Consider the following 72,089-nt stretch of genomic DNA (forward strand, 5'->3'; position numbering starts at 1 on the left):
TTCTCACGACCTCTTTCATCCTAGGATTTAATCTCCTTTGATGATCAGCAACTGGCTTAGAATCAGGATCGGTTTTAATCTTGTGCTGACATAGAGTGGGACTAATACCCTTAAGATCATCAAGAGTATATCCAATAGCCTCACGCTGCTTCCTCAAAGTTTTTAATAACTTCTTCTCTTCGTGATTCGAGAGGTGCGCACTAATAATAACAGGATATATCTCCTTCTCATCAAGATAGGCATACTTAAGAGTATATGGTAACTGTTTTAGCTCGAACACAGGATCTCCCTTTGGTGGGGGAGGATCCCCAAGCAGTTCAACAGGTAGATTATTCTTGAGAATAGGATATTGTTCTAAGACAATTTTATCTATCTCATCTCTTTCCTCCATATGCATATCATTTTCATGCTCAAGCAGATATTGCTCTAAAGGATCCGTAGGAGGTACGGCAATAGAGGCAAGACCAATGATTTCATCCCTACCAGACATCTCTTTTTCATGGGGTTGTCTTCCAAACTTGGAGAAGTTAAATTCATGAGACACACCCTCAAAACTAACTGTGACAGTCTGCTTAATGCAATCAGTGTGAGCATTGACAGTGTTGAGAAAGGGTCTACCAAATATGATGGGACAAAAGCTATCTTGTGCAGTACCAAGGACGAGGAAATCAGTAGGATACTTCGTCTTACCACACAGGACTTCTACGTCCCTCACAATTCCCAGAGGGCAGATAGTGTCTCTATTAGCTAGCGTAATAGTGACATCAATGGGTTCTAACTCAGCAGGTGCAATCTCATCTTTGATTTCATCATATAGGGAACGGGGTATTGCACTAACACTAGCTCCCATATCACATAAACCATGGTAACAGTGATCTCCTATCTTGACAGAAACAACGGGCAGGGCAACTACAGGTTCGTATTTGTCTTTCGCGTGAGGTTTAGCAATTCTAGAGGAGTCCTCACATAATTTGATAACATGCCCGTCTATGTCTTCGGCTAAGAGATCTTTGATAATAGCAACACTAGGTTCAACTCTAATTTCCTCAGGGGGTGCAAGTGGTCTAATGTAACCCCTACGTATCACAGTTGGAGCTTTAGAATAATCCTTTATCCTAGCAGGGTAAGGTGGTTTCTCAGCGTAGGCACAAGGAACAAGAGGACCACTAAAAGCAATGACTTTCTCCTCAACTAGATTGGTTTTGGCTATGTTGCTTTCTCCAGGAGGATGATATTTAAACCACTTCTCTTTGGGAAGATTAACATGAGCAGCAAAAGATTCACATATAGAAGCTACTATCTCAGAGTCAAGTCCATACTTAGCGCTAAAATCTCTAGAAGTGTTTGTCTCAACAAAAGATTTAACGCAATCAAACTGGAAATTCATACCTGACTCCTTACCTTCTTCCAGCTCCCAATCTTCAGAGTTATGTTTGATTCTTTCCAATAAATTCCACTTGTGGTCAATATCCTTCTTCATAAAAGAACCGGTACAAGAAGTGTCAAGCATGGTACGATCTTCATGGGAAAGCCGAGCATAAAAGTTTTGAGTGATAATTTCTCTCGAGAGCTCATGATTAGGGCATGAGTATAGCATTGATTTAAGCCTCCCCCAAGCTTGAGCTATGGTTTCCCTGTCACGAGGCCAAAAGTTATAAATATAATTCCGATCACGATGTACTAAATGCATAGGATAGAACTTTTGATGAAATTCCAATTTCAACCGATTGTAGTCCCATGATCTAGTATCATCACATAGCCTATACCATGTCAACGCCTTATCCTTCAAAGATAAAGGAAAGATTTTCTTCTTTAACTCATCCTCGGGCAAACCTGCAAGCTTAAATAAACCACAAACTTCATCTACATAGATTAGATGCAAGTCTGGATGTGAAGATCCATCTCCTGTAAAAGGATTAGCCAGCAGTTTCTCAAGCATACCCGAAGGGATTTCATAAGAGATATTTTCAGTAGGTACCTCGGGTTGAGTAACAACTCCTCGTGCTTCCGTTCATGGTGAAGATACCCCGAACAAACTCCTCAAAGGAACATTTTCCATAGTGACAAGTGAAAATGAATTTCAGCACAGTATATAAATATTTCCTTACCAAATTCCACTTACCAAAGGTGCTCCCTCCCCGGCAACGGCGCCAGAAAAGAGTCTTGATGACCCACAAGTATAGGGGGTCAATCATAGTCCTTTCAATAAGTAAGAGTGTCGAACCCAACGAGGCAGAGAAGGCTCTGATAAAAGGTTTTCAACAAGGTAATAACTGCAAGCACTGAAAGTAGCGATAACAAGTGATGGTGTAGTGAGGTGAAACGTAGCAACCGAAAAGTAACAAGTAACAAGTAGTACCAACGGTGCAGCAAGTGGCCCAATCCCTTTTGTAGCAAGGGACAAGCCTAAACAAAGTCTTATAAGAGGAAAAACACTCCCGAGGACACACGGGAATTTCTGTCGTGCTAGTTTCATCATGTTCATATGATTCACGTTCGTTACTTTGATAGTTTGATATGTGGGTGGACCGGCGCTTGGATACTGCCCTTACTTGGACAAGCATCCCACTTATGATTAACCCCTCTCGCAAGCATCCGCAACTACGAAAGAAGAATTAAGACAACGTCTAACCATAACATTAAACTAGTGGATCCAAATCAGGCCCTTACGAAGCAACGCATAGACTGGGGTTTAAGCTTCTGTCACTCCAGCAACCCATCATCTACTTACTACTCCCCAATGCCTTCCTCTAGGCCCAAATATGGTGAAGTGTTATGTAGTCGACGTTCACATAACACCACTAGAGGAAAAACAACATACAACATATCAAAATACTGAACGAATACCAAACTCACATGACTATTATTAGCATGACTTATCCCATGTCCTCAGGAACAAAAGTGACTACTCACAAAGCATAATCATAATCATGATCAGAGGTGTAATGAATAGCATCAAGGATCTGAACATAAACTCACTACAACAAAAGTGATAATTTATGACGCTCATTCTGTGACGATTCAATGAAAAAACGTCACAGTTTGTGAAATTAAGATGATTCCCTGACGTTTTTGCACTGAATCGTCACTGAATGTGCATCACAGATTATCACATTTGTTGTAGTGACTCTTCCACCAAGTAATCCAACTAGCATCAACTACAAAGAGTAATCAACACTACTAGCAACCTTACAAGTACCAATCGGAGTCGAGAGACGGAGACTGATTACAAGAGATGAACTAGGGATCGGAGAGGATATGGTGCTGATGAAGATGTTGATGAAGATGCCTCCCCTTCGACGAGAGGAGTGTTGGTGATGACGAAGGCAACGATTTCCCTCTCCGGGAGGGAAGTTTCCCCGGCAGGATCATCCTGCTGGACCTCTAGATTGGATCTACTCAAGTTCCACCTCCTGGCGGCGGCGAAACCACGAAAAAGCCCCCGAATGATTTTTTTTCTGGAATGAAACCCTTCATATAGCAAAAGAGGGGGGCCAGTGGGCCGCCAGGGTGCCCACAAGCCCTGTTGCCGCGGCCAGGGGGTAGGCCGCAGCAACCAAGCTTGTGGGCCCCTGGTTGCTCCCCTTTGACACTTCTTTCGCCCAGTATTTTTTTATAAAATCCAAAAAAAATCCACGTTGATTTTCAGGACATTTGGAATTGCGCAGAATAGAGCACTCAGACTTGCTCCTTTCCCAGTCCAGAATTCCAGCTGACGGTATTCTCCCTCTTCAAATAAACCTTGCAAAATAAGAGAGAAAAGGCATAAGTAAGGTTCCACAAAGTATAATTACAGTCCATAAAGCAATAAATATCAACATGAAAGCATGATGCAAAATGGACGTATCAATGTTGTTTATGGCAGATTGTGTAGTTTTGGTATTTTGATGTTTGTGAGTGCATAGTTGATGGCGTGATGATATTCTTTGCACCACCACATCCATGTTGGTTTGTTTTATGTCTTGGCAACCTGGAAATATCAGAGTTGTGCCATTGGAGTGTGTTGTGATGAATTTGACACGTAGCACTTCATATCTTGTTTCGTTGTTTCCCGTTGATCCGTAGCTCCGTTTGTAATGTTCTTTATATGCTTTTGCATCGTTTTCACGAGACGCATCTGATCATGTCATTCTCATGAATGTAAAGATAACTTAGAGTGCATTCCTATCCAGGAACATGTATTACTTCTCATGCTTGTGTTAGTGAGTAGCATAGAGGTGCATGCTCATATTCATCTCATGCATCATGTGCTTGTTGCATCTTGAGGTGCTGTTGTTCATTGGATGCTATTTTTATGTTGGGTAGCACCAGGATCGGAGAACGAGTACGTGGATTCGGGAGAGTACGTGCAGGACGAACAAGAGCAGTTCTAAGCTGAGGATATCACACGCAAGATGATATGACCTTGATTCCATCTCTAGACTTCTTATGCTAGATTACGTTTCTTACATCTTATGCTCGCTGCCTACCACTGAAATAATTGCCTCCTGAATTGCCATGAAACCCAAACATTTATCCCTTCCTAGCAAATCTTGAATGGCTAAGTAGGCTTTGCTAAGCTTCTAATGTTAGCGTTGCTAGTTGCACGTGCTTATCTCATGTCATAACATGAGTTGATATCATTATGTTAAATCTGTTATTTAATTAATGCACCTATATACTTGGTAAATAACGGAACGCCTAGCCTTTTGCCGGGTGTTTTGTTCCGTTATTGCCACCCTAGTTATCGGCTACCGGTGTTTGATTCCATATTGATCGCTCCTAACACGTTCGGGGTTGTTATGGGGACCCCCTCGATAAATCGCGTAGTGTTAAGACTTGTCCGGCAAGACCCAACCTTGGTTTTAATCTGCTAATCACTTGATAATAATAGGCATAGGGAATGGCCTCCCCGAGGAATTTAATCAACAACCCGGGCCAGTGCTCCTCATGAGTGTTGGTCCAAATTAGAGCACCGTGCGGGGCCATCCCGGGGCAACTCGGGAGATTTCTCTGGCCAATGTACGCTTCGCTTATCCGGCGTGTCCTAAGACTGAGATACGCGGCTCTTATCAGGGTCGTCGACACGTCGGGAGGTCCTGCTAGTCTTGTCTTACCTTAGCGATATATCTTGCGTATAGGAATCCCGGTGAAGCTTTGGTTCTCCCCAGAGTTGAGGTTTTCCTCTAAGGAATCCGATGAGATCACGAGATTCATGATAGAGGATTACTTTGCTGTCCGTGTACGTTTGTGATGGACTAGTTGGAGCACCTCTGCAGGGTTTAATCTTTCGGAAAGCCGTGCCCGCGGTTATGTGGCAACTTGGAATATTTGTTAACATCTGGTAATAGATAACTTAAACATAAGCTAATTAAATTGCCAACTGTGTGAGTAACCGTGACTGTCCCCTTCGAAGATCTCTCTTCGATCGGGAACATGGTGGGGTTATGATTGACGTGGGTAGGTCTTCAGGATCACTTAGTGATCATCTATTATCGACCGCTAGAATAGACCACCTTCAATACATGTTCTACGTGAGTTAGCCACCATATAAAGCTTAGGATGCTACAACCTAAACACTCCATCTTCCAACCTAATAACTTGACTAGTTCTGGCACCGAGGTCATAGATTGCTGAGTCCCCGAGGCTCACACATTCCTTCACAACACCAACAGGTTCAGGTACCCCCGGGGCAGGTGATCCCGACGGCACGCAGCTGGCGTGGCAGTACGATGAGGAGAACGACCGCATGTACGTGAACTATCCAGAAGATTGAGGCGTGGTCGTGATCGTGGGCAAGCATGCAGGGTAGCATAGTCATTTCTCATGTTTTGTAGTCCGTAGCGGAACTACCTTGTTTGGATGCGTGATGTAACTCTGATATATTCATGAGATGACAGTTAAATCCCTTATTGTCATTCCTCTATTCATATGTATGTCCTATGTTACCATGTTTGCGAAACGCTTAGATGCGCTTCTTTCCAATTCGGGGCCTCGTTCCCCAAATCGGAAAGGACCGCATCTTAGTCATTACAACCGCTCACAAGGACTAACCATTGAAGCACAAGATTGGAGAGAACACATCACATAGCTACTGGGCATGGACTCATGGTCCAAGAAGGCTACTCACAGCAGGTCCGGGAAGCGTCCATGGTGGTGTAGAAGCTCCCGGAGGTCAATCCTCCCTCCGGCAGGGTGCCGGGAAGGGGTCTCCTGACGCTCCCGATCTCGGAAGCACTGCGGCGGCGGAACGATGGAGAAATTCATGCTTCTGGATCTTCTCGAAGGGTTTCCTCTCAGAGAGGTAAATATAGGCGGAAGGAGGGAGGTGGGTGATACGTCTCCGTCGTATCTACTTTTCCAAACTCTTTTGCCCTTGTTTTGGACTCTAATTTGCATGATTTGAATGGAACTAACCCGGACTAACGCTCTTTTTAGCAAAATTGCCATGGTGTTGTTTTTGCGCAGAAATAAAAGTTCTCGGAATGACCTGGAAATTTACGAGGATTTTTTGTGGAATATATAAAAAATATTGGCGCAAGAATCAACCACAGGGGTGGAGCGAGCAGCCCACAAGCCCACCAGGCGCGGGCCCCCCTGGCCACGCCTAGCAGGCTTGTGGGGCCCTCGGAGCTCCACCACCTCCAACTCCAGCTCTATTTAGTCCCTTTCATCCGGAAAAAAATCAAGGAGAAGAGTTCATCGCGTTTTACGATACGGAGGCGCCGCCACCACCTGTTCTTCCTCTAGAGGGCAGATTCGGAGTCCGTTCTGGGCTCCGGAGAGGGGAGATCGTCGCCATCGTCATCACCAACCTTCCTTCATCGCCAATTCCATGATGCTCTTCACCGTTCGTGAGTAATCTCATCGTAGGCTTGTTAGACGGTGATGGGTTGGATGAGATCTATCATGTAATCGAGTTAGTTTTGATGGGGATTGATCCCTAATATCCACTATGTTCTGAGATTGATGTTGCTACTACTTTGCCATGCTTAATGCTTGTCACTAGGGCCCGAGTGCCATGATTTCAGATCTGAACCTATTATGTTCTCGTCAATATATGTGTGTTCTTGATCCTATCTTGCAAGTTGTAGTCACCTATTATGTGTTATGACCCGGCAACCTTGGAGTGACAATAGCCGGAACCACTCACGGAGATGACCATAGTATGAGGAGTTCATGTATTCACTAAGTGCTAATGCTTTGTTCCGGTTCTCTATGAAAAGGAGAACCTTAATATCCCGTAGTTTCCATTAGGACCCTACTGCCACGGGAGGGATGGACAATAGATGTTATGCAAGTTCTTTTCCCTAAGCACGTATGACTAATTAAGGAATACATGCCTACATTACATTGACGAACTGGAGCTAGTTACATATCTCCCCATGTTATAAATGTTGCATGATGAATATCATCCGGCATAATTATCCATCACCGATCCAATGACTACGAGTCTTTGCCGCTACTGCTGTCACTGCTGCTACTATTACCATGTCGCTACTGCTATCACTTGTGCTACTATTACTCTGTCGCTACTGTTGCTACTGCTGCTACTGTTACCGTTGCTACTGTTGCTATCACACTAGTTTGCTACTGATACTTTGCTGCAGATACTAAGTCTTTCAGGTGTGGTTGAATTGACAACTCAACTGCTAATACTTGAGAATATTCTTTGGCTTCCCCTTGTGTCGAATCAACAAATTTGGGTTGAATACTCTACCCTCGAAAACTGTTGCGATCCCCTATACTTGTGGGTTATCAAGACTATTTTCTGGCGCCGTTGCCGGGGAGGCATAGCTATATTCTCTGAGTCACCTGGGATTTACGTCTGCTGATCACTATGAGGAATCCGAGAGATCCAAAAACTAAAGTATTGCCCTCAACTACGAGGACAGGTAAGGAACTGCCATCTAGCTCTGCACTTGATTCACCTTCGGTTATGAGTAAGTTTGCGACACCACCTCCTCCTAGAAATTTTGATGTGTCGCATGTGCTTGATGATGCTACTTCTGCTATCCATGATGCTTGTGATGATGCTTTGCTTGATACTACTTTGCCACTAGGTGCATTCCTTGATGCACAAATTGCTAGAGCTGCTGCTAGATGTGATGATACTTCTGAAACTGCTAAGATTATTGAAGTAGAACCTGCTATTTCACCTGTTAGAACTAGCTCTCCTAGATATGAATTGCCTGATATGCGTGAGGGTTATGTTATGGAGGGAGAGATAGCTAAGGACTTTCTTGCTTGTAAGGATAACTATGATGTTGAGAAATTACTGCGCAAGTGGAAAGAAAAATCTTTGAATGCTAGGATGAAATACGACCCGAAGTTTGCTACTTCGCCTATCTTTGTGACCGATAAGGATTATGAATTCTCTGTCGACCCTGAGTTAATCACTTTGGTCGAATCTGATCATTTTCATGGTTATAAGTCTGAAACGGTTGTAGCCCATCTTACTAAGCTGCACAATATAGCCACCCTATTCACGAGTGAGGAAAAGATCTGCCACTACTGTATCCTTAAGTTGTTTCCTTTCTCGCTAAAGGATGATGCTAAGACTTGGTTCACTTCTCTTGCTCCTCGTTGTGTGCGTAGCCCCCAGGATATGATCTACTACTTCTCTGAAAATATTTCCCTGCCCATAAGAAGCAAGCCGCCTTGCAGGAAATATATAACATAGCGCAAGTTGAAGAAGGGAGTCTCCCACAAGCTGGGGGGAGGCTCGTCCAGCTACTGAATGCTTTGCCTGATCACCCTCTTGAGAATAATGAAATAGTTGATATCTTCTATAGTGGACTAACCGATGCTTCTAAGGACCACCTAGATAGTTGTGCCGGTTGTGTTTTTAGGGAACGAACTGTAGAACAAGCTGAGATCCTATTGAATAATATCTTGTGCAATGAGAATGCTTGGACTATTCCCGAACCACCTCCGAAGCCAACTCCTAAGAAAAAACGTATCCTATTCCTCAGTCCTGAAGATATGCAAGAAGCTAAGAAATCTATGAAAGAGAAAGGCATTAAATCTGAAGATGTCAAAAATCTACCACCTATCGAAGAGATCCATGGTCTCGATAACCCGACACAGGTGGTAGAGGTAAATTCTCTTCATAGATTCAATGAGAGCGATATTCCTTTTGATAAACCTACTAGCTTATGCCTGGATGAATTTGATAACTTTGTTGCCAAACAACAAAGTTTCAATTATTATGTTAGCAGACAAGTGGAACAGAATGCTCGTATGATTAGTCATTTAAGTGCTTGTGTGGATAGAAACGTCAATGATCTTAAGCTCTTGAGTAAACATGCCTCTATGGTTACTACTCAAGTAGAACAAGTAATTAAGGCTCAAAATGACTTTCTCAATGAGTTGAATGACAATTTTGTCAGAGTCGTCACTAGAGGCGGTAGAATGACCCACGAACATTTGTATCCTGAGGGTCATCCTAAGAGAATTGAACAAGATTCTCAAGGAGTTAGCACCGAGGCACCTAGTCATCCTAGAAAGAAAAAGAAAGATGATAGGAACTTGCAGGCTAGCAACCCCGTTGCTGTTACACCCGAGAATCCAAACGATGTCTCTGTTTCTGATGCCGAAACGCAATTTGGTGATGAACATGAGCCTAATGATAATATCGATAGTGATGCTCATGAAGATGCTCAACCTAGCAATAATAAGGATGTGGAGATTGAACCTGTTGATTGCTACTGCAACAAAAGACCTTCCAACGGCGCCAGAAACAAGCATGCTGATGGGAGACTGTTCTTGTCTTGATACTCCTCAGTATCGGCACCAGGAATCCTTCTGCTACGGTTACGCCTTTAGGGACTTCCTTGGCAAATATGCAAAGGATTCCCCCATGGCCTTGGAGCCTTGCGTTGGTGTTCCCTCGAAGCGGAAAGGGTGAGGTAGCACAGCGGCGGTAAGTATTTCCCTCAGTTTTGAGAACCAAGGTATCGATCCAGTGAAGGATTATCACAAGTGCCTACACAAACACAAAGAGCTTGCACCCAACGCTATGAAGGGGTTGTCAATCCCTTATAGATTGTTTGCCAAGTGAGAACTGAAAGCAAAAAGGAATAAAGCAAAGTAAAAGCGAAAGTGGAAAAGATAGGTGTGAATAGACCCGGGGGCCGTAGTGTTCACTAGTGGCTTCTCTCATGAAAGCAAGTAGACGGTGGGTGAACGAATTACTGTCGAGCAATTGATAGAACCGCGCAAAGTCGTGACGTTATCTATGGCAATGATTATATCTATAGGCATCACATCCAAAACAAGTAGACCGATACTTTGTGCATCTACTACTATTACTCCACACGTCGACCGCTATCCATCATGGATCTAGTGTATTAACTTCATGAGAACAGAGTAACGCCTTAAGCAAGATGATATGATGTAGATGGACAATCTCATATCTACGATAAAATCCCATCTTGTTACCCTTGATGGAAACAACACGATGCGTGCCTTGCTGCCCCTTCTGTCACTGGGAAAGGTCACCACACGATATGAACCCAAAACCAAGCACTTCTCCCATTGCAAGAATCATAGATCTAGTTGGCCAAACAAAACCCAAGACTCGGAGAGACTTACAAGGATATCAATCATGCATAAAATAAATCAGCAAAGACTCAAATATATATCATAGATAATCTGATCACAAATCCACAATTCATCAGATCTTGACAAACACACCGCCAAAGAGGATTACATCGGATAGATCTCCATGAGGATCATGGAGAACTTTGTATTGAATATCCAAGAGAGAGAAGAATCCATCTAGCTAGTAACTACGGACCCGTAGGTCTGAAGTGAACTACTCACGAGTCATTGGAGGGGCGATGATGTTGATGAAGAAGCCCTCCAACTCCAAAGTCCCCTCCGGCAGGGCACCGAGAAGGGTCTCCAGATGAGATCTCGCGAACGGAAGCTTGCGGCGGCGGAAAAGTGTTTTCGTGGATGCCCTGATTTTTTTTGGTTTTTAGGGAATTTATAGGCCAAAGACCTAGGGCAGGGGAGTGCCAGGGGGGCCACAAGCTTGGTTGCCACGGCCTCCCCCCTGGCCGCGGCAACAGGGCTTGTGGGCCCCCTGTGGGCCCACTGCCTTGGCCCTCAAGCCTCCCGATCTTCTTCCGTTCTAGAAAAATTTATTTCGGGGATTTTATTCCGTTTGGACTCCGTTCCAAAATCAGATCTGAAAAGAGTCAAAAACACAGAAAAAACAGGAACTCGCGCTTGGCACTGGATTAATAAGTTAGTCCCAAAAAAGATATAAAAGGTAAACAAAACATCCAAAGTTGACAAGATAACAACGTGAAACCATCAAAAATTATAGATACGTTTGAGACGTATCACTGATCTTGATAACCCACAACCTAAGAATAGGAGATACAATAAGAAGGACTTCATTGCTAGGAAGCATGGTTAAGAAAGGGAACCATGGGTTTAGAAACCCATGCCCTTTCCTCCCGAACCATCCAAGAAAAAGGATGATGAGGATTTTGAGCGACTTGTTGAAATGATTAGACCTGTCTTTGTGCAAATGCGTTTGACAGATATTCTCAAAATGTCTCCCTATGCCAAGTACATGAAAGATATTGTGACTAATAAGAGGAGGATACCTGAGGTTGAGATTTCCACCATGCTCGCTAATTATACCTTCAAGGGTGGAACTCCTAAGAAACTAGGTGATCCCGGAGTGCCCACTATACCTTGCTCCATTAAAGGAAACTACGTTAGAACTGCTTTATGCGACCTTGGAGCCGGTGTTAGTGTTATGCCTCTCTCTCTTTATCGTAGGCTTGAACCGGATAAGTTGACACCCACTGAAATCTCTCTACAAATGGCCGACAAATCAACTGCTTCCCCTATCAGCATTTGCGAGGATGTGCCTGTTGTGGTTGCTAACGTTACTATCTTAACATACTTTGTTAACCTGGATATTCCCGAGGATGATGCCATGGCGGTCATCCTTGGAAGACCCTTTTTAAACACTGCAGGGGCTGTTATTGATTGCAACAAAGGCAATGTCACTTTCCATGTTAAAGGTAATGAGCATATGGTGCACTTTCTAAAGAAACAATATCGAGTACATTGCATCAATGCTATCGAAAAAACTTCATCGATTCTTATTGGGAGCTTTGAATGCCCTATACCTACTGTTAAGATGAAGTATGATTTGCTTGTTGGGGATATGCACATCCCCATTGAGGTAACCTAGTGACTATTCGAAAATTCTCCGTTCTTTTTTATGCGATTCGAAAAAGTTTGTCAAGGAGACTTGATCAACCTCATTGATGGATTTCTTTCGATGACCATGGGATGGATGAATCGAGGAGTCACAACCCTGTGTTCCAAGCTTTCACCTTCGGTTGCTTAGAAGAAAAATGATAGATTTAGCTTTAGTTTTCCATGTTTTCTGCTTTTTGCGTCCCATAGAAAAGTACCCCGAAAATAAAAGTTCTCCGATTGCCGTGAAAATCAAGTATGATTTTTTCTAGAATTTTTTAAAAATTCTGAGACGGAGAGCTAGTCACGGGGATGCACCAGTGGGCCACAAGCCCTGGAGGCGATGGCATCCCCCTGGCCGCGCCTACGAGGCTTGTGGGGCCCATGTGTCCCCACTCCGCTTATTCCAGCTCCCATCTCCTTCTCCTACCTCCAGAAAAAATCGTTTTGCAGCTCAAACCCGTGTTCTTGCTATTCTTGCTGCGATTTTCGATCTCCTTGTGCAAAGCCCCATTCGCCAAACTGTTTTGGGGAAATTGTTCCTTGGTATGTGACTCCTCCATTGGTCCAATTATTTTTTGATCTAGTGCCTTACTTGTTGCGTATTTTGCTGCCTTGGTGACCCTGTTCTTGAGATTTGCATGCTAATTTTAGCTGGTCCCAAGTAGTTTTGATGCGTGATATGGCCTCTAGGCACTTGTCGGAGTAGTTGCTATGAGTTTAGTTGAGCCTTGTTCACTTTTCCTTTGAGTCACTGAAAATTTCAGAAAAGGAAGATGTTCAGGAGAAACTATCATGGTGGTTCTTCAAGCAAGAGGGGTCCCCGTCTCGTGATTCGGGGACCCGATCCTTACCAACCGAGGAACGCACAGGTACAACCATGTGAATGGCCCTCTAATGAATTCATGATTGATGCAGGCTTCCAAGACGAGTTTGATACACTTGTTCACAATGTTGGACTTGAAGAACTCATCTCCGATAAATGTGAACATTATGCTACTCTCACTGACTCTTTTGTTCGTAGATTCAAATTTTCAGCTGGCCGTGACACATCCGTACTGTTTGATCTCTATGATAAATCGTATACCATGGATTTAGAGGATCTCAATAGAATTTGCAAGATACCTGATTGGGGTAGTCTCAATGATCCTCCTAAATCTTCGGTTAGAGATTTTTTCTCTAGTATAACTGTCGGAGAAACTAGAGATATTACGCAGGCTACCATGGGGGGCATTCATTTCCCTACCTTGCATTACTTTGCCCTCTTCATAGGTAGATGCATTAACGGCAAGATTGAGCATTGTCACCTCTGCGCACCTGACCTTAGTATTCCTAAGAGCGCAGTAACGGGTGATAGAAGCTTCAACATGGGAGCTATAATAGCAAGGAGGCTGAATAATAATGCTAATGAAGGGGATTTCTTTGGTGGGATCTATGCCACTCGCATAGCAAATTTTCTTGGAGTACCCATCCACGAAGGAGATCCCCCGCTCCATACAACTTTCCTTGATCGCACCGCTATGACACGCTATCAGTTCCTTGAGAGGGATAATGAATCCCTCCTATACCGGTTAATATTTAACCGCAGCGTGTTTTCCATATTACCCTTCCTACTCCTGCCTTCTTTGACTTTCAGGTAAAACGGAGATATTACATAACCAGAGGAGAGGCAGAGGAGTATCAGTGGGAGCCAGAGGAGCTCACACAACAGTGGCACCCTCAGTACACTCCGTGTTGGGGAACGTCGCATGGGAAACAAAAATTTTCCTACGCGCACGAAGACCTATCATGGTGATGTCCATCTACGAGAGGGGATGAGTGATCTACGTACCCTTGTAGATCGTACAGCAGAAGCGTTAGTGAATGCGGTTGATGTAGTGGAACGTCCTCACGTCCCTCGATCCGCCCCGCGAACAATCCCGCGATCAGTCCCACGATCTAGTACCGAACGGACGGCACCTCCGCGTTCAGCACACGTACAGCTCGACGATGATCTCGGCCTTCTTGATCCAGCAAGAGAGACGGAGAGGTAGAAGAGTTCTCCGGCAGCGTGACAGCGCTCCGGAGGTTGGTGATGACCTTGTCTCAGCAGGGCTCCGCCCGAGCTCCGCAGAAACGCGATCTAGAGGAAAAACCGTGGAGGTATGTGGTCGGGCTGCCGTGGGAAAGTCGTCTCAAATCAGCCCTAAAACCTCCGTATATATAGGTGGGAGGGAGGGTACCTTGCCTTGGGGCTCAAGGAGCCCCAAGGGGGTCGGCCGAGCCAAGGGGGGAAGGCTCCCCACCCCCCAAACCGAGTTGGACTTGGTTTGGTGGGTGGGAGTCCTTCCCTTCCTTCCCACCTCCTTTTTTTCTCTTTGATTTTTATCTCTATGGCGCATAGGGCCCTTTTGGGCTGTCCCACCAGCCCACTAAGGGCTGGTGCGCCACCCTTATGGCCTATGGGCTTCCCCGGGGTGGGTTGCCCCCCCCCCCCCGGTGAACTCCCGGAACCCATTCGTCATTCCCGGTACATTCCCGGTAACTCCGAAAACCTTCCGGTAATCAAATGAGGTCATCCTATATATCAATCTTCGTTTCCGGACCATTCCGGAAACCCTCGTGACGTCCGTGATCTGATCCGGGACTCTGAACAACATTCGGTAACCAACCATATAACTCAAATACGCATAAAACAACGTCGAACCTTAAGTGTGCAGACCCTGCGGGTTCGAGAACTATGTAGACATGACCCGAGAGACTCCTCGGTCAATATCCAATAGCGGGACCTGGATGCCCATATTGGATCCTACATATTCTACGAAGATCTTATCGTTTGAACCTCAGTGCCAAGGATTCATATAATCCCGTATGTCATTCCCTTTGTCCTTCGGTATGTTACTTGCCCGAGATTTGATCGTCAGTATCCGTATACCTATTTCAATCTCGTTTACCGGCAAGTCTCTTTACTCGTTCCATAATACAAAATCCCGCAACTTACACTAAGTTACATTGCTTGCAAGGCTTGTGTGTGATGTTGTATTACCGAGTGGGCCCCGAGATACCTCTCCGTCACACGGAGTGACAAATCCCAGTCTTGATCCATACTAACTCAACTAACACCTTCGGAGATACCTGTAGAGCATCTTTATAGTCACCCAGTTACGTTGTGACGTTTGATACACACAAAGCATTCCTCCGGTGCCAGTGAGTTATATGATCTCATGGTCATAGGAATAAATACTTGACACGCAGAAAACAGTAGCAACAAAATGACACGATCAACATGCTACGTCTATTAGTTTGGGTCTAGTCCATCACGTGATTCTCCTAATGACGTGATCCAGTTATCAAGCAACAACACCTTGTTCATAATCAGAAGACACTGACTATCCTTGATCAACTGGCCAGCCAACTAGAGGCTTGCTAGGGATGGTGTTTTTTCTATGTATCCACACATGTAAATGAGTCTTCATTCAATACAATTATAGCATGGATAATAAACGATTATCTTGATACAGGAATTATAATAATAACTATATTTATTATTGCCTCTAGGGCATAATTCCAACAGTCTCCCACTTGCACTAGAGTCAATAATCTAGCCCTCACATCATCATGTGAATTACATTGTAATAAATCTAACACCCATACAGTTCTGGTGTTGATCATGCTTTGGCCGTGGAAGAGGTTTAGTCAGCGGGTCTGCTACATTCAGATCCGTGTGCACTTTGCATATATTTACGTCCTCTCCCTCGACGTAGTCGCGGATGAGGTTGAAGCGTAGTTTGATGTGTCTGGTCTTCTTGTGAAACCGTGGTTCCTTGCTAAGGCAACGGCACCCGTGTTATCACAAAACAAGGTTATTGGATTCAGTGCGCTTGGCACCACTCCGAGATCCGTCATGAACTGCTTCATCCAGACACCCTCCTTAGCCGCCTCCGAGGCAGCCATGTACTCCGCTTCACATGTAGAATCTGCTACGACGCTTTGCTTGGAACTGCACCAGCTTACCGCACCCCCATTAAGAATAAATACGTATCCGGTTTGCGACTTAGAGTCGTCCGGATCTGTGTCAAAGCTTGCATCGACGTAACCTTTTACGGCGAGCCCTTCGTCACCTCCATACACGAGAAACATCTCCTTAGTCCTTTTCAGGTACTTCAGGATATTCTTGACCGCTATCCAGTGATCCACTCCTCGATTACTCTAGAACCTACCTGCCATACTTATGGCCAGGCTAACATCCGGTCTAGTGCACAGCATTGCATACATGATAGAACCTATGGCTGAAGCATAGGGGACGGAGCGCATATGCTCTCTATCTTCATCAGTTGCTGGACACTGAGTCTTACTCAATCTCGTACCTTGTAAAACTGGCAAGAACCCTTTCTTGGACTGTTCCATTTTGAACCTCTTCAAAACTTTATCAAGGTATGTGCTTTGTGAAAGTCCTATCAGGCGTTTTGATCTATCCCTATAGATCTTAATGCCTAGAATGTAAGCAGCTTCTCCTAGGTCCTTCATAGAGAAACTTTTATTCAAGTAACCTTTTATGCTCTCTAAAAACTCTACGTTGTTTCCAATCAGCAATATGTCATCCACATATAATATTAGAAACGCCACAGAGCTCCCACTCACTTTCTTGTAAATACAAGATTCTCCAACCACTTGTATAAACCCAAATGCTTTGATCACCTCATCAAAGCGTTTGTTCCAACTCCGAGATGCTTGCACCAGTCCATAAATGGATCGCTGGAGCTTGCACACCTTGTTAGCATTCTTAGGATCGACAAAACCTTCGGGTTGTATCATATACAATTCTTCCTTAAGGAAACCGTTAAGGAACGCCGTTTTGACATCCATCTACCAGATTTCATAATCGAAAAATACAGCTATTGCTAACATGATTCTGACGGACTTAAGCATCGCTAAGGGTGAGAAAGTCTCATCGTAGTCAACTCCTTGAACTTGTGAAAAACCCTTTGCCACAAGTCGAGCTTTATAAACGGTCACATTACCGTCAGCGTCCGTCTTCCTCTTAAAGATCCATTTGTTCTGAATGGCCTTGCGGCCCTCAGGTAGTACCTCCAAAGTCCACACTTTGTTCTCATACATGGATCCTATCTCGGACTTCATGGCTTCCAGCCATTTGTTGGAATCTGGGCCCACCATTGCTTCTTCATAATTCGCAGGTTCATTGTTGTCTAACAACATGATTGATAAGACGGGATTACTGTACCACTCTGGAGCAGCACGTGGTCTCGTCGACCTGCGTGGTTCGACAGAAACTTGAACTGGAGTTTCATGATCATCATCATTAACTTCCTCCTCAACCGGCGTCGCAATGACAGAGGTTTCCCCTTGCCCTGTGCCACCATCCAGAAGGATGAGAGGTTTGACAACCTCGTCAAGTTCTATCTTCCTCCCACTCAATTCTCTCGAGAGAAACTCCTTCTCGAGAAAAGCTCCGTTTTTAGCAACAAACACTTTGCCCTCGGATTTGAGATAGAAGGTGTACCCAACTGTCTCTTTTGGGTAACCTATGAAGACGCACTTTTCCGCTTTGGGGTCCAGCTTTTCAGGCTGAAGCTTTTTGACATAAGCATCACATCCCCAAACCTTAAGAAACGACAACTTTGGCCTTTTGCCATACCACAGTTCGTATGGTGTCGTCTCAACGGATTTTGATGGTGCCCTATTTAAAGTGAATGCAGTTGTTTCTAATGCATAACCCCAAAATGATAACGGCAAATCGGTAAGAGAAGTCATAGATCGCACCATCTCTAATAAAGTACGATTACGACGTTCGGACACACCATTACACTGTGGTGTTCTAGGCGGTGTTAACTGTGAAACAATTCCACATTGTCTTAAGTGAGTACCAAACTCGAAACTCAGATATTCACCCCCACGATCAGACCGTAGGAACTTGATCTTCTTGTTACGATGATTTTCCACTTCACTCTGAAATTGCTTGAACTTTTCAAATATTTCAGACTTGTGCTTCATTAAGTAGACATAACCATATCTACTTAAATCGTCAGTGAAGGTGAGAAAATAACGATATCCGCTGCGTGCCTCCACACTCATCGGACCACACACGTCGGTATGTATGATTTCCAACAAGTCACTTGCACGCTCCATTGTTCCTGAGAACGGAGTCTTAGTCATCTTGCCCATGAGGCATGGTTCGCACGTGTCAAGTGAATCAAAGTCAAGTGACTCCAAAAGTCCATCAGCATGGAGTTTCTTCATGCGCTTTACACCAATATGACCTAAGCGGCAGTGCCACAAAAATATGGCGCTATCATTGTTAACTCTAACCCTTTTGGTCTCAATGTTATGTATATGCGTATCGCTATCAAGATTCAATATGAACAATCCTCTGACATTCGGTGCATGACCATAAAAGATGTTACTCATAGAAATAGAACAACCATTATTCTCTGACTTAAAAGAGTAACCGTCTCGCAATAAACAAGATCCAGATATAATGTTCATGCTCAACGCAGGCACTAAATAACAATGATTTAAGTTCATCACTAATCCCGATGGTAACTGAAGTGACACTGTGCCGACGGCGATTGCATCAACCTTGGAACCATTTCCTACGCGCATCGTCACTTCATCTTTCGCCAGCCTTCGTCTATTCCGCAGTTCATGTTTCAAGTTGCAAATATGAGCAACAGAACCGGTATCGAATACCCAGGCACTACTACGAGAGCCGGTTAAGTACACATCAATAACATGTATATCAAATATACCTGATTTTTCTTTGGCCGCCTTCTTATCTGCCAGATACTTGGGGAAATTGCGCTTCCAGTGACCCATACCCTTGCAATAGTAACACTCCGTTTCAGGCTTAGGTCCAGCTTTGGGTTTCTTCGTCGGATTGGCAACAGGCTTGCCGCTCTTCTTCGAATTGCCCTTCTTGCCTTTGCCGTTTCTCTTGAAACTAGTGGTCTTATTCACCATCAACACTTGATGCTCTTTACGGAGTTCAGACTCTGCGACTTTCAGCATCGCAAACAACTCGCCGGGAGACTTGTTCATCCCTTGCATGTTGTAGTTCAACACAAAGCCTTTATAGCTTGGCGGCAGTGATTGAAGGATTCTGTCAGTGATAGCTTCTTGCGGGAGTTCAACCCCCAGCTCAGCTAGACGGTTTGAGTACCCAGACATTTTGAGCACATGTTCACTGACACATGAGTTTTCCTCCATCTTGCAAGCATAGAATTTATCGGAGGTCTCATACCTCTCGATCCGGGCGTTCTTCTGAAAGATAAACTTCAACTCCTGGAACATCTCAAATGCTCCATGACGCTCAAAGCGACGTTGAAGTCCCGGTTCTAAGCCATACAAGACTGCACATTGAACTATTGAGTAGTCCTCCTTACGTGCTAACCAAGCGTTCTTAACATCCTGATCAGCCGTAGCGGGTGGTTTATCTCCTAACGCAGCATTAAGGACATAATCCTTCTTCCCAGCTTGTAAGATTAGCTTAAGATTACGAGCCCAGTCTACAAAGTTGCTTCCATCATCTTTCAACTTAGCTTTCTCTAGGAACGTATTAAAATTCAAGATGACTGTCGCGTGAGCCATGATCTACAACAAAAATATATTCAAAGTGGACTTAGACTATGTTCAAGATAATTAGAGTTTAACTTAATCAAATTAATCGCTAAACTCCCACTCAAAAAGTACATCTCTCTAGTCATTTGAGTGGTTCATGATCCACTTACACTAACTCAAGTCCGATCATCACGTGAGTTGAGTATAGTTTCAGTGGTAAGCATCCCTATGCTAATCATATCATCTATATGATTCATGATCGACCTTTCGGTCTCATGTGTTCCGAGGCCATGTCTGCACATGCTAGGCTCGTCAAGCTTAACCCGAGTGTTCCGCGTGCGCAACTGTTTTGCACCCGTTGTATGTGAACGTTGAGTCTATCACACCCGATCATCACGTGGTGTATCGAAACGACGAACTGTAGCAACGGTGCACAGTCGGGGTGAACACAATTTCATCTTGAAATTTTAGTGAGAGATCACCTCATAATGCTACCGTCGTTCTAAGCAAAATAAGGTGCATAAAAGGATTAACATCACATGCAATTCATAAGTGACATGATATGGCCATCATCACGTGCTTCTTGATCTTCATCACCAAAGCACCGGCACGATCTTCTTGTCACCGGCGCCACGCCACGATCTCCATCAACGTGTTGTCATCGGGGTTGTCGTGCTACTTATGCTATTACTACTAAAGCTACATCCAAGCAAAATAGTAAACGCATCTGCAAGCACAAACGTTAGTATAAAGACAACCCTATGGCTCCTGTCGGTTGCCGTACCATCGACGTGCAAGTCGATATTTCTATTACAACATGATCATCTCATACATCCAATATATCACATCAGATCGTTGGCCATATCACATCACAAGCATACCCTGCAAAAACAAGTTAGACGTCCTCTAATATTGTTGTTGCATGTTTTACGTGGTGACCAAGGGTATCTAGTAGGATCGCATCTTACTTACGCAAACACCACAACGGAGATATATGAGTTGCTATTTAACCTCATCCAAGGACCTCCTCGGTCAAATCCGATTCAACTAAAGTTGGAGAAACCGACAATTTCCAGTCATCTTTGAGCAACGGAGTTACTCGTAACGATGAAACCAGTCTCTCGTAAGCGTACGAGTAATGTCGGTCCAAGCCGCTTCAATCCAACAATACCGCGGAATCAAGAAAAGACTAAGGAGGGCAGCAAAACGCACATCACCGCCCACAAAAACTTTTGTGTTCTACTCGAGAAGACATCTACGCATGAACCTAGCTCATGATGCCACTGTTGGGGAACGTCGCATGGGAAACAAAAAATTTCCTACGCGCACGAAGACCTATCATGGTGATGTCCATCTACGAGAGGGGATGAGTGATCTACGTACCCTTGTAGATTGTACAGCAGAAGCGTTAGTGGACGCGGTTGATGTAGTGGAACGTCCTCACGTCCCTCGATCCGCCCCGCGAACAATCCCACGATCAGTCCCACGATCTAGTACCGAACGGACGGCACCTCCGCGTTCAGCACACGTACAGCTCGACGATGATCTCGGCCTTCTTGATCTAGCAAGAGAGACGGAGAGGTAGAAGAGTTCTCCGGCAGCGTGACAGCGCTCCGGAGGTTGGTGATGACCTTGTCTTAGCAGGGCTCCGCCCGAGCTCCGCAGAAACGCGATCTAGAGGAAAAACCGTGGAGGTATGTGGTCGGGCTGCCGTGGGAAAGTCGTCTCAAATCAGCCCTAAAACCTCCGTATATATAGGTGGGAGGGAGGGGACCTTGCCTTGGGGCTCAAGGAGCCCCAAGGGGGTCGGCCGAGCCAAGGAGGGAAGGCTCCCCCCCCCAAACCGAGTTGGACTTGGTTTGGTGGGTGGGAGTCCTTCCCTTCCTTCCCACCTCCTTTTTTTTTCTTTCTCTTTGATTTTTATCTCTATGGCGCATAGGACCCTTTTGGGCTGTCCCACCAGCCCACTAAGGGCTGGTGTGCCACCCTTATGGCCTATGGGCTTCCCCGGGGTGGGTTGCCCCCCCCCCCCGGTGAACTCCCGGAACCCATTCGTCATTCCCGGTACATTCCCGGTAACTCCGAAAACCTTCCGGTAATCAAATGAGGTCATCCTATATATCAATCTTCGTTTCCGGACCATTCCGGAAACCCTCGTGACGTCCGTGATCTCATCCGGGACTCCGAACAACATTCGGTAACCAACCATATAACTCAAATGCGCATAAAACAACGTCGAACCTTAAGTGTGCAGACCCTGCGGGTTCGAGAACTATGTAGAGATGACCCGAGAGACTCCTCGGTCAATATCCAATAGCGGGACCTGTATGCCCATATTGGATCCTACATATTCTACGAAGATCTTATCGTTTGAACCTCAGTGCCAAGGATTCATATAATCACGTATGTCATTCCCTTTGTCCTTCGGTATGTTACTTGCCCGAGATTCGATCGTCAGTATCCGTATACCTATTTCAATCTCGTTTACCGGCAAGTCTCTTTACTCGTTCCGTAATACAAGATCCCGCAACTTACACTAAGTTACATTGCTTGCAAGGCTTGTTTGTGATGTTGTATTACCGAGTGGGCCCCGAGATACCTCTCCGTCACACGGAGTGACAAATCCCAGTCTTGATCCATACTAACTCAACTAACACCTTCGGAGATACCTGTAGAGCATCTTTATAGTCACCCAGTTACGTTGCGACGTTTGATACACACAAAGCATTCCTCCGGTGCCAGTGAGTTATATGATCTCATGGTCATAGGAATAAATACTTGACACGCAGAAAACAGTAGCAACAAAATGACACGATCAACATGCTACATCTATTAGTTTGGGTGTAGTCCATCACATGATTCTCCTAATGACGTGATCCAGTTATCAAGCAACAACACCTTGTTCATAATCAGAAGACACTGACTATCTTTGATCAACTGGCCAGCCAACTAGAGGATTGCTAGGGACGGTGTTTTGTCTATGTATCCACACATGTAAATGAGTCTTCATTCAATACAATTATAGCATGGATAATAAACGATTATCTTGATACAGGAATTATAATAATAACTATATTTATTATTGCCTCTAGGGCATAATTCCAACACTCCGGAGTACCAGGGAGATGATTATTTCCAGCCATGGGAGTAGACCAACTTAGGCCAAAAGCCTAAGCTTGGGGGAGTACGTGTTTCTCGCAGACTTTATATTCTTGCTCACACTTTCACTTTGTTAGTTGGTGTTCACACTTTTCCACTGTATCATCCATGCTAGTTTATTTCTTTTTCTCGTTTTCTTCCCGTGTGTTTGTCTAGTTTGAGAATACCCAAAAATATTTCTTGTTCTTCTTTTGCTTGTTGGGAGCTTTCCCGTGTAAATAGTTTTCTTTTTCTTTGGGTCAAGGTAGAAGACCATGGTTACAATGTTTAGTGGCTCTCGCATGCATATCTGTTTATCTGTCAAAGAGACATAATACTTTATCTTCTCCTTTGTGTTTGCTTGCAGATTCCAGCTTAGTCCAATGCACGAGCACTCTTATTATTGTTCACACCATTCGGTCGTGCAAGTGAAAGGCAATAATGACGATATATGATGAAGGGACTGAGCCTGGAAAAGCTGGTATGAACTCGATCTATTTTGTTTTTGTAAATATGACTAGCTCATCGTTCCTGATTCAGCTTTGTTGTGAGAGAAACATGTTTGCAATGACAACTTAGAGATCATAGTTTCTGGTGCCATGCTTAATTAGCTAGGAGCTTATAATGGTTTGTCTTGGATGCCAACATGAATTTCGAGATGCTTATGATGTAGTATGATAGGATGGTACCCTCCTTTGAATGATTCAAGTGGCTTGACTTGGTGCATGTTTACGCATGTAGTTGAAACAAAATCAACATAACCTCTATGATATTCATGTTCATGGTGATTTATGTCCTACTCATGCTTGCACTCAATGTTGATTAATCTCAATGCATATTGATGACTGTTGTCGTTCTCTAGTTGGTCGCTTCCCAGTCTTTTGCTAGCCTTCACTTGTACTAAGCGGGAATACTGCTTGTGCATCCACTTCCACAAACCCAAAGTTTTTCCATATGAGTCCACCATACCTACCTATATGCGATATCTACCTGCCGTTCCTAGTAAATTTGCATGTTCCACTCTATAAACCTTCAAGAAATAATCGGTTTTACATGCCCGAACCGCTCATGTGGTGACAAGGGGCGATCAGTATCTTCCATGCTAGGCGTGTTATCCTCGATATGTGTTTATTCACTGTCACTCACGAGAAAGGGGTCGGTAATTGGAATGCCCAGTTCCATGCTCAAATTGAAAATATAATTGCAAACAAAACTCCCCCTGGATTGTTGTTGGTATGCACGGCACCGAGTATTCGGCTAGTCGTGGAGTGTGATTGATCGGTGGTGGGGGAGTCAAAACTTTACTTTTCTGTTTGGGAACCGCCTATAGTATGTGTAGCATGGAAGATGGTGAAAACTCTTGGTCATTGCGTTGACAATGAAAGCATGCCACCCAAAATTATTTATTTTTGTCTTCAAAGCTTGAGCTCTGGCACCTTTGCAAATCAATGCTTCCCTCTGCGAAGGGCCTATCTATTTATGTTTTTGTTGAGTCATCCTCTTCTTATAAAAGCACCAATTAGCAAGCACCTATGTCATTTTATGCTTTGCTTTTAATTGTTATTGAGTATGACTGTGACTGGATCTTCTTTGCCATGAATTACAATGTTCAGTCAGCCCTTGGTCTTCGAAGGTGCTCTGCATTTATGTTTTGCGGTCTCAGAAAGAGCTAGCGAGATACCATCTGTTCATACTGCTTCATGATTTTTTTGATTGAAGTGTTGACGTTTGAAACTTATTAATATTGCTCGCTAGTTGATTATGCCATTGATATGAGTTTGCCACGAGACCTAAATGTCATTGCTTATGTGGTTAGCTTGTGATCTTGCTGAAAATCTGAATATGAGTTAGACATAATTGCAACAAAAAGATCAAACAGAGTTCGTAAAAGTTTTTCTTTTGTCTCTTTCAGTTTGTCAACTGAATTGCTTGAGGACAAGCAAGGCTTTAAACTTGGGGGAGTTGATACGTCTCCGTCGTATCTACTTTTCCAAACTCTTTTGCCCTTGTTTTGGACTCTAATTTGCATGATTTGAATAGAACTAACCCGGACTAACGCTGTTTTCAGTAGAATTGCCATGGTGTTGTTTTTGCGCAGAAATAAAATTTCTCGGAATGACCTGGAAATTTACGAGGATTTTTTGTGGAATATATAAAAAATACTGGCGCAAGAATCAACCGGAGGGGTGGAGCGAGGAGCCCACAAGCCCACCAGGCGTGGGCCCCCCTGGCCGCGCCTAGCAGGCTTATGGGGCCCTCGGAGCTCCATCGCCTCCAACTCCAGCTCTATTTAGTCCCTTTCGTCCGGAAAAAATCAAGGAGAAGAGTTCATTGCATTTTACGATACGGAGGCGCCGCCACCACCTGTTCTTCCTCTCGAGGGCAGATCTGGAGTCCGTTCTGGGCTCCGGAGAGGGGAGATCGTCGCCATCTTCATCACCAACCTTCCTTCGTCGCCAATTCCATGATGCTCTTCACCGTTCGTGAGTAATCTCATCGTAGGCTTGCTGGACGGTGATGGCTTGGATGAGATCTATAATGTAATCGAGTTAGTTTTGATGGGGATTGATCCCTAGTATCCACTATGTTCTGAGATTGATGTTGCTACTACTTTGCCATGCTTAATGCTTGTCACTAGGGCCCAAGTGCCATGATTTCAGATCTGAACCTATTATGTTCTCGTCAATATATGTGTGTTCTTGATCCTATCTTGCAAGTTGTAGTCACCTACTATGTGTTATGACCCGGCAACCCCGGAGTGACAATAGCCGGAACCATCCCGGAGATGACCATAGTATGAGGAGTTCATGTATTCACTAAGTGCTAATGCCTTGTTCCGGTTCTCTATTAAAAGGAGAACCTTAATATCCCGTAGTTTTCATTAGGACCCCGCTGCCACGGGAGGGATGGACAATAGATGTCATGCAAGTTCTTTTCCCTAAGCACGTATGACTAATTACGGAATACATGCCTACATTACATTGACGAACTGGAGCTAGTTACATATCTCCCCATGTTATAACGGTTGCATGATGAATATCATCCGGCATAATTATCCATCACCGATCCAATGCCTATGAGTCTTTGCCGCTACTGCTGTCACTGCTGCTGCTGTTACTCTGTCGCTACTGCTGTCACTGCTGCTACTGTTACTCTGTCGCTACTGTTGCTACTGCTGCTACTGTTACCGTTGCTACTGTTGCTATCACACTAGTTTGCTACTAATACTTTGCTGCACATACTAAGTCTTTCAGGTGTGGTTGAATTGACAACCCAACTGCTAATACTTGAGAATATTCTTTGGCTTCCCCTTGTGTCGAATTAACAAATTTGGGTTGAATACTCTACCCTCGAAAACTGTTGCGATCCCCTATACTTGTGGGTTATAAGTGGGACCCACCCAGGCGGCCTGTGGGCGCGGCCATGGGTAGGCCGTGCCAGGAGGTCGCCTGGACGGCCCCTGGCCCCCCTCTGGCCCATCTTCGGTGATCTGGAAGCTTCCGAGATGCTGATTTTTATATATTTTTCTCGGGATTTTTCGGGCTTCGAAAAATTGGGTAAAAGCCCCTGCAAATAGACATCAGCAGATAGAAACTTGCATTGGATGCACTGAGTTAGTAGGTTAGTCAAAATATGTGTAAAATGATATAAGATTGTAGAAAAACATATAATAATGTCACCCAAAAGATCATGGAACAAGAAGAAATTATAGATACGTTTGGACGTATCACATGGCTCGGCGCCGCGTGCGCCACCCCCGTCTTCAACCCCGACCCGCGCACGCCATCCCCTGCGTTCAACACCGGTCTCACCACCCAGTAGAGCTAATCGCCAGACATACTTTGTATCGCCTACATCCACTCTGCATCGTGGGACCCTACCATTCGTGCATGGCTCGACGCCACAGTTCAGTAGCACCGACACCGACATGGACGAGATCATCATCAACGGCTCAATCGCCACCGCTTCGTCGCCCGGGTTCCGCACGTAAGACGAAACGTTGGACATGAAGGACGTCGAGTGCGACGATGCGGAGGAGGAGGAAGTGGAGGAGGAACAACCGGCGGTGGTGGAGCCGCCGGCCAAAGGGAGAAAGAAGAAGAATTGGCCGACCAACACCAGGTCGAGCGAGCCTCCCATGAGGTGGATGCCAAAGGAAGACGAGTGCCTCGCCGAAGCATGGAAGACCGTCAGCCTCGACCCGATCACCGACGCGAACCAGAACTCCAACACCTACTAGAGGAGGATCAAGACGGGGTTTGACGAGCGGAAGTTGGTCTACCCCAGCTTCGCCAGCATCCACATGGATCGTGGCGATAAGGCCATGGTGAACCATAGGGCGGCCATCCAACAGGCCTGCAACATGTGGCATGTGATTCAAGAGGAGGTCATGGCTCGCCCAAAAAGCGGCGCCAACTTCGAGCGTTAGGTATGCCCATCACTCACCAGCCCAACTTCCTCGTGTAGTTCGCCGACACTTATTCTTTGTGTGTGCAGGTTGTTCGGATGTTCGACATGTTTCGTAGGGACAATAGTGACCAAGACTTCAAGTTCCTTCATGTGTTCACCAGGATCGAGTCGTGCGAGAAATGGACAGAGTACCGGCTCGCTCTCGCCAAGGCCAAGGATGGCGTCTACAACCCGGACGTGCGTGCCACGTCGGTGGCAGTAGGGCGTCCCGATGGACCAAAAGAGCCAAGACGGCGAGGGACGCGACACTCGTTGTCGAACGGCTGCAATCGTCGATAGAACAGTGCATCACCAACGTCGACCTCCCCCAGCCCTACGACGGAGGAGCCTGTCGTTTGAGTTTTACGTCCACGGCAGCAATCGTTGATAGAACAGTGCCCCACCGACGCCGACCGCCCTCAGCCCTACGACGGAGGAGCCTGTCGTTTGAGTTCTGCGTCTATGGTTCCTACCCTTTTGATCGCTAGACTTTGGCTATATTCGATCGCCGATCCTATGGCATGTTGCCGACCTTTGGTATAATGATCGTCGAACTTGTTTGTTTTTTTATAACGGGAAAGACAACTTTGAATATTTTATGTGTTGGGGGCCCAAACCTAGACACGCGGCTTGAAACTCGATCTCCCTAAACCAAAAAATGCACAGGCACAAACGTCCAACACATTGTGTTCTGAGCGAACGAGACGTTCGCTCATTCCTACCGCGTGTGGGAAACAATCGTCCACTCGGGTTATTCGGACATCTTATTTATAACATCCATCAAAAGTTCGACATCGATTCATCTTTTGGCTTAACTTGAGACGAAATCGAAAAGAAAAATAAGCTAAGTATGACCACTTTATGTAGCTCGATTGATAAGTGAGTTGATCACCAGCCAACACGGGCACATCCGATTTTAGCTCAGTATAAAATAATTATATAAAATAACTTTAATATATATTAGAAGGAAAAATGGGATAATTTATTCATACATGTTGTGTATGATTTTTCTCCATTTATTTACTACTTAGCAAACTTGAAAACTAGTTGACCGTGGAGAGAAAATATATACCTCAATGTAGTACGTGGTCTTTGTAAACACCTTTTTTTATAAAAAAAGAAGTTTGGAGACAGACGGAACTAGCTAGCTAGTTCATTACAATCTCTTTCTATTATGTACTCCCTCCGTCCCATAATTCTTGTTTTAAATTTGTCTACATATGAATATATCTAGTCACGTTTTAGTATTTTAATACATCCATTTCTAGACAAATCCAAGACAAGAATTTTGGGACGGAGGAAGTACTAGTCGGTTGAGAGAGAATAAGCCAAACTGCCTTGAAAAGAATATTACCATCGTTTGATTAAAATCATATTTTATAATGATTCTTTATCTTATATTGTGTCCTTTATTGTCTGGAAATTTTCCTTAAATTACTTTTAAAGAATATTTTCTATAAATTCGAAACTAGCTCGAGATGGGCTTATGGCACAAGCTGAGCATGAGTCGCTTCCTACATGCCTAGCTCTAGTTCGCTCGAGCTCGACTCATTTACGACCTACTCCTTTCGTTTTTAAATATAAAAATTTTCAAAAATTTCACTACTACAAAGTAAAATGAATGAATCTACACTCTAAAATACTCCTTCCGTAAACCAATATAAAAAAGTTTAGATTACTAAAATAGTGATCTAAATATTCTTATATTACTGTACAGATGAAGTATGTTTATACACATATGTATGTAGTTTGTAGTAAAAAAATTTAAGGACCTGTATTTAAAAAAAGAAGGGAGTACCATTGTATAGCAAGACCCGGAGCGTGCACGACAAAGAGGTAGTTGGCCTCTGCCTGACACCACCACACCATGCCACCCTTTGGCTCTTTTTTTTTTTTTTTTGAACGGGCCACCCTTTGGCTCTTTGGCGTTGCCTTCTTCTCGCCGTGCGTAACGACCATGGATCGGATCGGATGGGATCGAGCGGTCAACCTCACCTCGCACCCACCGTACATCCTTCCCTTCATCCCTCCCTCCCTTCTCCGCCGACCGACCGATCGCAGCAGCAGGGTGGGCCGGGACAGGAGAACGAGATTTCGCTGGGCTGGGCCTGGGCCACGCTAGCTAGGCTGCCTCCCCGCACCGGCGTGACCGCGACGTCGACGTACTTCACGTCCTCCCTCCCTCCCTCCCCCGCAAAAACCTCCCACGACAAACAAACGCCCTCGACGCGCCACCAACCCCGCGCGCGCGCGCAAACCCGGCTCACTCACCACTCACCACCCCGTCGCTTCCCCCGGGCAGCGCGCGCGCGCGCTGAACGTACGTAGGTACGTACGTACGTAGCCACAGCGCCCGCCCGCCCGCGCGCCACCCACCAGCCCGATCGAGAAGGCGATCGAGCGAGAGCCACCTTATAACAGCCCGCGCGCTCCGCAGTTCGCAGCTCGTTCGCTCGCGCACTGTATACCTCTCGGACGGCGACGCCGGAGCTCGCCATCGTCTCCGCCGATCGCTCCATACGTCCGTCAACCCTCGGCCGCGTCCGCCTCGTCGATCGTCCTACGTGCCGCGCGCGCCCACGCGAGGCCGACAGAGCGCCGCGGGCTGAACGGGAGCCAGCCAGGCATGTCCGCCGCGGGGCCCAGGGTCGCCGGTGCAGCCCGCAGGCCGTCGTCCCCGAGGCCGCCGTCGGCCGGCGCTGGGGGGAGGGAGAGGCCGCAGCCGACGACGCGGCGCGGCGACGAGGACCCGCGGGTGTCGGGCGCCGCCAACTCCAAGAAGCGGCTGCCGTCCGCGGCCGTGGCCGCCAGGGGCGCGCTCCCGTCCATGCTGCTGCGCCGGTCCGAGCTGCTTCGCCGCGGCGGGAAGAACGGGAGCATGCAGTCGCTCAACGTGTCGTGCGCCTCGGAGGCGTCCGACGACTCCTTCTGCAGCCGGGCGTCCACAGGCAGGATCGGCCGGCCGGCGGGGGCCGCCGCCCGGCGTAGGGCGGCCGCCGGGTCGTCGGCGGGGCCTCCTTCCGCCCGGAAGGCCGCCAGCGTTGCGCCGGACGGCGCAGGAGCCGGGGCCGCCGCTGCGGTGGCACTGGGTTCGATGATCGGCGAAGCTGCGGCGGCGCCGGGGCCGCCGAGGTGCCCGTGGGTGACCCGTAACACTGGTAGGTGGTCCAAAAACTCCAGATTAATCCCGACACTAATCATGCTGATTATGGCTTCTTTTAATTAAGGCAAGGACAAATTAAATACGATGCTAAATGCAGTTAGATGCATACAAGTGGATAATTATGCTTTCTCCTTTTGCTATCAGGCATGCCACTAATTTGCTAATGTGAGTACTCATTTTGTAGCTACGAATAGCAATTAGCAACTACTCCTATCCGTAGCTCATTTTGTACTTACGAATAGCAAGTACTCCTATCGGTAGCTCATTTTGCAGCTAGGAATAGCAAGTACTCCTGTCACACAAATTACTACTCTTTGCCGTACCCTCTATACCCTAGTATACTAACCAATGAATTTGCGCGCATCCGCCCCACTTATGCAATATTTTCTGTTCCCATAAAACTATATATTCTTATAAGATTACTTTACTTCCTAGATACATCCGTTTAGGCGTCAAGTAATTCCGGGGTAGGGAGTAAGCAGGCGCTAACTAAACATTGAAGTAGTCTTGAAAGAGACAAAGACTCAAAGCATAACCTTCACCAGAAATTCAGTACTCTCTTCCAATATAACTATCTTAAATATATTCTGAAAATATCAGCAGTCAAGAAATTTGAAATTTGAAGGTAAAAAAAATAAAATAAACGTTTCATGAACAAATTTGCACACCTGATGTCCAAACAACGGCCTTTGAGAACCGTATTCAGTTAATACATACCGGCTGATAGTTACTCCTACTAATTAAGGATGCATGAGTTCTTGACGAGCTTAAAGGTTTGAAGATAAATTGGTCAGTCATCAAGGCCGATCAGTCAAATCATCAAGATCTCATGCATCATCATTAGTAACTGTCAGCCGGTATATATTCAGTCGTGCCGTACTACTACTATCTAGCTAGCTTAAACTCTACACAACTCTACACGGGGGCCTTTTTTATCAAAGCTACCCTGCCCTAGCCATAGCTTTTTGGACCAGCTCGATTACGAGTGGTTGTGACTTGTCATGTTTCCCAAGTATACGTACCCATCAAAGCAATACATCCCTGAGGTTTTCAGAATACAACATTGCGTCTGCTACAGAATTGTACATCGTATTTCCATGCCAAATCACGTCTATCACACTGTACGTACGTACTCATGAGAAACCCTTGCCTCCGTCTTCAACCTGTGAACTCACCTCCAAGCGGAGACCGCTTTGTAACATAGCTATCTGCAATAATCTCAAATAATGGTACTGTTGCATTGGCATAAGCTGCCAAACAATGGCCTGTGCTTGCATATTATTGCGCTGACGTGAACGTTTTACCTCTCCCAGGAGAAAGAGAAAACACCTCCGGTATCCTGTACTGCTGCTATAATTAGCATTAATCTAGGAGGCGTTGATTGTGATTATACTTGGATCATGTGGCATCAGGAACGTTTGGTGGCGCTGCACAATTGACAAAATGCGCAATTAATATAAAGATGCACTCAGATGTTTGGTGGCGCGTCCGCTATCCGGCGAGTACTTGTCAATTTTATCTCCCCAAAGGATTCCTTCCATTACCCACTAACTTGTCGGCACAAATTTCTGAAATCTAATCAGGTTGTTAAACTCCGGGCTTAACAAAACTAAGTGGTATCAGCGCCTCTGTAGGCGTTAACCACCAGAGAACAAGCGTTTCGGTGCAATTGGTCAGTGAAGAATTTGAGGTGCTCACACAAATTCAGTGCGGTGAACGGGCTTAGCTTGACCTGAATTTTCCGTATTACGTCCCAAATTTGCGATGCGGATGATGGTGGCCCGGAGCTTTCGCCCCTCTCTGATGTTCCAAGAAAAGAATGGCGTCCCAGGCCCCAGGATATATATCTTTCTTCTTTGTTCCTTTTCTCTTGGTGGTCATACTGATATGCTTATCATTGCTCTCCCCTTTAAATTTATATGCCAGTTGAGCTTTGCATCTTTTCCGCAGCGCATTAGGCAGCGGAAACATATTTAGTTGCTCTGGTTGTCCTCCATTGACAGTTCCCTAATGTTGTTAATTTGGTTGCAGCTTTAATCTTGCTATTTGTGGGTTTGTGTCATTCTTTAGTTTCACATGATTCAGTAAGAGCGTGTGACGACTGACGACAAGGGACCGTACAAACTACTACGTACGTACTTGTTTGTAGCATTAGAAAAGCTGTGTTGCCTTTTCATACTCAACAGTAGTACCTGATGTCTGGTGATCATACACCTAATTAACTGTTAAGCTGGGACCTCTCCCTTTTTGCAAAAAAAAAAAAAAAAACATTCTCACTGTACTATGAAGTCTACACCCTACAGTACTCGGAGTAGAGATCTTAATGCTGCTGTCTAACCAAAATACTGTCTGTCTAGATCATCCTTGCTCCGATCTTTGCAAACTTTCTAAGAGTGACATTCACCTTGCTTTCACCTTGACAGTAATGAAATCTTTGATCTTACATCTGCAACAGATCCATGCTATGCTGCCTTTCATGACCAGGAGTGGGGAGTCCCGGTGCATGACGACAAGTATGCCCTAAGCCTAATCAAATCATCCAAGGTTGAAATGTCAAGAAACAAATTAATTGTATAAAGTTACAACTTTCAGTGTTGAATTCACAGGAAACTATTTGAGATGCTTGTTCTGTCCGGTGCACTAGCGGAGATGGCATGGCCCGTAATCCTCAGCAAGAGGGACGCCTTCAGGTAAGCGCGCACTCCTTTTTACCTCTAATAACAGCTCACCAAACACTCAAATCTCATCAGGCAGCATGCATGCATGCATGCATTCCACAGGGAAGTGTTCATGGATTTCGACCCTCTGCTGGTGTCGAAGCTAAACGAGAAGAAGTTCCTGGGGCCATGCAGCCCGGCCAGGTCCCTCTTGTCGGAGCACCGGCTCCGAACCATCGTCGAAAACGCGCACGAGTTACTGAAGGTAAGTTCATCCACCATTTTCTGTCATCCTATTCCTATACATCCACATGTCCAGATCTTGATCTTGATGGCCTGAACAGCATTGGCAGCCACTTGAATCTGCCCAACAACCATTTCGTTTGCTCTTATCTTAGACTTAATGCCGCCCAGTGTTTCTTTCTGACATTAAGTCTGAATCTCGGTGCTGATAGATCATAGAGGAGTTCGGGTCGCTGGACGAGTACTGCTGGGGCTTCCTCAACTACAAGCCAATGGTCGGCAGGTACCGGTCGTCCCGGGAGGTGCCGCTGCGGACGCCGAAAGCCGAGGCGCTCAGCCAGGACCTGATGCGGCGGGGCCTCCGCGGCGTCGGGCCGACGGTGGTCTACGCCTTCATGCAGGCCGTCGGCATGGCCAACGACCACCTCGTCACCTGCTACCGCCTCGACGAGTGCGCCGCCGACACGGAGGCCTCCGACGGCGGCCATGGCGGCGCCCTGGTGAAGGAGCAGGAGATGAGCAAGATGTGCGGGATGATGATCGAGTGCGTCAGCCTGGAGGCCTCGATGGCCGCCGCCATGATCAGCATCTCGTAGGCAGCCCGTGTCAGCAGCCGGAGACCGGCTGTGGCTTGTGTACGTAGTTGTGTATATGGTTGTTTGGTTTGAGGGTTTGAGCAATGCGTTTGATTGATTGAGTAGCTGCCGTTGAAGCTTGCGTGCGTGCGTGCGTGCGTGTGTGTGTCCGTGGGAAAAGATGAAGATAGGTACGTAGCTTTGACAGGGCAAAACCGCGGGACGAAGGTCTGTTCCATGACGATGACGTTAACAATTGGCAGGGTGGTGGAGCCGTCCCGGATATTGTAAAGTTGAGAGATTGTTCTCTGATTGATTGATCTATATATACACACAGAAAACAAAGGAGGGTCTGATTCTTGGGCTTTTGTTTGATCGCGGAGGCGAAATATAGGGTAAACTATGTCAGTAAAGTGGACCGTTGCAGCGTCGGCGTCGTGCCTTTCGACGCCTTTGCACAAATGGAAGATGGAGCGCAAGAGCAGGACCACGTTTAGGACCGGATCGCTTGGATGTACTCTCTAGTTTTGAAGATATATAAACCTGCGTTTCGTACATGGTTGTTGGTCGCTGAGAGCATATGCAACAGTCGCGTTATATAAGTGTCGTGTTTAAAAAAATAACGGTTTTTGCATGCGCGTAACCACTTCGTGTGCTCCAGCGAAAGCGTAAAAACACCGCGCGCGGCATAAATGGTTCAGCGCACGGGACGAAACAACATCATGCGTCGCTTATTTCATGTGACTCCTCCCGCGCGCTGCACACTTGAGTGTCCGCGCCACACCTTCTCCTACCTCCCACTTTCGCTCCGCCCGCATCGCCGCCGGCGGATTCTCCCGATGGATGGCCGCGTCGACATCCCCCTCACCCCTGCGTACGCCCGCGACCCCGCCGCCACCTCCGCCGCCATGGCCGCCGGCGCAAGCCCTAGAGCGGGGAGCTCTGGGTTCGCCCCCGCCGGTGCTCCTCCAACCACCGGTCTCGCGCGCGGCATTTTCATGGCGCCACGGACGACCTCGGCAGCGGATGGCGGCGCGCCGGCGCCCTCTTTGAAGCCATGTGCCCCCTTCTCTCGAAGCTCCCAAATGCGGCGGTGGCGAAGCAGGGCAAGGTGTCCGGGAAGAAGAACAAGGTGACGGATGGCTCCTCCAGACGGCTAAAGAAGAGACTTGCAGGGCGAACGAAGGATGCGGCGGCGATCGAAGCGTCGACGAGCTCGCTTACTGCGTCGGCAGGCGATGCGCACAATATGTTCGATGAAATGCCCCGAAGGTAAATTTTCGCCCACTTTTTGTTATTGTTGTTTTTTGAATGGATACATATGGATAGCTTATTTGTTTTGTTGTACATACTTTGTAGTTTAAATAGTGATATCTATATGCCAGTTATGGGTGTTGGCTGCAACAATTCTCATTGGTCTCAAACCAATGAGGTGCATTTCGATGATCATGAGTTTGAGGTGGACGAGGATGGTGAGGGTATCGTCAGTGCAGCGAAAGGAAGAGCGGGCAACTACACCATGCACGAAGATGTCTTGCTATGCAATACATGGTTGCAAGTGTCTAGGGGTGCCACCGTTGGAGGGAACCAATGTAGAGATGCATATTGGATCCGGATGAAGGAGCACTTTGATTTGTACAACAAAAATGGAATTGACCGCACGAAAAGATCTCTCCGTTCCCGGTGGTTGACAATCAACAAAGATTGTCAAAAGTGGACGGCCACACTTAAGGCGGTTGACACGTTAAACCCAAGTGGGACTAATGATAGAGATAGGGTAAGTGGCATTGAATGATAAGAAATTGGCCATGGAAGAGTGAACTACATTGTTGGAATGAGAGAAATCATTGATCTTCATGGACACATCTACTCTCGATGAGAAGCAAAAAGAATACGTCAATCTTGCTCGTGAAGAAGTCTTGGTACAAAAAAGAGGCATGGATGCCATGGGTGGCTTCGAAGCTACCATGGAAGGCATGGGAGGCATGAGAGGCATTGGTGGCATGGGAGGCATGTGTTCCATGGGAGGCATGGAAGGCATGGGTGGCTTCGGAGCTACCATGGGGGGCATGAGAGGCATGAATTTTGCGTCTCTCATGGGAGGCATGGGAGCACCTCCGGGTGACATGGATGGACGCATGTCTTCCGGTGTGTCTCACGTACATTCGCATGATGTTATTGAAGATCTTGCCAACACCTTTCGAGCTCCCCATGATGATGCATTGCGCGACGATGAAGAAGAGGAGGAGGAAACGTCGTCGGATGAGGAAGAAAAATCGGAGGAAGAGGAGGACGCATGATTGTTGATGTGTCATTTATTTGTGTGAATTTTTTATGTCATCAACTAGGTTGGGTGATTTTAAACTTGGTTGGATGATGAGATTGATGTGTCATGTCTTTGAACTTTTTATGTCATGATGAACTTGGTTGGATGATTTAAATTATGCTATGTCTTGTTTTGATGTTTCAAATATCACCATATTGCCAAAAAAATGAATATGTTGCAAGCGCCGGCTGCTCGCACGTGCTGTAGTTTAGTGCGCCTGCTGGACGGGCTCGCACGCGTTATATTTTGCGGCGGCCGCTAGAGCCAGTGCTCTCCAGCGCGCTAAAAATTGCTATTTCGACGGTGGAAATTGTTTTTAGCATGAGCGCCGGTTGCGCGGCTGTTGAAGATGCTCTAAGAGCAACTCAACGGTGCGGCGCGCTAAAAAAGTATACAACGCCGAAACATCGTTTTTAGCGCGTTGGAGGACGCTTGCTCCAACAGATACTGCAAAATAAGACACACCGTTGCATCTCCAGCAGGCGAGCTAAATTTACACTTATGTTTAAAGCCAACATAACATATAGTCCATATGGTACAAACCAAAGCGATAGTATGATGCAAATATATTACATAAAACTTAAAACTAAAACTAGATAAAATTTAAAAACTAGATAAAACTTAAAAACTAGATAAAACTAAATTACTCTTCATCATTGTCCTCGCTGCTGCCGGATGTCGTAAGAAATACGTTCGCCCACCGCTCATCTCTCGAGCCCAGAGCGTGTCCGGGTTCTTCCACTGGGAAATCGCCACAGCCTTGCGCCTACACTTTCTGTTGCGTTCTGCAAGTCACTTCGCCCTCCTCTGCGTCCAGAATGCGTGTTCGGCGGTGACATCCTACGGGAAACGCTCGCGCCACGCCGCCATGGCCTGCTCATCCGTCTTAGCGATGAGGAGGCGGCGCTCCCACCTCTGCAGGATGCGGCGCTCCTCCGTGGTGGAGGCATGCGGGCCTGTGCCTCCTCGCGTATGCAAGCTTCCGGGAAGTTCATCTGAGTTCGTGGCCTTCCGAGCCGCCACGCCACCGCATCGTACACGCGGGCGACAACTTGGGAGGTCTCGAACGTCCCGAACCCGACGTGTGTAGGACCAGAGCGTACATCGGCATGGCAGCGGCACGGAAGAAGCCGGCAAGGGCAAAGAGAGAGGCGCCGCAAACAAGGAAGAAGGTCGTGGGGGCGACGAAAGCGGCAAAGAGATAGCGGTTGACGGGTTCCAGCGCGCGGCTTTTATCCACCAAACTTTCCCGCAAGTGCTGAAGCGCGCACCCGGTGTGCGCGTGCAAAATGTGTTTTCTCCCGCACACCAAATCTAACATCTAACGCGCCTGTTGGAGTTGCTTTAAGAGACAACTATGATCACGAACTTGAATTATTTGTGTTTTTATTTATCGGCCTTACTAAATTATGGCATCATGAAAGTATTTTTCAGTGGTACTGCTACTGTCAAATTGTTGCATCAAAACACTGCGGTGTGTGTGTGTGCGCGCCAGGAGGGCCCGGGGGAGACCCAAAAGTCACATCACTTATGGCATTCTAGTTCATTTGGTTATTCCCTAGGGTAGAAGCAACGATTGCAAACGTATAGCTTCTGGACTGCACCAGTTGACCAAGTACAAACTTCGAGCCTTGCAATTTTAGGGGAATCGCCGGCATTTGATCCAGTCAACATCAAAGCACAACCAAGTGTGAAATCAGTCAGGGAGAATACAGATACATGCATTTCTTGCACCACTGCGATACAGGGATTAAAATTTGCATGAACTTCAACAGAAAGTAACATCACCAGTGCAAAAATGCTGACCTGCCTACGGCGAATGAGGGCACAGAGTATATATAACATCACCCAGTGCAAAGCTGCTGATCTGCCTACATCAAACGAGGGAAAATTCATCACATCTTCTTGCACATAGTCTGCTCGTCCCCTCTTTCACCTGTGTACTTTGCACATCTCCAATGGGGAGATGATGCCCTACTCTACTTATTTCGTAGATGCTGCCTATGCCTATTTACAAAGTCTGAGTTTGTTTGACCTTCACTAGCGCTTGCAACTCGTACAATAGTGAAGATCTTTACTCATTGGGGCAGCACAATGGTAACAGAAGTACTGCTTACACCTTCAAAACAGAAAAAACAAAAGCAAAACTGTTAGTGATGCTATGAAGTCTGAAAACATATCAAAAATGATATATCAAATGTGTTTACTTGCTTAACAAAAAATCTTACAGATTTTCTATTGAAATATATTATTATTATAGATTTGAGCTTTATAAATAGCATTTTCCCTAATGTTTCATTCAATATTTAAACCAAAGTTGGTCTGACTTTTGTTCATGTTTGATGGCAGGTGGTCCTGAGTTGCTCACTCATAGTTAAAATTGCAGGGACAAACTGTGGCAGTGGAGATCTAATGTACGATAAACTAAATCAACAAACTCCCCAGCAGGAACTATGCAAGATAAACTAAAACAACAAACCCCAATACATTCCCCCAAAGGAACTAGCAAAAAAATAAATTCCCAGAACCTTATAACCTGATAGGGAGTGCTTAATGTAAGAAAAACTACAACTATAAATTCCCAACAGGAACTATGCAAGAAAAACTAAAACAACAAACTCAGTACACTCCCAAAGGAACTAAGCAAAACGCAGATTTCTAGAACCGCATAACTTGATTTCGAATGCTCAAGTCTCCTGCTATTATAATACCAGATGCAGGTCCTCACCACATCTAACAAGCTACTGGCTATTATAACTGGTTTCACGAAATATCTCTCTAGTTACTTTAAATAACTACCTGTGGATCTTATTTGTATAAAACACATCTTCACCCAGAGTATATAATCTACAGGAGGTGGGGCAAGAAGAGAGGATTTCGTGTCCATTGGGGCACATGCACCCGGTTGATTTTAGAAAATGCCCATTTAGAAGTTCTACAGGACTGGATATTTTGGGGTAGATGTACATTCATTGGTGACATCTGATCCTGTAGACTTTGGGACAATATATCAGTTTCTGTGACAAACAAAAAGAAAATTGTACACATTATTTACTGGGAACACATTTTCAAGCCAGATAACGTTGATTGACTATTGGGTTTTCCAGTAAGAAAGAAAGAGACATAATTTTGGATCAAAATTTGCATATTCACACTTCATAAATCAATGTGCACACACAAACAACAGACATTTTTGGAACTCCGAAGCAAGGTTCAAAATATTGTATATCGGCTTCATATCGGTTTGGCTTGAATATATCAGATGTCAGATATCAGATGATATATCGGGCATCATGTAGAAATATTGGAGGAAATGTATCTATATTTTTTACAATATTCTTGTTAAAAATGTCTTTTTAGTAAAAACAAAATGTATGGTGTCAACGCTAGCATAACAAAATTAAATTCCTAGCTTATGAATTTGTTAATTAATAAACTATTTAAGATAGATTCACAAAATCCTCACTCTAATATTAAGAACAATGCATTATATATGTGTTCTACGAAATATTATGCATGACTTTGATAACACGATGAATTTATAAATAGATAATCTTTTTTCGTGACTTTGTGATAAATACTTGTGTTCATCCACACATCGGTCTATATCAGTGGGCATATCGAGTCAGATATCGGCCATATCGGTCGATATTTCAGTCCATAACGGATGATATCTGTGAAAATGATATTTACAAAATGATATGGTATTTTTATATCTGAATCTGTAGAGCTCCAGAATTGATATATCTGTCATATCGGCCTAGATTTAAAAGCTTGGTTAGAAGTAGGCAAATGCAACCAAGATATGTGCCGGCACTGTCTGTGTTCTGAGGGTAAAGTTGTCAAATACCACCATATTTTACAGAATATTAAGTTTTCCAGTTCTGTTAGAAAATACAGGTTGTCTTGCATATGATTTTTCCCTGTTTTATCCTCATTTAAATACACATAACACTCTAACTCTTATATAAGGGGGTCCATTCAGTCATTTCCCCATGTTTTTCCTTCATAGATAGCATCCCTAATCAATGTGCACTGTTAGAATAACACAAGGGACTATATTGAACATTGCCCTATGGCAACTGCTATTAATAAGTAAGCACTCAGCATAGTACATACTGATTGGGTCAACAGCCAAATCAGTTGCTACCCATATCAGTAAAATGTGCACCCAGAAATACAGCAAAAAATGGCAGGATTGCACCTACATAGTAAGCACTCAGCATAGTACATACTGATTGGGTATATTATGACAGACCTTAAAGTATGATTTGTTGTTGAACTTTGTAAGCATGGCCATCTTTCAACAGTACCAAGCAAAGAGTGTTAATATCATAGCTAAAGGTGGAGAAAGGAAGGTATTATTAATTAGGTTCAACACGTGTAAACTGAAGAGCAGATTAGTCTGCCTCGTCTCATTTTAGTGCACACGAATAATTGGAAGAGGAACATTTCATTTCCCTATTCCAACCTTTTGCATTTGGGAGTATTTCTATTATCCATCACGTTAGATCAAGAAAGGGGCATGAATGGCAAGAAGAAACGATTAGATAGATAAACTACCTGCACTTCATGAGCAAGCAGCCATCGATCTTCGAGACGTACATCTTGCATCTGGGGCACCTCTGCCATTTCTTCTTGTCAGCCAGTTTCTTAAGCATCAGATCAGTCGCCCCCTTCTCGTCATCCCCAAGCTTCCTTAACTCCTTACACTTGATTCCATCATGCCATGGCACACGGCACCGCGCGCAGAACATCCGATGGCAATGTGGGCACTCGGTGTCCCTGATTTTCACCGTCCCGTTATTGTCTTTGATCAGCAACGCTGAGCAATCCTTGAAAGGGCAGTAGTACTTCTCATTCCCTAGGGACTGCTCGCACAGAGTAACACTCCAGCGATCGAAAAGCTCCTGGGGAATGATATCTCGGCATGATTCGATCTCAAGGAAGCCCTCTGTGCATTCAGGGTCAGGGCAACCTATCGATTCCACGTTCTCGCCGATCTTGGTGGCGACATACCGCCCGACGCAGCCATTGCAGAAGGCATGCGAACAGTGGCTCACGATAAACTGCTCCGAAACCTGAACCTTCTCCATGCAGATGGCGCACTTGAAGCGGTTGCGCCTCGGCCGTTTCCCCGAATCGCTCGGGTCATCTTCCACATTGCATCAGATCGGAACAATCAGGCAACTAGCAAGCGCATTTCACGCGCCTCTGCATCAAAATCGAAAACGCGAATCTGTAAATGTATATACCTTCCGATAGCTTGCGCTTCCCCTTGCGGTCGCGAGGGGACTCTTCGGTGCATTTCCCGGAGGTGCCGGCGACGTCGGGCCCGGAGGGAGACGCCGAGGAGGAGGCGGAGGAGGAGGTCGGGATGGCGGCTGGGGCGCGGGAGGCGTCGATGGAGAGGAGGATGACCTCCTGGATCTGCATCTCCTCGGGGTCGAACGAGTCCCCGAGGAACGAAATGCCGTCGTCCTCCTCGGAGGAGATGTAGATGGGGAAGCACGGGTCGGCGGCGGGCGCCTCCATGTCCATGGCCGGCGAGGAGTGGTGCTCAACCAGCGCCCAGCGGCGGCGGCGGCTCGTGATCCTTCCGATCCGTTTGGAATGGGGAGGCGGGGCCTGTGTCTGTGTGGCGGTTGCGGTAGTCTGATGCGATGGGACGGGTATTGAGGGACGCGTGGACGGGTGGGATTCCTTGACGCGAGAGCCAGGGAGAGAGGGCGTAGAGGTTGGACGGTGGGGATCACAAGTCTGTGCAGATAAGGATCAATCTGGTTGGACGGTGATTGATTCCAGCAACAGAGAAGATCGCTGGTGCGTTACAAACAAAAGATCGCTGGTATCGAAAATGTATATCTTTTCTTGCCTAAAAAGAAATGTACGTATAACTTTTCAAACATTGTGCATTACTTGGTCAACACTATTGGAAAAGGCCAACCAACATTACGGTTGAATGGTTAAAGGAACAATAACATTTTCAGTCTATCCGTTTTTAGATGCTGATGCTTGCATTATTTTAAAATTTATTTTAAAATTTTCGACGATACAATTTTTAATGAAAGGAGACGTTTTCGTCAATGATGAGGCGTTTGCATCTGTACTACGTTAAAAAAAATACTGTTAGAAAAGAAATCAGCCTTCTGCGAAGAAAAGGAATGAAATCATCCGTATTTATTTATTCTTTCATACACTCACCTTTGGAATTTATTGCAAATATAAAAGCATCTTATATTTAGTTACACAGGCAATACTGCCTTTCAGAAAAACCTCTCTTCCAAAATATAAGGATTATTATAGTTTTTCAAATAGTTAAATGTGTACATGTTTGACTAAGTTTTTGTAAAATATACTAATCTATAATATCAAGTTTGTATCATTAAATCCATCATAAAATGGATAAAAATAGATTCTAAATACGTTTAGGAGCATCCATTTCTCTAACACGTATTTTTAGACTAAGGGAGTACGATAACAGGGATAACTGTGAAGGCTTGTATATTGTTAAATGAGATGTGTGGATTTGGGGTATCTCCAAGGCGGACCCGTAAACCTCCCACAACGGTCCGACACGGAAGTCATCCAAAGCGGGCCTGTATCGGTCTGCGGCGCGGTCCAGACGTGATTTCTCCTGTAAATTGGAGACAAAAGCAGGGAAGGTTTCCGGGAGTCTGGACACGAGAAACGTCCTTATCCGACACCCCGACCCACCCAATCCCCCTCCCGGTCCCATTTTCTTGCACTCTGCCCCTTCTACACCTTGCTTTCCACCCTCCACCTCCATCGTCGGTGCTCCTTGTACGTCTCTAGTTGTCAAAGAGACATTGTCAGACGTGTGCAACGAGCATCGACGCGCTCACACGTTGTCTTCGACGGAGCTTTCCATCCTGGAGCTGTTTGTACCCAGGAACACTCTGCCCCCTGTCGACGACCTCCATGGTGGTCACCATGTCCGATAGGTGTTTGGTCAATTTTCATTGAGCTTATTTTCAAATACCATGTCGTTTTTTAGAGTTTGAAGGATGGTGAGCTACTCGACCATGGAGGATGGATTGTTGTGCAATGCATGGATGGCCGCATCTGTGGATTTCGTAGGCAGGACCAGAGGGAAGCCCTTTTCGCCGCAAGTGCATGAAACATTTCACACACAAAAGGACATTGCCTTATGGCATGCACATCATTCAATCACGCAACATGAAGTTGATGTCGTATCGCTGGCACCAACTCGAGGAAAGGTGGCCATTGTACGCGATAGATGCGGGGCTCGTAAGTTTTTTGTTTCCTCTTGCTCAACTTGTTGATTGATTTATTCACTCAATGTTGGTCTACACATTATATGTAGCCCGCACGTGTTGTCGTGGCGTACCACATGAAAGAGGGACGACCATTTACGTGCACACACTTTGGATAAAGCTGAAAGGGGCGGTATGTGTGGAACGATATGATAATTTAATCAAAACTTGTTCTACATCTGCTTAATTTGAGATCTTGTTGTACTAGACTTAATTTGCATGGTATGTATGGATGATTTGTGCTATTTCCTATCCGAACTTCAATGAATATCGACCGGTTTGCATGAATTTCGCCCGGTTTGTTAAAATGCGGGCTGAAATATATGCGGCTACGGTTGGATGTTGCCCTCCCGCATCCGTGTCCGCGGATCCCCCCCCTTGTGTGTGGACATATGCGGGAGACAATTTACCGATTGCCGGAGTTGCATTAGTAGGATAACTACTTAACTGTTGCTAGCCATGGAGTGTTTGTTGTTCACTACAATGTATTATTGTTGGACACACAATATTTATTATTCATTACAAAATGCTATTGAGGTAACATAGTTCTTTTATCATCTAGATATAACAACTAACTTAAACCAACAATCTAAGGTCATCGCATGTAAATATTCTCAATGCAATGACATGAGCACGATAAAATTTCAAACACACTCGAAGTACAATCCCTACTGGATTTATATGTCTTCCATGTTTATGAATGATCACATCTTCATACATAGGTAAAAGTATTAGTAGTCTGATGTTGCCACTGTGACTTGTAATCTTGAGGTAAGTGGTATCAATGATGCACAAATCTATGGACTACAAACAAAGGGAAAACACTTTCAAAATGTCCAACATGAAGAAAGCATACAAAAGCAATACCTACAGTTAACATAGTAGAGAGTGCATTTGCTTGATCACATAAATCATTGAGGTGGCATGAGGTAAAAGCAACACAATGCAAGTTAGGCTTACAAGCTCTAGCTATTTTCCTTACATTTTTCTTGAGCAACCAGAAGATGCCAATCACTTTGTGCGGTGCGTTTGTTGGGATCCGATGAATTGTGGGTTTATGTTCAGATTATTCATGATAAATATTTGAGTCTTCTCTAAATTATATGATTTTTATTTGCATGATTATCATAGTTTCCTAAATCTCCCTGATTTATTGATTTGGGTTGGCCAACTAGATTGATCTATCTTTGTTGAGAGGGGTGTGTTGTAGTGGGTTCAATCTTGTGGTGCTCAATCCAAGTGACAGGAAGGGACATGACACGTATTTTTATTTTTGCCACTAAGGATAAAACGATGGGTTCATTCATGTTAATTGAGTTTACTTTTTCTACATCGTGTCATTGTTCTCCAAGCACTACTCTTTTTTACTTAATACTCTAGATGCATGCTGGATAGCGATCGATGGGTGGAGTAATAGTAGTAGATGCAGGCATGAGTCGGTATACTTGCTTATGGACGTGATTACTATATACACATGATCATTTTCGTGAATAAATATTGCACATCTATGCGTTTTTCTATCAATTGCCCAACAGTAATTTATTTATCCACCGTATGCCTTCTTCGAGAGAGATGCCCCTAGAGAACAATATGGCCCCCAGGTCTATTAGCATATAAATTTACAAACATTACTATTTATTTATTGCCTTTTATTATATATATTTACTTCTATATTTAATATATTTAAACTATATAACTACACTACGTATCTGCTTGCAAGTAACGAGTTCAAGGGGATTGACAACCCTCTTGCCCGCATTGGGTGCAAGTGTTTGCTCTTTTGTGTGTAGGCGCTCAAGACGGGAGTTGTGTGATCCTCCTATTGGTTCAATAACATTGGTTCTCAATGAGGGAAATACATATCTATGATGTGATGCATTATCCTCTCCTCTTCATGGAAAAACCCAACGTAGATCACAAGTATAAGGAAGGATTTCGGGCACCGTTGTTGGGGAGTATCACCAACTTACTATCAAGTAACCTCTCACAAATTATCATTCACTTATTCTACTTTTTATTTATTGTTATATTTTTCTTGCTATAAAAAACAAAAATATTTACCTTTGCTAGTTTGCTTGAAGTTGCTATCATGTCTGATTTTATCATTGAAAAGGATGATGGTGGCAAAACCCCAAGAGAGGAAACTCCCCCACAACAAGATGTAAAAGTTTTTGTTACTGGAAAGGGGAACATCATAGGTAAAAGCATTATCCATGAATTCTTTAATTGTATGGGTACTTTAGCTTGCAAGGATACGCGAATCCTTAAAAGAACCAAAAGTTACGTCGATGCCATTTCCGCTCTTGTTCTCAAACTTAAAAAAAAGATTTATGAGTACTCACACTACTTTGCGAAGGCTTTTCTATGAGTTGCCGGCAAAAAAAGACCCTAGGTCTAAGAAGATGGCCACTCTTATCCTTATGCATGAATTCGACTATATAGTGCGAGAGGCTCGAGATATCTTTGAACACTGCAATATGAGCCGTGAACATCCTATGATAGATGAAATTTTATATAATGAGGACAATATGATGACGTATGTGTTTTGAGATAACCATACCTTTGATGAAAATACTAAGAAATAAGTTCCTCCCGTTCATATTATCCAATAAGTTTTCAATGCTATCAATAAACAACATTCTTGGATAGTAAGAGAGAATACAAAAGGTTTTGAGGAGAGTAGTATTGATAATGCTAAGCTATTGCTTGATGATGAATTTCCTATTGTCCTTGAAAATCCCCCATCATGAACACACGTCTCGAGATGTAAATTCCAAGAAAGGTGATATCACTTATGCCTAGTTAGTGTGTGTGTGTGGGGGGGGGTAAATAATGGCGCTAGTTGGGAGGCAACCCAGTAGTTATATTATTTTTCTTGTTCCACTTTCTGTTTACGTGAGATAACATGATTATTTCTACTGTAATTATTGGGTTTTATGTTTAAATTAGTGTTTGTGCCAAGTAAAGCCTTTGGATGATTTCAATGATAAGTAGAATTGATACGGTGCAAAAATAGAAACTTTAGCGTCCAGTGCAGAATTTGTCTGATTTTACAAGAACATATTTTTTATCCTAAGTTTTTACATAATGTTGTATTACAAATCCCTCAGATTGTCCTAATTTTTTAGAATGTTCTAAGTTGCATAAGTAGGGTCCCTTCGCTGCTCACTACAGACTGTTCCGTTTTAGATAGATTCTATTTTTTTGCTTGCATAGTTTGCTTGTTTTGATGATGCTATGGATTATATTGGGGGGGGTGGTATAAGTCATGGAGAAGCTAGAATAAAGTATAATATGCAATAATAAAATATGAATCAATTTATAACAATACCTAATGTTATGGTTCGCCTATCCTACTAACGGATCTCATGGGTTTTCTATTGAGTTTTGTGCGCTGAAATTTTCAAGTTTTGGTTATTATCATGATGGATGAATAAATACGGAGCGGCAAGAGCCTAAGCTTGGGGATGAACAAATCACCCCAAGGTAATATTCTAGGAATACTAAAGCATCTAAGCTTGGGGATTCCCAGGAAGGCATCCCCTCTTTCTTCTCAATCCATTGATATATCACTTGGAGCTATATTTTTATTCATCACATGATATGTGTTTTGCTTGGAGCGTAGTTTGCTTTTGTTTTAGTTTTCCATAATCATTGTTTGCTGGACACACCCACTTGAGAGAGACACATGTTCACCATGATTTATTAGAATACTCTTTGTGCTTCACTTATATCTTTTGAGCTAAGAAGTTGCTCTAGTACTTCACTTATAGTATCTTTTAGAGCACGGTGGCGTATAGATTTTATAGAAATAAACATCAACGCTAATTTGCATGGGTTATAAGACTAGTCCAAAAGTAATAGGTATTCAAGGAGTGCATAATCAAAACCACATGTAGCACATAAAATAGAAATTTTGAGTTAATGGTATTTATGTGGTAACATGAAAGTGTATGACTGCATGATTGTTGGTTAGTAAAAACATCGATAGTTAAAGGACGTTAATTTGTTGTTCATCTAAATATTGGTTATGGCATGGTGATGATGTGTGAGCATTCTTATTCCTCATTGAAATCCTGTGTTGCTTAGGTCGGGGGCACGCGATGGTTAACTCCTACCAACCTCCCCCTAGGGAAATGTGAGTAGTACTTTGCTTCGAGAGAGCTAATTGAAAGTGCTAGTTATCGACTAGAGGGGGTGAATAGGCGATTTTGATGAAAAGCTTTGAAACGGTAACTATATTCAAAGTTGAGTGGAAGCGATACAAGATCAAGTAGGGACAACGATAAAGGATCTAAGCAAAGCATGCAATACTACGAAGACATTCAAACATATAAAGCATAGTCATCATGCATACTAAGATATATCAATGATAAACTTAGGTAGTATGAAGATAAACAATAGTTGGGAATGTCTTGAGAGAATGTCTTCGGGTTGATAGGATCAAGCAATGGCTTCACAATAGAGTAAGTAAAGGAGTGAAAGATAGAACCAATAGCTTGGCGAAGACACATGATTTGTTGGACCAGTTCCAGTTGGTATGACAATTGTACGTCTCGTTAGGGAGGCTTAGACCTCGTCTTCACCTTGATCCAAAGTCTCTCACACCAGACCCAATTACTCAAGTAAGTTTTCAGGGGAGACTTTCGAAACCCGTAGAAACTTGATCACCCATCAATCCACATTGACTCTTGGATTGATCTAGACCATGGTCACCCGACAATCCACAACGACTCTTGGATGCACTAGACCATGATGCCTAACCACCTGGAAGATCGCATTATTCAAGTGTAACAAGTCTCCAGTTCTCTCAGAACAGAATGACTTTGGTAATGCTCAAACGCTTTGGCTCTAGGTGTTTGGGTTTATCCTCACACGATAGTTCTCTCTCAATGTCTTCGAGGTGGGTTGCTCCAAAACTTATGGTGGAGGGGGTTGATACATCTCCAATGTATTTGTAATTTTTTATTATTCCATGATATTATATTATCATCCTTGGATACTTTTTGGGTCATAATTCACCAATTTATATTATTTTTCAGCACTAACCTATTAACCCAGTGCCTAGGGCCAGTTGCTATTTTCTACGTGTTTTTTGTTTTTCAGGTTTTCAGTACCAAACGACGTTTGCTTGCCATGAATTTTTTTTATGATTTTTTCTCGACCAAAAGAAGACTTGGAAGCTTTGGGAGGAGACCTGAAGCCACACAAGGGAAGCACAAGCCAATAGGGCGTGGTCAGGGGGGTGGTCGCGCCTTGCTGGCTTGTGCCTCCCTGGTGGCCCCTCTTGCTCCGTTCTCTGGACTATAAATTCACATATATTGGGGAAAAACTAAAAAGAAGAGAGAAACATTTTTTCTGCCACCGCAAGTATGTGTTCCCGGCGATCCCATTTGGAGCTCCGTTCCAGCACCTTGCCGGAGGGGTCCTGGATCGCTCACGGAGATCCTCTTCATCAACCTTGCTGCCCTCGTTATGATTGATGACCCACAAGTATTGGGGATCTATCGTAGTACTTTCGATAAGTAAGAGTGTCGAACCCAACGAGGAGCAGAAGGAAATGACAAGCGGTTTTCAGTAAGGTATTCTCTGTAAGCACTGAAATTATCGGTAACAGATAGTTTTGTGATAAGGTAATTTGTAACGGGTAGCAAGTAAAAAAATGTAACAAAGGTGCAGCAAGGTGGCCCAATCCTTTTTGTAGCAAAGGACAAGACTGGACAAACTCTTATATAAAGCAAAGCGCTCCCGAGGACACATGGGAATTTTTGTCATCATGCTCATATGATTCGTGTTCGTTACTTTGATAATTTGGTATGTGGGTGAACCGGTGCTTGGGTGCTGCCCTTACTTGGACAAACATCCCACTTATGATTAACCTCTCTCGCAAGCATCCGTAACTACGAAAGAAGAATTAAGATAAATCTAACCGTAGCATGAAACATATGGATCCAAATCAGCCCCTTACGAAGCAACGCATAAACTAGAGTTTAAGCTTGTGTCACTCTAGCAACCCATCATCTACTTATTACTTCCCAATGCCTTCGCTTAGGCCCAAATAATGGTGAAGTGTCATGTAGTCGATGGTCACATGACACCACTAGAGGAGAGACAACATACATCTCATCAAAATATTGAACAAATACTGAATTCACATGATTACTTATAGCAAGACTTATCCCATGTTCTCAGGAACAAATGCAATTACTCACAAAGAATATTCATGTTCATAATCAGAGGAGTAGTAATAATCATTAAGGATTTGAACATATGATCTTCCACTAAGTAAACCAACTAGCATCAACTACAAGGAGTAATCAACACTACTAGCAAGCCCGAGGTACCAATCTGAGGTTTGAGACAAGGATCGGATACAAGAGATGAACTAGGGTTTGGAGAGGAGATGGTGCTGATGAAGATCTTGATATAGATTGACCCCCTCTCGATGAGAGGATCGTTGGTGATGACGATGGCTTTAATTTCCCCCTCCGGGAGGGAAGTTTCCCCGGCAGAACAGCTTCGCCGGAGCTCTAGATTGGTTCTGCCAAAGTTCCACCTCGAGACGGCGGCGCTTCGCCCCGAAAGTTCTGACATGATTTTTTCCAAGTCAAAACCCTTCATATAGAAGAAGATGGGCACCGGAGGCCTTCCAGGGGGCCCACAAGAGTGCAGGGTGCGCCCAGGGGGGTAGGGCGCGCCCCCTGGCTTGTGGACACTTGGTGGGTCCCCTTATGTATTTCTTCTGCCCAATATTTTTTATATATTCCAGAGTAATTCTCCGTGAGTTTTCAGGACTTTGGGAGTTGTGCAGAATAGGTCTCTCAGATTTGCTCCTTTTTCGGTCAAGAATTCCAGCTGCCGGCATTCTCCCTCTTCATGTAAACCTTGTAAAATAAAAGAGAAAAGACATAAGTATAGTATGCTTCCAGTTGCTCAACAATTAGCAATTGTCTTGCAATGGCCCACCAGCGTGTGGGATCGCGGCAGTTTTTGAGGGTAGAGTATTCAACCCAAAATTGTTGGTTCGACACGATGGAAGTGAAAGGATATTCTCCAGTATTAGCAGTTGAGTTGTCGGCTCAACCACACCTGAAAGATTAGTATCTGCAAGCAGGATATAAGCAGCAAAGGTAGTATGATAGCAACGGTGCTAGGAAAGAATCTGTTGACGACAGATTATTCCTAACTGAAGTATCAATGGCGCCAGAAAAGTATTGTAGTAGGTAATAGCAGTGTAACGAGTAACATTAGTGGCAAGGAACAACAATAGTGACAGCATTAGCAAGTAGCAGCAGTAGCAAGTAACAGCAACATCAAGTAACAGTAGTGGCAGCAGCAGCAGGACAAAGCAAGTAATAGTAGCAGCAAGTAACAGTAGCAGCAACAGTAGTATCAGCAGCAGAACAAAGCAAGTAACAACAGCAACAAGTAACAATAGAAGTGGGACAAACTCGTAGGCAATGGATCGGTGATTTGTTGGATGACATTCATCATGCAATAGTTATAACACGGAGAGATATGTGACTAGCTCCCGTTCGTCAATGTGATGTAGGCATGCATTCCGTGTGTAGTCATACGTGCTTAGGAAAAAGAACTTGCATGACATCTATTGTCCATCCCTCCCGTGGCAGCGGGGTCCAAATGGATACTACGGGATATTAAGGTTCTCCTTTTAATAAAGAACCGGACCAACGCATTAGCACTTGGTGAACACATGAACTCCTCAAACTATGGTCATCATCGGGAGTGGTTCCGGTTATTGTCACTCCGGGGTTGCCGGATCATAACACATAGTAGGTAACTACAACTTGCAAGGTCGGATCTAAAACACACATATATTGGTGACAACATAATAATTTCAGGTCTGAATTCATGGCACTCGGGCCCTAGTGACAAGCATTAAGCATGGCAAAGTAGTAGCAACATCAATCTTAGAACATAGTGGATACCAGTGATCAATCCTCGTCAAAAACTAACTCGATTACATGATAGATCTCATCCTACTCATCACCGCCCAGCGAGCTTACGAATAGATTACTCACGAACGATGAAGAGCTTCATGGAATTGGAGAGGGAAGAAGGTTGATGATGACGATGGCGACGATCTCCTTGATCCGGAGCCCAAAACGGACTCCAGATTTGCCCTCCAAGGCAAGAACGGGATGTGGCGGCGCCTCTAGATCGTGAAACGCGATGAACTCTTCTCTCCTGATTTTTTCCGGGACGAAAGGGAATAAATAGCATTGGAATTGGGGGCGGCAGAGCCACGTGGGCCCCACAAGCATGGTAGCCGCGGCCAGGGGGGAGGCCGCGGCTACCGGGCTTGTGGCCCACTAGCCCGTCCTCTCCGGTGGATCTTTGCGCAGATATTTTTCATATTTTCCAGAAATATTCTCCGTAAATTTTCAGGACGTTCCGAGAACTTTCATTTCTGCACAAAAACAACACCATGGCAATTCTGCTGAAAACAGCGTCAGTCCGGGTTAGTTCCATTCAAATCATGCAAATTAGAGTCCAAAACAAGGGCAAAAGAGTTTGAAAAAGTAGATACGATGGAGACGTATCAACTCCCCCAAGCTTAAAACCTTGCTTGTCCTCAAGCAACTCAGTTGACAAACTGAAAGAGAAAGAAAAACTTTGACAAACTTTGTTTGATCTTGTTGTTGCAACTATGTCTAACTCATAACCAGAATTTCAGCAAGATCACAAGTTAACCACATAAGCAAGTGACACATAGGTCTCACGGTAAACTAATATCAATGACATAATCAGCTAGCGAGCAAACAATAATAAGTTTTAGATACCAACAATTCAATCAAAACAAGCATGAAGCAATATGAATAGGTGGTATCTCGCTAGCTCTTTCTGAGACCGCAAAACATAAATGCAGAGCACTTTCAAAGATCAAGGGCTGACTAAACATTGTAATTCATAGCAGCAAAGATCCAGTCATAGTCATACTCAATACCAATCAAAAGCAAAGCATAAAAATGACAAAGGTGCTCTCTAATTGGTGCTTATATAAGAAGAGGATGACTCAACAGGAAAATAAATAGACAAGCCCTTCGCAGAGGGAAGCATTGATTTGCAGAGGTGCCAGAGCTCAAGCTTTGAAAACAAAGATAATAATTTTGGGTGGCATGCTTTCATTGTCAACACAATGACCAAGAGTTCTCAATATCTTCCATGCTACTCATGCTATAGGCGGTTCCCAAACAGAAAAGTAAAGTTTTAACTCCCCCACCACCAATCAATCACACTCCACGGCTAGCCGAATCCTCGGGTACCGTCCATACTAACATCAATCCGGGGGGAGTCTTGTTTTACACTTATGTTTTCGATTTAAGCGTGGAACTGGGCATTCCAATTACCGACCCCTTTCTCGTGAATGACAGTGAATAAACACATGTCGAGGATAATACGCCTAACATGGAAGATACCAATAGCCCCATGTCACATCATGAGCGGTTCGGGCATGCAAAACAGATTATTTCTTGAAGGTTTAGAGACTGGCACATGCAAATTTACTTGGAACGGCAGGTAGATACCGCAAATAGGTAGGTATGGTGGACTCTCATGGAAAAACTTTTGGGTTTATGGAAGTGAATGCACAAGCAGTATTCCGCTTAGTACAAGTGAAGGCTAGCAAAATACTGGGAAGCGACCAACTAGAGAGCGACAACAGTCATCAAGATGTAATGAGTTTGACTAACATTGAGTGCAAGCATGAGCAGGATATAAATCACCATGAACACAAACATCATAGAGGTTATGTTGATTTTGTTTCAACTACATGCATGAACATGCGCCATGTCAAGCCACTTGATGTTGGGGAACGTCGCAAGGGAAACAAAAATTTTCCTACGCGCACGAAGACCTATCATGGTGATGTCCATCTACGAGAGGGGATGAGTGATCTACGTACCCTTGTAGATCGTACAGCAGAAGCGTTAGTGAACGCGGTTGATGTAGTGGAACGTCCTCACGTCCCTCGATCTGCCCCGCGAACAATCCCGCGATCAGTCCCACGATCTAGTACCGAACGGACGGCACCTCCGCGTTCAGCACACGTACAACTCGACGATGATCTCGGCCTTCTTGATCCAGCAAGAGAGACGGAGAGGTAGAAGAGTTCTCCGGCAGCGTGACGGCGCTCCGGAGGTTGGTGATGATCTTGTCTCAGCAGGGCTCCGCCCGAGCTCCGCAGAAACGCGATCTAGAGGAAAAACTATGGAGGTATGTGGTCGGGCAGCCGTGAGAAAGTCGTCTCAAATCAGCCCTAAAACCTCCGTATATATAGGTGGGAGGGAGGGGAGGAGGCAGCCTCAAAACCTAAAGGTTTGGCCGAAATTGGAGGTGGAGGAGTCCTACTCCAATCCTACTTGGAGTAGGATTCCACCTTCCCACTTGGAAACTCTTTCCACCTTGTGTTTTTTCCTTCTCAAACCTTATGGGCCTTAGTGGGAACTTATTCCAGCCCACTAGGGGCTGGTTTATCTCTTCCCATAGCCCATGAGACCCCTTGGGGCGTGACACCCCTCCCGATGGTCCCCGGCACCCCTCCCGGCACTCCCGGTACACTACCGATGAGCCCGAAACTTTTCCGGTAATGCACGAAAACCTTCCGGTAACCAAATGAGGTCATCCTATATATCAATCTTCGTTTCCGGACCATTCCGGAAACCCTCGTGACGTCCGTGATCTCATCCGGGACTCCGAACAACATTCGGTAACCAACCATATAACTCAAATACGCATAAAACAACGTCGAACCTTAAGTGTGCAGACCCTGCGGGTTCGAGAACTATGTAGACATGACCCGAGAGACTCCTCGGTCAATATCCAATAGCGGGACCTGGATGCCCATATTGGATCCTACATATTCTACGAAGATCTTATCGTTTGAACCTCAGTGCCAAGGATTCATATAATCCCGTACGTCATTCCCTTTGTCCTTCGGTATGTTACTTGCCCGAGATTCGATCGTCAGTATCCGCATACCTATTTCAATCTCGTTTATCGGCAAGTCTCTTTACTCGTTCCGTAATACAAGATCCCGCAACTTACAGTAAGTCACATTGCTTGCAAGGCTTGTGTGTGATGTTGTATTACCGAGTGGGCCCCGAGATACCTCTCCGTCACACGGAGTGACAAATCCCAGTCTTGATCCATACTAACTCAACTAACACCTTCGGAGATACCTGTAGAGCATCTTTATAGTCACCCAGTTACGTTGCGACGTTTGATACACACAAAGCATTCCTCCGGTGTCAGTGAGTTATATGATCTCATGGTCATAGGAATAAATACTTGACACGCAGAAAACAGTAGCAACAAAATGACACGATCAACATGCTACGTCTATTAGTTTGGGTCTAGTCCATCACATGATTCTCCTAATGATGTGATCCCGTTATCAAGTGACAACACTTGCCTATGGCCAGGAAACCTTGACCATCTTTGATCAACGAGCCAGTCAACTAGAGGCTTACTAGGGACAGTGTTTTGTCTATGTATCCACACAAGTATTGTGTTTCCAATCAATACAATTATAGCATGGATAATAAACGATTATCATGAACTAAGAAATATAATAATAACTAATTTATTATTGCCTCTAGGGCATATTTCCAACAGTCTCCCACTTGCACTAGAGTCAATAATCTAGTTCACATCACCATGTGATTCCAACGAATCCAACACCCATATAGTTATGGGGTCTGATCATGTCTTGCTTGTGAGAGAGGTTTTAGTCAACGGTTCTGAAACTTTCAGATCCGTGCGTTCTTTACAAATCTTTATGTCATCTTATAGATGCTGCTACTACGTGCTATTCGGAAATGCTCCAAATATCCACTCTACTATATGAATCCGTTTCACTACTCATAGTTATTCAGATTAGTGTCAAAGCTTGCATCGACGTTACCCTTTACGACGAACTCTTTAACCACCTCCATAATCGAGAAAAATTCCTTAGTCCATTTGTTACTAAGGATAAATTTTGACCGCTGCTAGTGATTCAAACATGGATCACTCTCTGTACCTCTCAACATACTTTGAGTCAAGGCACACTTCAGGTGCGGTACACAGCATGGCATACTTTAGATTCTACGGCTAAGGCATAGAAGACGACCTTCATCTATTCTCTTTATTCTTCCGTGGTCGGGTTTTGAGTCTTACTCAAATTCACACCTCACAACGCAACCAAGAACTCCTTCTTTGCTGGTCTATTTTGAACTCTTTCAAAAACTTGTCAAGGCATGCATCTTGTTGAAACTTCTATTAAGCGCTTTCGATCTATCTCCATAGATCTTTGATGCTCAACGTTCAAGTAGCGTAATCCAGGTATTCCTTTGAAAAATTCTTTCAAACAACCTTGTATGCTTTACAGAAATTCTACATTACTTCTGATCCACAATATGTCAACCACATATACCTATCAGAAATTCTATAGTGCTCCCACTCACTTCTTTGGAAATACAAGTTTCTCATAAACCTTGTACACACCCAAAAACTTTGATCATCTCATCAAAGTGTATATTCCAACTCCGAGATGCTTGCACCAGTCCATTGAAGGATCACTGGAGCTTGCATACTTGCTAGTATCTTTAGGATCGACAAAACCTTCTCGTTGTATCACATACAATGTTTGCTCAAGGAAACCGTCGAGAAACAATGTTTTGACATCCTACGTGCAATATTTCATAAATAATGCATCAACAACTAACATAATTCTAACAGACCTTTAGCATCGCTACGAGTGAGAAAGTCTCATCATAGTCAACTGTTTGATCTTGTCGAAAACATCTTTGCGACAAGTCGAGCTTTTCTTAATAGTGACTTATCACCATCATCGTCTGTCTTCTTTTAAAGATCCATCTTTACTCAATAGTCTTATGACCATCAAGTAGTTCTTTCAAAGTCTACACTTTGTTTTCATACATGGATCCTCTCTCGGATTTCATGGCTTCCAGCCATTTGTCGGAATCTGGGCCCACCATCGCTTTCTCCATAACTCGTAGGTTCACTGTTGCTCAACAACATGACCTCCAAGACAGGGTTACCGTACTACTCTGCAGCAGTACGCGACCTTGTCGACCTACGAGGTTTGTAGTAACTTGATTCGAAGCTCAATGATCACCATCATCAGCTTCCACTTCAATTGGTGTAGGCGCCACAGGAACAACTTCATATGCCCTGCTACACACTGGTTGAAGTGATGGTTCAATAACCTCATCAAGTTCTACTACCCTCCCACTCAATTCTTTCGAGAGAAACCTTTCCTCGAGAAACGATCCGTTTCTAGAAACAAACACTTTGCTTTCGGATCTGAGATAGGAGATGTACCCAACTGTTTTGGATATCCTATGAAGATGCATTTATCCGCTTCGGGTTCGAGCTTATCAGGCTGAAACTTTTTCACATAAGTGTCGAAGCCCCAAACTTTCAAGAAACGACAGTTTAGATTTCTCTAAACCTCAGTCTATACTGTGTCATCTCAACGGAAATACGCGGTGCCCTATTTAAAGTGAATGCGGTTGTCTCTAATGCATAACCCATAAACGATAATGGTAATTCGATAAGAGACATCACAGCATGCACCATACTAAATAGTGCGTGGCTATGACGTTCAGACACATCATCACACTATGATGTTCCAGGTGGCATGAACTGTGAAACAATTTCCACATTGTCTTAACTGTGTACCAAAAACTCGCAACTCAGATATTCATTTCTATGATCATATCGTAGACAGTTCATCCTCTTGTTACGACGAACTTCACTCTGAAACGGAATTGAACTTTTCAGTATTTCAGACTTGTGATTCATTAAGTAAATACTCCTGTATCTACTCAAGTCGTCAGTGAAGTAAGAACATAATGATATCCACTGCGTGCCTCAGCACTCATTGGACTGCATACATCAAAAATGTATCACTTCCGACAAGTTACTATCTTGTTTCATCTCAATGAAAACAAGGCCTTGCTCATGTGGTATGATTTGCATGTCACTAGTGATTCGCAATCAGGTGAGTAAAGATCCATCAGCATGGACCCTCTTCATGCAATTTATACTAACATGACTCAAGCGGCAGTGCCACAAGTAAGTGGTACTATCATCATTAACTCGTATCTTTTGGCACCAATGTGTAACACTACAATCGAGATTCAATAAACCATTGAAGGTGATTATTCAAGCAAATAGAGTAACCATTATTCTCTTTGAATGAATAATCGTATTGCAATAAACACGATCCAATCATGTTCATGCCTAACGCAAGCACCAAATAACAATTATTTAGGTTCAACACCAATCCCGATGGTAGAGGGAGCGTGCGACGTTTGATCATATCAACCTTGGAAACACTTCCAACACGTATCGTCACCTCGCCTTTAGCTAGTCTCCGTTTATGTCGTAGCTTTTATTTCGCGTTACTAATCACTTAGCAACCGAACCGGTATCCAATACCCTTGTGCTACTAGGAGTACTAGTAAAGTACACATCAACATTATGTATATCAAATATACTTCTCTCGACTTTTGCCAGCCTTCTTATCTACCAAGTATCTAGAGTTGCTCCGCCTCAGTGACTGTTCCCCTTATTACAGAAGCACTTAGTCTCGGGTTTGGGTTTGGGTCTCTTCATTAGCGCAGCAACTGTTTTGCCGTTTCACGAAGTATCCCTTCTAGCCCTCGCCTTTCTTGAAACTTAGTGGTTTTCCAAACCATCAACTATTGATGCTCCTTCTTGATTTCTACTTTCGCAGTGTCAAACGTTGCGAATCGCTCAAGGATCATTGTATCTATCCTTGATATGTTATAGTTCATCACGAAGCTCTCAAAGCTTGGTGGCAGTGACTTTTGGAGAACCATCACTATCTCATCTGGAAGATTAGCTCCCACTTGATTCAAGTGATTGTCGTACTCAGACAATCTGAGCACATGCTCAATGATTGAGCTTTTCTCCTTTACTTTGTGGTCAAAGAATCTTGTTGGAGGTCTCGTACCTCTTAACAAGGGCACAAGCATGAAATCACAATTTCATCTCTTTAGAACATCATTTATGTTCCGTGACATTTTAAAACGTTTTCGGTGCCTTGCTTCTAAGCCATTAAGTACTTTGCACTGAACTATCGTGTAGTCATCAGAAACGTGTATGTCGGATGTTCACAGCATCCACAGACGATGCTCGAGGTGCAGCACACCGAGTGGTGCATTAAGGACATAAGCCTTCTGTGCAGCAACGAGGACAATCCTCGGTTTTACAGACTCAGTCTGCAAAGTTTGCTACTATCAATTTTCAACTAAATTTTCTCTAGGAACATAAAAAAACAGTAGAGCTATAGCGCAAGCTACATCGTAATTCGCAAAGACCATTAGACTATGTTCATGACAATTAGTTCAATTAATCATATTACTTAAGAACTCCCACTCAAAAAGTACATCTCTCTAGTCATTTGAGTGGTACATGATCCAAATCCACTATCTCAAGTCCGATCATCACGTGAGTCGAGAATAGTTTCAGTGGTAAGCATCCCTATGCTAATCATATCAACTATACGATTCATGCTCGACCTTTCGGTCTCATGTGTTCCGAGGCCATGTCTGCACATGCTAGGCTCGTCAAGCTTAACCCGAGTGTTCTGCGTGTGCAACTGTTTTGCACCCGTTGTATGTGAACGTTGAGTCTATCACACCCGATCATCACGTGGTGTCTCGAAACGAAGAACTGTCGCAACGGTGCACAGTCGGGGAGAACACAACTTCGTCTTGAAATTTTAGTGAGAGATCACCTCATAATGCTACCGTCGTTCTAAGCAAAATAAGGTGCATAAAAGGATTAACATCACATGCAATTCATAAGTGACATGATATGGCCATCATCACGTGCTTCTTGATCTCCATCACCAAAGCACCGGCACGATCTTCTTGTCACCGGCGCCACACCATGATCATCCATCAACGTGTTGCCATCGGGGTTGTCGTGCTACTTATGCTATTACTACTAAAGCTACATCCTAGCAAAATAGTAAACGCATCTGCAAGCACAAACGTTAGTATAAAGACAACCCTATGGCTCCTGCCGGTTGCCGTACCATCGACGTGCAAGTCGATATTTCTATTACAACATGATCATCTCATACATCCAATATATCACATCACATCGTTGGCCATATCACATCACAATCATACCCTGCAAAAACAAGTTAGACGGCCTCTAATTTTGTTGTTGCATGTTTTACGTGGTGACCGAGGGTATCTAGTAGGATCGCATCTTACTTACGCAAACACCACAACGGAGATATATGAGTTGCTATTTAACCTCATCCAAGGACCTCCTCGGTCAAATCCGATTCAACTAAAGTTGGAGAAACAGTCACTTGCCAGTCATCTTTGAGCAAAGGGGGTTACTCGTAACGATGAAACCAGTCTCTCGTAAGCGTACGAGTAATGTCGGTCCAAGCCGCTTCAATCCAACAATACCGCGGAATCAAGAAAAGACTAAGAGGGCAGCAAAACGCACATCACCGCCCACAAAAACTTTTGTGTTCTACTCGAGAAGACATCTACGCATGAACCTAGCTCATGATGCCACTGTTGGGGAACGTCGCAAGGGAAACAAAAATTTTCCTACGCGCACGAAGACCTATCATGGTGATGTCCATCTATGAGAGGGGATGAGTGATCTACGTACCCTTGTAGATCGTACAGCAGAAGCGTTAGTGAACGCGGTTGATGTAGTGGAACGTCCTCACGTCCCTCGATCCGCCCCGCGAACAATCCCGCGATCAGTCCCACGATCTAGTACCGAACGGACGGCACCTCCGCGTTCAGCACACGTACAACTCGACGATGATCTCGGCTTTCTTGATCCAGCAAGAGAGACGGAGAGGTAGAAGAGTTCTCCGGCAGCGTGACGGCGCTCCGGAGGTTGGTGATGATCTTGTCTCAGCAGGGCTCCGCCCGAGCTCCGCAGAAACGCGATCTAGAGGAAAAACTATGGAGGTATGTGGTCGGGCAGCCGTGAGAAAGTCGTCTCAAATCAGCCCTAAAACCTCCGTATATATAGGTGGGAGGGAGGGGAGGAGGCAGCCTCAAAACCTAAAGGTTTGGCCGAAATTGGAGGTGGAGGAGTCCTACTCCAATCCTACTTGGAGTAGGATTCCACCTTCCCACTTGGAAACTCTTTCCACCTTGTGTTTTTTCCTTCTCAAACCTTATGGGCCTTAGTGGGAACTTATTCCAGCCCACTAGGGGCTGGTTTATCTCTTCCCATAGCCCATGAGACCCCTTGGGGCGTGACACCCCTCCCGATGGTCCCCGGCACCCCTCCCGGCACTCCCGGTACACTACCGATGAGCCCGAAACTTTTCCGGTAATGCACGAAAACCTTCCGGTAACCAAATGAGGTCATCCTATATATCAATCTTCGTTTCCGGACCATTCCGGAAACCCTCGTGACGTCCGTGATCTCATCCGGGACTCCGAACAACATTCGGTAACCAACCATATAACTCAAATACGCATAAAACAACGTCGAACCTTAAGTGTGCAGACCCTGCGGGTTCGAGAACTATGTAGACATGACCCGAGAGACTCCTCGGTCAATATCCAATAGCGGGACCTGGATGCCCATATTGGATCCTACATATTCTACGAAGATCTTATCGTTTGAACCTCAGTGCCAAGGATTCATATAATCCCGTACGTCATTCCCTTTGTCCTTCGGTATGTTACTTGCCCGAGATTCGATCGTCAGTATCCGCATACCTATTTCAATCTCGTTTATCGGCAAGTCTCTTTACTTGTTCCGTAATACAAGATCCCGCAACTTACAGTAAGTCACATTGCTTGCAAGGCTTGTGTGTGATGTTGTATTACCGAGTGGGCCCCGAGATACCTCTCCGTCACACGGAGTGACAAATCCCAGTCTTGATCCATACTAACTCAACTAACACCTTCGGAGATACCTGTAGAGCATCTTTATAGTCACCCAGTTACGTTGCGACGTTTGATACACACAAAGCATTCCTCCGGTGTCAGTGAGTTATATGATCTCATGGTCATAGGAATAAATACTTGACACGCAGAAAACAGTAGCAACAAAATGACACGATCAACATGCTACGTCTATTAGTTTGGGTCTAGTCCATCACATGATTCTCCTAATGATGTGATCCCGTTATCAAGTGACAACACTTGCCTATGGCCAGGAAACCTCGACCATCTTTGATCAACGAGCCAGTCAACTAGAGGCTTACTAGGGACAGTGTTTTGTCTATGTATCCACACAAGTATTGTGTTTCCAATCAATACAATTATAGCATGGATAATAAACGATTATCATGAACTAAGAAATATAATAATAACTAATTTATTATTGCCTCTAGGGCATATTTCCAACACTTGAATCATTCAAAGGAGAATACCATCCTATCATACTACATCATAGTCATCTCAAAATCTATGTTGGCATTCAAGACAAACCATTAGAGGCTCCTAGCTAATTAAGCATGGCATCAGAAACTATGATCTCTAAGTTGTCATTGCAAACATGGTTCTCTCTCAATAAAGCTGGATCTGGGACGACAAGCTAGTCATATTTACAAAAACAAAATAGATAGAGTTCATACCAGCTTTTCCAGTCTCAGTCACTTCATCATATATCATCATTATTGCCTTTCACTTGCACGATCGAACGATGTGAACAATAATAAGAGTGCTCGTGCATTGGACTAAGCTGAATCTGCAGGCAAACACAAGGGAGAAGACAAAGTAATATGGCTGTTTAACAAATGAACATGTATGCATGCGAGAGCCACTAAACATTGTAACCATGGTCTTCTACCTCGACTCAAAGAAAAAGAAAACTATTAACACGGGAAAGCTCCCAATAAGCAAAAGAAGAAAGGAAAATCTTTTTGGGTTTTCTCAAAAGGACACAAAACAAGAAAACAAGAAAACGAAAATAAACTAGTGTTAGGGCATTTTTCTCCTAAGTGGTTTTAGTGATTGATGACAATTGGTGTGCGGACTAATCTTGTGTCCTGAGCATTTTAGAATATTCTCCTCTAGGCACAAGATGACTCGACGCCCCTCGGAGGATCTCAAAGACGGATTTTCTTTTACATTTCTCTTCCTAGTTTGAGTCATAGAAAAGTCTTCTTATCAAGAGGGAGTCCGCGTCGGAAAGGTTTGGGTGGAATCCTCACGCACACAACTCATGCACCCACCCATATTTTAGCCTCAATGGAGCACCATTGTGTTTTCTTGCCTATGTGAAAAATGGTAAGCGGTAGTACCGCTATACCAGCGGTAGTACCGCTGGCACAGCGGTAGTACCGCTCTCAGAGCGGTAGTAAATTTTTACTACCGCTCCAGGAGCGGTACTATCGTCCCGGGTGCGGTAGTAAACTTTTAGTACCGCTCCACGAGCGGTACTACCGCCTGAAGAACGATAGTAGTTTTTACTACCGCTCCAAGGGCGGTACTACCGCACCGACGGGCCTTTTCTCGCATACTTTCCCATGGAGGGGGTGGCACGGTAGTACCCCCCGGTACTACCATGGTTGGTGAGGAGCTGAGCGGTAGTACCGCTCGAGGAGCGGTAGTACCGCTCGTGCATTTATGTGGTAGGTGGGTAACGGTTGGATCTGCCCCACCTACTATATAAATGCATCTCCTTCTTCCCTGAGCCCACCTTCAACCTCTCTAAGCTCCATTGTTGCTCCACAAGCTCATTTTAGCCCGATCTCTCTCCCTAGCCAATCAACCTTGTTGATTTTCTAGGGATTGCTTGAGAAGGCCTTGATACACACTTCCACCAAAGGATATTTGATTCCCCCTACTAATCCCTTGCGGATCTTGTTACTCCTGGGTGTTTGAGCACCCTAGACGGTTGAGGTCACCTTGGAGCCACATTCCATTGTGGTGAAGCTCCGTGGTCTTGTTGGGAGCCTCCAAGCTTTGTGTGGAGATTGCCCCAACCTTGTTTGTAAAGGTTCGGTCGCCGCCTTCAAGAGCACCTATAGTGGAATCACGGTACCTTGCATTGTGCGAGGGTGTGAGGAGAATACGGTGGCCCTAGTGGCTTATTGGGGAGCATTGTGCCTCCACACCGCTCCAACGGAGACGTACTTCCTGTCAAAGGGAAGGAACTTCGGTAACACATCCTCGTCTTCATCGGTTCCACTTGTGGTTATCTATTACCTTTACTTTGTATATGTTGGTGTTGTAGAGTATCTCCTACCTGCTTCGTTACTCGTTACTAAGTAGCATCATATAGGTTGTCCTCGTAGTGCCATGTTAGTGAACCTTTATGATTGCTACTCCGTATTTATTTAGAAAAGCTAAAAATTGGTAGTTGCCTATTCACCCCTCTCTAGTCAACCATATCGATCCTTTCAATTGGTATCAGAGCCACGTCTCTTTATTAAGGGTTTCGCCACCCGAAGAGTATGGAAGGTGAAGATGGAGTTCCCCATGGGCAACCCGAGGCCATGGACTTGACTTCGGTCACAAGGGACGACTTGAATACGGCTATGGCCGCCCTCAAGACATCCTTGACGAATGAAGTCAAGACCATGCTTAAAGAGTTAATTGAGGGAATTAAAGTCCACCCGGACCGGCGTTAGTGGTTAAACCCACCATCACCGATTCGGAGGCTAATTCCTCCAAGGAAGCGGCTAAAGGTATGCGACCTTCCTCATCTCTCGAAAAGGATGGGACTGAACCTATGCCTCAGTTCCACCTCCCATGGTCTATGGAGGACCTGTTCCCACACCGCGTCTTAATCCTGTTGGTCCTCCTCCTAAGCTTGTTAAGGGTGATTTTGCTAACTGGGTGTTTTTTATTAAGTCTCATTTGAATCACAGCTCAACAAACTTATGGAGAATCATCGAGCAAGGCTACTATCCTCATGACCCAAGCAACCTCACTCCAAGAGAAGAAGCGGACAATCAATATAATCACTCCGCATTGTTTATTCTACAGTCCGTAGTACCGCCTGAAGATCTTCCTCACTTGCGCCCCTTCTCTCTGGCCAAGGACTGTTGGGCGCACATTATGGTGCTATACAAGGGAAGCTCTAGCATTCAACGGTCAAACTATGAAGTGGTACTTGATCAGGCTGATGAGTTTGTAATGAAGGAAGATGAGGACCCTCGTGATCTCTATCGGAGGGTGACTGCTATTGCTGTTGCTCTCAAGGATCATGGGAGCAAGGATGTGGATGACACATGGGTCAAGCGCAAGTTTCTTAAGGCCATCATGCCTTTCAACAAAGCCATGTCATCAGTCATTCGCCAACGACCAGATTTCCACTCGTTGTCTTCTAGTGAGGTGTTGGATGAATTCATTGCAATGTCAATCATGAACGAGACCGCTGACAATGCACTTGCTCGAGTTCGGTCAAAGACAACTTCACCTAACCTTGCTTTGAAGGCAAAGGCTGCTTTTGAAGAAGAAGAGGAGGATGAAGAAGAGGAGAGCTGCCCTGAAGACACTAAGTATGCTTATCACGAGCACATGGCTCTTGCGTCAAGGCAATTCTGGGGCAACAAGAGGAACTCAAGACCCAACTTCACCAAGAACAACTCAAGTGGGTTCAAACACAAGCAACGAGTGAGGACATGCTATAACTGTGCTAATGTGAGCCATTTCGTGGAGGAATGTCCTTATGAGAAGAGGGAAGACAACGGAGGCAAGCTCATTCGCAAGGAAAAAACAAAGTCATTCCCAAGCAAGAACAACTTTGTCAAGAAACCCCATCCAAAGGGTATGGTGGCACTTGAAGAGTACCCCTCCGATGATGATGATGATGATGATGATATGGTGGCAACTCCGACTATCGCCATTGCCACTCCTTCTTCCAAGAAGGTGTCCCTCTTCAACGCCCCCAACGATAATCACATCGCCAAGTGCCTCATGGCTAAAGGTATCACTCAGGTAACACCCAACATTAAGACCAACATCACTAGTGCTCCCTCATTATTGAATTGTGTTGATGATAGTGATGTTGTGGAACTTAATGAACATGATCTTGACAAATTTCTGTGTACTATCAAAGGAGAAACCAAGAGGCACTTTGTTGCCCTTTTGGAACAATTGGGTGAGGCTAATGACCTCATAGAGTCTCATGAGGAGACCATCTCCGAGATGCAAGGTCATAGTCGTGACTATGCCGATGAGATTGGTGAACTTTCTATTGCTCTAGAAACAGAGCGCACTCTTCGTTTGGCTCCTGAGGAGTCATACAACGATGACTGCACTAAATTGCAAAAGAAACTAGATCATGCTACTGTTCTTACTCGTATACTTAAGTCTGAAAAGGATGCTCTTGGGGTTGACCATGGCAGACTCAAAATGGAGTTTGACACACTTGACAAGGCTCACAAGGCCTTGAAAGGTAGTCATTTCTCCTTGAAAGAGTCTCATGATCAACTTCAAGCAAAGCTTACCAAGGAAATCTCTACTTGTCCTCCTTTTGTTTTAATTGATAATGCTTGTACAACTAACCCTTGTTGTGAGCATGTACATCTTGTGGAGGAAAATGCCAAGTTGAAGGATAAACTTGAGAAGGGCCTTGTGTCATGCATCCAAGGCAAGAAGAGCCTGAACGACCTTTTGAGCAATCAAAAGGGTGTGGTAGGAAAGGAGGGGCTTGGACTTACATCTAAGTCTAAAACAAAAAAGAAAGAACAAGAACAACATATCCCCACCCTCATGGACATCTTTGTCAAAGAGGGCGAAGGGACTCAGGAGGTGAACAGGAACAAGGTGGAAAATGGGAGCATCAAGAAGGGAAAAACCATTCCTACCAACACGGCTGGCAAACTAAATCCTTCCTATGTTTTATGTCGTGCTGGTGATGGGCATGTTTATGCCAGATTTATTGGTTCTTACTATGAGTACATTGAATGTGCTATTTGGGTTCCTAAGACCCTTGTATCTAACATTAAAGGACCCATTCAAAAATGGGTACCTAAAACCAAGCCTTGATCTATTGCAGGAGTTTGCTTCCGGAGGGGTGTCATGGTTGCTCGATAGTGGAGCAACAAATCATATGACCGGAAGCAAGGACTTAGTGGTGGATGTGCATCCTTCCCCATCTATGCCCACCCATGTCCAATTCGTCGATGCATCATCGTCAAAGGTATTGGGATTTGGTAAGGTGGTCATCTCTCAAGAGTTATCTATTGAGAAGGTCATGCTTGTTGAGTCCCTTGCTTATAATTTACTTTCGGTTCGTCAACTTGCAATCCTGGGCTTCTCCACATTCTTTAATCTTGATACTGTGGTCCTTTTGTGGAGCAAGACTCTTAAAGTAGCCTATGTTGGACATGTCGAAAATGGTCTCTATGTGGTGAACTTTTCAAAGCAACCCACTAAGACTGGGACATGTCTAATGGCTAAAGTTGATGTGGGCTGGCTTTGGCATCGCCAACTAGCCCATGTCAATATGAGATCTTTGCAAAGTCTCCTTAAAGGGGACCATGTTCGTGGACTAACAAATGTGAGTTTTGCCAGAGATCGTGCTTGCAGTTCCTGCATTGAAGGAAAAATCCATGAAACTGCTCATCGTCCAACGACTCTCATTTACACTAAGAGACCGTTGGAACTCCTTCATATGGATCTCTTCGGTCCCCCATCATTTGATAGTCTTGGGGGCAGAAAGTACTGCTTGGTGATTGTTGATGATTACTCAAGATACACTTGGGTATATTTCTTCAAGAGGAAGAGTGAGACTCAATAGACTGTTATCAACTTTGCTAATGAATCTCAACGTCAACATGAAGCAAAGATTTTGATGATCAGAAGTGACAACGGTACCGAGTTCAAGAACTACACCTTGGATGAGTTTCTAGGTGATGAGGGAATAAAACATCAATATTCGGCACCATATACCCCTCAACAAAATGGTGTGGCGGAAAGGAAGAACGGACACTGATGGACGCTGCAAGAACAATGATGGCGGAATTCAAATCTCCATATAACTTTTGGGCCGAAGCCATTAACACAGCATGTCATGCGTCAAATCGGCTCTATATCCGCAAAGGCTTGAACAAGACCCCATATGAGATTCTCACCGGAAACAAACCCAATCTCAAGTACTTCCGGGTATTCGGGTGTAATTGTTTCATTCTCAAGAAAGGTGCACATTTAGCTAAATTTGATTCTAGAGAACATGAGGGCATGTTTGTTTGTTATGCTACAAACTTTCATGCTTACCGTGTCCTCAACAAGTCCTCCGGACTCATTGAGGAGACATGTAACGTGGAGTTTGATGAAAATAATGGCTCCCAAGTGGAGCAAAGTGGTCTATGTGATGTAGGTGATGAAATTCCTCCCCAAGCCATAAGAAGAATGGGGATTGGTCAAATACTCCCCATTGAGGAACCCCTTGTGGTCGAAGGAGAAGGACAATGCTCTACTCAAGTGGAGACATCATCCTCACAAGTCCCACACGCTCCCGATGAACAAAGAGAAGACCCTCAACAAGTTGAACAAACTCAAGATCACGACCAAGTGCCTAAAGATGGTGACGTGCCCCATGAAGTACAAGCACTCACCCAAGGTTCTGAACCGGCTCAAGATCAAGATCAAGTGCAACCACATGATCCAGACCAAATAGAAGCACAAGATCAAGATCAAGAGCAACCACAAGAACAAGGACAAACTAGTGAACCTGCTCAAGACGAAGATCAAGTTGATCAGGATGATGTCTCTCAATTCCCTTCTGCGGCGCCTAAAAGGGGTACTGGTGCCAAGGGAAGATCAAAACGCAAGGGCATGCAAAGCAATCAAGTCGATGTTCCCCAGTTATCCAATGAAGAACTCTTGGAGCGTTGCGCAGCCAAGATTGCGAACAAGTTGAGAGTCAAGTCACATCTTATGAAGAATGTACTTGGTAGTTTGAAAAAGGGAGTATCCACTCGTCAACAAATTTGGAATTATTGTGAGCATCGCGCGTTTGTTTCGTATTGTGAACCTCAACAGGTACAGGAAGCGCTCGATGATGAGGATTGGCTTATGGCCATGCATGAAGAACTCAACAATTTCGAGCGCAATCAAGTCTGGGATTTAGTGCCAAGGCCAAAGGAGGAACATAATGTCATCGGGACCAAATGCCAATGGGATTGTGATTCGAAACAAAGCAAGATTGGTTGCTCAAGGCTACTCCCAAGTCGAGGGTATCGACTACGATGAAACCTTTGCCCCTGTTGCTCGTTTAGAATCTATTCGCATGATGCTTGCATTTGCTTCTCATCATAATTTCAAATTACAACAAATGGATGTGAAAAGTGCCTTTCTTAATGGTCCTATAAATGAGTTGGTATATGTCAAACAACCCCCGGAGTTCGAACATCCCAAGCTCCCCAATCATGTGTACAAACTTAATAAGGCACTCTATGTCCTTAAACAAGCCCCACGTGCGTGGTATGAGTATCTTACTGAGTTATTACAAGATCGTGGGTTTGAAATTGGGAAGATTGATCCCACTCTTTTTACTAAGAGGGTCAAAGGGGATTTGTTCATATGCCAACTATATGTTGATGACATCATTTTTGGTTCTCCTAACGAATCTTTCAATGAAGAATTTGCTGCAGTGATGACCGAGAAATTTGAGATGTCTATGATGGGTGAGTTGAAGTTCTTCCTTGGGTTCGAGATCAAACAAGGCTTAGAAGGGACTTTCATTAAACAAGCCAAGTACACTCAAGACATGCTCAAGAGGTTTGAGCTAGAGGATGTCAAGCCGGTCAAGTTTCCCATGCCAACACGATGCAAGCTTGACAGTGATCCCAATGGTAAAGCAGTGGATCAAAAGGTATATCGCTCCATGATTGGATCCCTCCTTTATCTTTGTGCATCTAGACCTGATATCATGTTGAGTGTAGGGATTTGTGCACGGTTTCAATCCGCACCAAAGGAAAGTCATTACATGGCTGTCAAACGAATCTTCCGATATTTGGCTCATACCCCAAACTTTGGTCTATGGTATCCCAAAGGAGCAAACTTTAACCTAGTGGGCTATTCTGACTTAGATTGGGCAGGCGACTGTGTGGAGAGGAAGTCAACCTTTGGAGGATGCCAATTCCTTGGTCGTTCACTGGTAAGTTGGTCTTCAAAGAAGCAGAATTGTGTATCACTATCCTCCACCGAAGCTGAGTATGTAGCAGCTGCAAGTTGTTGTGTCCAGTTGCTATGGATGAGGCAAACTTTAAAGGACTACGGTGTCACCTGTGACAAAGTGCCTCTCCTATGTGACAATCAAAGTGCTATCAAGATTTCTCTCAATCCGGTTCAACACAACAAGACCAAGCACATTGATATTCGCCATCACTTCATTCGTGAACATATCAAGCTAGGTGATATTGAGATTCACTTCATCAACACTGAAGAGCAACTTGCCAATATTTTCACTAAGCCCCTAGATGAAGCAAGGTTCCGGGAGTTAAGGCATGAGCTAAATATCATTGATTCAAGTAATGTGGATTGAAACTAAGCACTTTGCACCTCACTCTACATTACATCTTGCTCTAGATGTAGGCATGAACATAGGGGGAGTGTTGTTCTCTCAATGAACTTTCCTCCCCCCCATTATGCATAAATCGATCAAGTCTTTCACTTTGGCCATCACCAAATGGCACTTGTGCTTCAAAGACGAGATATGGTCATGAACCCAAGGATAATTCTTCGCGGTGTCATACCATTTGTCTCAAACATTGGTGGCCTAGGCCACCGCCCTCTCCCCTGGAGTCTCTGCGTTGTTTCTCTTTCTTCGGCGTGTCTTTCTTGTTTCCGTGTTTTGTTTTCTCTTGGCTTGATCAAGTTTTTCCACCACCTAAGGAGTAGAGAGCTCTTTTTGGCCATTTTGTGACTTCAAGCACGGTACTACCGCCCCCAGCACGGTAGTAAAATTTTACTACCGCTGGGGGAGCGGTACTACCGCTCACCATGCGGTACTACCGCCCCCAGCACGGTACTAATTTTTTACTACCGCTGTGGGCACGGTACTACCGCACGTAGAGCGGTACTACCGCGATGACTGCGGTACTACCGCGTCGCCTCGCCCAGGGGACTATTTAAAGGGCCGGGAGGCCTTTCTTTTTCCCCTCTGCCCTGAGTTCTTCCCTGCCTCTCTCTCTCCTCTCCTCAAAAACTGCCCTAAGGCATCGCCGCATCTCCCTATCCGGCCATCGTCCTCCGATTCCGACCGGTGGGACTCTTCCCCACGCGCCATGGACACCGGTACTGCCCCTCATCTGCAATCTTATGCTTTGTTCGTTGATTCCTTCTAGGGATAGGGCATATGGTCTCATGGCATCGTGATTGGGAGTTAGTGGTAGCTTTTTGGGTAATATGATTCCTTGCATAGGTGGTGTGTGTGCCTAGGCCTGCATAGGATCCAGATCTACGGTTTTCAATCTACTCCACAAGTTTTTCCTTGTCAAATTTGATTAGATCTGTGATTAGGTCGTCCCGTGCGGTACTTCCGCCCCTCGTGGCGCGGTACTACCGCTCGAGGAGCGGTACTACCGCTTGTAGAGCGGTAGTAAAATTTTACTACCGCTCCAGAAGCGGTACTACCGCCCTCTAGGCGGTACTACCGCTCCTAGAGCGGTAGTAAAATTTTACTACCGCTCCCCTTTGTGCACACACACTGATCTATTGTGTTTTATGGGGTTTTTGGTCGTTCTTGTTCATTGCCTTGACTTGTTTCTCCCTTCTTTTGTGTTTTGTGTGTTGTTTTGCGTATCCCAGGTGGTGGTTCCCGTCGTTCCAACCCGTCTTGCACTACCAGCTCCAAGCGACCTTCCTCTGATCCGTTTGAAGGCTCCAATGCCCCCAAGCGCTCGTTCAAGAAGCCTGCACCAAAGAAGCCCTCAGTCAACTGGAACACTATGCCGCTTGCCGAGTTCCAACACCGTCGCAAGCTCAACCCATATGCCAACAATAGGGAGGAGTTCCCTGGTGGTGAACAGTTTTGGACTCGCGATCAATTCTTAATCTATGAAGACGTGCTCAGATCAAAGAAGAACCTCTATGTACTGGTACAATGGATAGATCTTGAACATTTGAGGAAGGACATGACTTATTTTGGGGAGGCCATTGCTATGGTGGAGCAACTTCAGATTGTAGACCTCATCTCGTTTCACCAAGATTTTGATATTTCCATTGTAGCTCACTTCTTTGCTACAGTGCACTTTCACCATGATGACGCCCGTACTATGACTTGGATGACAAATGGAATGCAGCTGACTGCTACCTGGAAAGACTTCATGGATCTTCTTCAGGTCAGGGATGAGGGCCTCACTACTGCTGTTGGCTTGCGCCCCCATGCCAAGGCCCAAGCCGCTCCAAAGGAGAAGCTGCTCCCGTACCTCTCTGTGAAGCACACCCCCACTGGCGAGGTATCCTATGTCATGAACCCCTTCTTGGATGTGATGCACCGGATCTTTCGCAACACACT

General features: G+C 44.7%; 2 protein-coding genes across 2 annotated transcripts; one reads left to right on the forward strand and one right to left on the reverse strand.

Moving 5' to 3' along the window:
* Window positions 1-29,552: 29,552 nt before the first annotated feature.
* Window positions 29,553-34,354, forward strand: LOC123399099. The gene is made up of 5 exons (XM_045093519.1): window positions 29,553-30,509; window positions 32,970-33,027; window positions 33,121-33,204; window positions 33,295-33,436; window positions 33,627-34,354. The coding sequence occupies exons 1-5, from the start codon at window positions 29,978-29,980 to the stop codon at window positions 34,008-34,010; spliced, it is 1,200 nt and encodes a 399-aa protein (XP_044949454.1). The 5' UTR covers window positions 29,553-29,977; the 3' UTR covers window positions 34,011-34,354.
* Window positions 34,355-37,952: 3,598 nt separating this feature from the next.
* On the reverse strand, window positions 37,953-41,960 carry LOC123398108 (E3 ubiquitin-protein ligase RNF144A-like). The gene is made up of 3 exons (XM_045092607.1): window positions 41,571-41,960; window positions 40,879-41,470; window positions 37,953-38,434 (listed from the first exon to the last, which is right to left on the reverse strand). The coding sequence occupies exons 1-3, from the start codon at window positions 41,854-41,856 to the stop codon at window positions 38,356-38,358; spliced, it is 957 nt and encodes a 318-aa protein (XP_044948542.1). The 5' UTR covers window positions 41,857-41,960; the 3' UTR covers window positions 37,953-38,355.
* Window positions 41,961-72,089: the final 30,129 nt, after the last annotated feature.

Source organism: Hordeum vulgare, chromosome 5H (assembly GCF_904849725.1).
Source record: "Hordeum vulgare subsp. vulgare chromosome 5H, MorexV3_pseudomolecules_assembly, whole genome shotgun sequence".
NCBI lineage: Eukaryota > Viridiplantae > Streptophyta > Magnoliopsida > Poales > Poaceae > Hordeum > Hordeum vulgare.

Bases quoted from the DNA above. Each gene is read 5' to 3' on its own strand.
- LOC123399099 (XM_045093519.1), top strand. From the start codon at position 29,978: ATGTCCGCCGCGGGGCCCAGGGTCGCCGGTGCAGCCCGCAGGCCGTCG. The intron at 33,028-33,120 runs GTATGCCCTAAG...TTGAATTCACAG, and splicing joins GTCCCGGTGCATGACGACAA to GAAACTATTTGAGATGCTTG. The intron at 33,205-33,294 runs GTAAGCGCGCAC...TGCATTCCACAG, and splicing joins AGCAAGAGGGACGCCTTCAG to GGAAGTGTTCATGGATTTCG.
- LOC123398108 (XM_045092607.1), bottom strand. From the start codon at position 41,856: ATGGACATGGAGGCGCCCGCCGCCGACCCGTGCTTCCCCATCTACATC. The intron at 41,471-41,570 runs GTATATACATTT...GCAATGTGGAAG, and splicing joins GAAGCGCAAGCTATCGGAAG to ATGACCCGAGCGATTCGGGG. The intron at 38,435-40,878 runs GTAGTTTATCTA...TCTGTTTTGAAG, and splicing joins TGCTTGCTCATGAAGTGCAG to GTGTAAGCAGTACTTCTGTT.